General features: G+C 43.9%; 1 protein-coding gene across 1 annotated transcript; it reads left to right on the top strand.

Annotated features, from left to right (window-relative positions):
* Positions 1-48,541: 48,541 nt before the first annotated feature.
* Positions 48,542-59,589, top strand: LOC133902009 (metal transporter Nramp4-like). The gene is given in 14 exon segments (XM_062343581.1): positions 48,542-48,923; positions 52,175-52,253; positions 52,620-52,660; positions 52,794-52,872; positions 53,564-53,668; positions 54,392-54,501; positions 54,762-54,943; positions 55,024-55,093; positions 55,445-55,615; positions 55,818-55,922; positions 56,630-56,755; positions 56,842-56,937; positions 58,964-59,173; positions 59,175-59,589. Coding segments are annotated over 14 exon segments (1,686 nt in total). The 5' UTR covers positions 48,542-48,695; the 3' UTR covers positions 59,259-59,589.
* The last annotated feature ends 12,500 nt before the right edge of the window (positions 59,590-72,089 follow it).

Here is a 72,089-nt window from a genome sequence, read left to right as displayed (position 1 = left end):
ATGGCTTCAATTTTCATCTCATCCACCTCAATTCCCTGTGGAGTAATAACATAGCCAAGAAAAGAGACTCGATCCGTGCAAAAGATGCACTTCTCAAGGTTACCAAATAAACGTGCATCACGTAAAGCATTAAAAACAGCACGTAAGTGATCCATATGTTCATCCAAAGACTTGCTATAAATCAATATGTCATCAAAGTAAACCACCACAAATCGTCCAATAAAAGTTCTTAAAACCTCATTCATCAAACGCATGAAAGTGCTAGGTGCATTAGTTAAACCAAAAGGCATTACTAACCACTCATATAATCCGAATTTAGTTTTGAAAGCTGTTTTCCATTCATCTCCAAGTTTCATTCTAATTTGGTGGTAACCACTACGCAAGTCGATCTTTGTAAAAATTACAGAGCCACACAACTCATCAAGCATATCATCAAGTCTAGGAATAGGATGGCGATATCGAATAGTAATGTTATTGATGGCTCTACAATCAACACACATACGCCAAGTACCATCTTTCTTAGGAACCAAAATCACAGGAACAGCACAAGGACTAAGGCTCTCACGTACATACCCGCGGTCCAAAAGCTCTTGGACTTGCCGCTGAATTTCCTTAGTCTCCTCGGGATTGGCTCGATACGCAGCACGATTTGACAATGTTGCTCCCGGGATCAAATCGATTTGATGCTCTATCCCTCTCATAGGTGGCAGTCCCGGGGGTATCTCAGCTGGGAAAACATCCTCATACTCCTGCAAAAGGTTAGTGACAGCAGGAGGTATCGAACTAATAACATCATCAAGCGAATACAAAACTCGTTTGCAAACCAAGGTGTAGCAAATATCATTATTAGAAATTTCAGCAAGGTCACTTTTTAGTGCAAGCATAACACCACCCTTCAATTTTATGCCATGTACCTTAGAACTAGGTGCAGACGTATCCTTTTTAGGTGGGTAAAGAGAATTAGCAACTTGCTGATTTTCAGATTTAGTATCACGCAAATTAGCAGCTCGTTCTTTATCAGCTTGTACAATTTCAGCAGGGGTCATAGGAACCAAAGTAATTTTCTTTCCTTTATGCATAAAAGTATATGTATTACTTCTACCATGGTGTATAGCATCATTATCAAATTCCCAAGGTCGACCCAATAAAAGTGAGCAAGCTTCCATAGGTATCACATCACAGTCAACATAATCAGCATAGGAACCAATGGAAAAAGAAACTCTGCAAGTTTGTGTTACCTTAGCTTTTCCAGCATCATTAAACCACTGAAGATTATATGGATGGGGGTGTTGGCGTGTGGTCAAGCCAAGCTTCTTGACCAAATCTGAACTCACCAAATTATTACAACTACCTCCATCGATGATGACACGTGCTCGCCGATTTTGGATGACGAAGAAAATCTGGAACAAGTTATGGCGTTGCAGCTTCTCTGGTTGTTGTACCTTTGTGCTGAGCGCCCGCTGCACAATGATGCTCCTATAGGTCGCTGTGTCATCACTGCCCAAGATTTCATTGCTCTCCTCAACAACTGGTTCTTCTTCTTCTTCAATGTCAGAGGCGCTGATGTACCCATCTTCCGTTGCAATGTATGCCCGCTGACTTGGGCAATCCTTCTGCACATGACCGAATCCATGGCAGCGACGGCATTGAATGCCAGAGGTGCGTCCCGTTGATGCAACAGAGGAAGCACTCTTGGAAGGTCCCTGCAAAACAGAATTTTTACCTGAGCCCGAAGGTCGTGTAGTGACAGGATTTGGTGTCGTAGCTGCTTGTTGCTTGCTCGCTGGTGAGGGAGCCCTGTAAGTGGATGGTTTGGACAGCCCAAATGATGGTCCTGTGCGCGGCGTGTATGTGGTGCTGGCCTTGTACTTTCCCTGCTGCTCACGCCCCTGCAACTCCTTCTCTGCAAGCATAGCAAACTGAAACAACTGGTTGACATTGTTAAATTCTTTATAATCAATAATATCCTGGATTTCACGTTTCAAACCCGAATAAAATCGACAAATAGAATCTTCGTTTCCCTCTACTATGCCACAACGCATCAAGCCCTTTTGAAGCTCACCATAATAATCCTGCACAGATTTATCTCCCTGTTCTAAGCGCATCAATTTCTTACGCAAGTCTCTATGATAAGATGGGGGAACAAATCTATCACGCATAGCAACCTTAAGCTCTTCCCATGTACGAGGTGTGGCACCATCTGCAGCTAAACCAGTCCACCAAATAATAGCAAAATCTTTAAACTCACTAGTGGCTTGTCTAACTCTATGTTGTTCAGGTACTTGATGGGCACTAAATTTTTGCTCTACTGTCATCTCCCAATCAAGATATCCCTCAGCATCATAATATCCCGAAAAAGAAGGTATAGTAAATTTAACCTTAGCATAAGGATCTTCAGGAGCTCGATTATACATACCTCGATGGTGGTGGTGATGTGGAACGCCACCCATACCTGTGGTGTTAGTGCGAAGACGACGCCGTAATCTGTTTTGCAATGTCGCCGCTGGATCAACATTAACATCGTCATCATACAACTCATCACCGGTGTTGCTTCCATTCACATCTTCGTTGTGCACAGGACGGTTTTCCAAAGCATTTACCCTGTCGGTGAGCTCGGATAACCGTTTGTCCACCCGCTCAACCGCGTTTGCGAGTTTCATCTCAATTATCGCTTCAGTGACAGCCTTGATGACTGTCTCCCTCATCTCCTTCTGAGCATTGTCTACAACAGCTTGTAGCTGCTCTTGGCTGACACACTCCTTGAAGTCCTTTGGCGTTTTATCTCCTTCAACTGACATTGTGGAAACAAACACAACAACAAACAGTGAAGGTTATCCCTAATAATCGTACTACAAAGATGGAGTGGTGCCTCTCAATCAAGATCAGCAAAGGTAGACACCTTACCAAGCTCTTACCAGGGTTCTTACCAGCAAAGCAAAGGATACCTGGAAGGCGTGCGAGCGATTGCAGGGATGCAAACCAGTGCTGTTCAGAAGAATCTGTGGGGCTTGGAAGGCACACAAAGAGAACAAATATGTATATGTGGAACACAAATCAGAAACAGATAGTAATGCTGAATTATAGTCCCAAGTACTTGTTCTCGTTGCTGGCCTAAAGTGTTGCAAGTACCAAGTATGTGTGTTAAACAAGGTAGAGAAACAAGTATGATGGATAGCAAGAGCAACAGAAACAAAGAACTAAACAGCACACGCTAACACAGCTCACTTTGCCCTTCTCTATGTGCTCCTCTAGATATTGTTCCTCTTTTGCCCCTCTCTTTTTTCTATTTTTTTGGGCTGTCGTTGTTTTTTTGGGAAAATTCGACTTTTTATTTTTATTTTTTTGATATTTTTTTTTCACTTAGGAGCACACAAGAGGGAACCACAGAAAATTTGAGCTTAAACAAGTGAAAGACGTGACCTGTAGAATTTTCTGAAGTTCAGCCGTAAAATGAGAAAAATATTTGGAAATTGAAAACTCAAACTTCGGAGGCGAATTTGGGAATTCTGATTTCGCCAAACCCGGCGGGGGACGAACGGATCCAAAACGCTGTTTCGATGCGAAAAACTCTATGACTTTTCTGAAAACGGAGTTCGTATGCGAAAGTTATGCCCGATTTGAGAAACGACTTCGAATTAGAGGACAAAACGGGAAGAAAGTGGGGAAAATATGCGACGGAGGCTAGGGTTTGATGGAAACGGTGGGGGAAAACACACGAACTGGACTCTAACACGACCTAACCAGCAACAAGACCTTGACCAGGACACAAACTCAACACGACGAACTCTGAAACTGAAATATGCAAAAGCTAAAGGCGCGGAAGGGTTGTAGGACAGAAAAAAAAATGATATGGCAGTGGACTATGGAACGAAGGCGAAAACACTCGAAACTAAGGGTAGATATGAACCTGACGGTATACCTGAAGCTCTGAATACCACTTAATATGAACAAGGGTTCCCGATCTTCCGAAAGGTTCTGGTAACTCTCGATTTGGTGGAAACGAGACACAAGTCGATCCGGCTTCCGAACAACACGATCCGAAACCCCGCAATCGCAGCACCACGTCTCCTCTGGTTATCAACCGGCGTTGCACGGTTGACCTCGCCAAGAAGGCTAAAATCCTTGCCTGCGAATCGAAGAACACAAGCAAGAACAAGGAAGAATGCAACCAAATTGCAGATGAATGATTAATCTCACGAGTTGGGGTCTCACAAACCGACGAAACGGTGAAACTGTTCTTGACAGAATAATCTAAGCAAAACCCAACCCTAATTAGGGCGGCGGCTACTGTATATAAAGGATTAGGGTCGGCCAAGGACCCTTGGACGTGTCCCTAATGGACTCCAACACGATACATGGCCCAACGGACCAAAAACGGTGACGCAGCACCGGGACAGATTCTGGATGCTGACTTGTTTCGACGTTTCCCGTTGACTCAGAAAGAATTTGGACCTCAAACCAACTCCATTGGTTTCCTTATGAAATTATCTTTCCAACCATATGTGAATCGTCGAAAACGGAGTCCGGATGCGTCCTGGACGTCCGTTTTACTGCTCGCTGGTCCTGGAGGTCGAGGCTGATTCGGACTCGAGTTGGACTGGACCTCCTGCTGTTGTTGGACGTCCTAGCTGCTCCTCCACGCCTCCAAGCCTTCCTCTATGTGTCTCTTTGTCCTCTCCATGATTCCTAACCAACACATAATCATTAGGTAGTAATCTATTCTCAAAATTATATAAAGAGTTGCTTAGGAACGAGCTCACCTCTAAATTTAATTGTCGTGCGCGAGCTCTTGTGATTGGACCTTGAAAGTTCAATGGAGGATCATTGTATGTATCCAAGGGAGTGATGTCCTCATCATACGACAAGGTCTCAAATCAATTGATGAGTATCATAAGGAGATGGAGACCATCATGATACATGCTGATGTGGGCGAGAATGAAGAGCAAACAATAGTAAGATTCCTAGCTGGTATGAATTATGCCATCAAGCGCATCGTCAATCAACATCCTTACAATGATATGATTGAGTTCCTGCACCAAGCGCGTGAAGCTGAGCGCCAAGTTAGTGAAGATGAAAAATTTGCTGCCCGTTCACGTTTTTCAGCAAGCGTGGGGCACCCATACAACATAAGTCAGCCAAACAAGAGTACTCACTTTGGAAGCAATTCAACAATGCACAGTTTAGCAAGTAAGAAACCTGAGAGTACCCCACCACCGACACGTCACCCAATGATGCCTGCTGGTAGCGCAGCCTCTTCTATGGCGTTCACGTGACTTGGTTTGCCACAAGTGCAATAGTTGGCCATTTTCAGAAAGATTTCCCAAATACAAAGGTTTTTGCTAGTGATGACGAGTTATTTGATGCAACACCAGTTTTGCACATTGATGAGATAGAGCAATGTGAATGTGATCTAGAGTTTCCTAACCCTGAGAAGTATTCCATTGTTTGCACACCTGAAGTGCTTAGTGTGATGCCATCACCGTCACATGAACAACAGTGCAATTTGTTTTAGACTTGGGCAAAGCTTGATATTGGCAAGGTGTGCAAAGTTATTATTGATGGAGGTAATTGTCACAATTTGGCCAGCAAAGACATCTGAAATAAGTTGGGTTTGAAGTATTTGCACATCCATGGCTGTATCATGTGCAATGGTTGGGCGATAAAGAGGAAGTGAAGGTGACCTATATGGTGCGTGTGATATTTACTACTGGGAAGTACATCGACACTGTGGATTGCAATGTTGTGCCTATGACGGTCTATCACTTGCTGTTGGGACGGCCGTGGTAATATGACCATTCTGCTATTCATGATGGGTGTACCAATCGCTATACATTCCGATGGAACAATAAGGAGATCATCTTGAAGCCGCTTACACCACAACATAATGTGAATTCTTCGACGCAGAAAATTGAGGTGCACATCGAGAGTGAGAAAGAGCAAGAAAAACATAGAGTGACTCCACCAGCCAAATCTGAGTGGTACAAAGAAAAGTGAGGGAGAGAAGAATTTAGTAATGCTAGCCACCAAATCAGAGATGAGAGAATTCAGCAAGGATCCTAATTTGGTGCACTTTGTACTGCTGTACAAAGATGCATAACTTTTGACTAATGACGCGACTTTTCTATCTAGTGGTGTTTCTTATGTTTTACAGGAATTCAGTGATGTGTTTCTGACAGAGGTGCCCGCTGGTTTACCACCGACCAGAGGGATAGAGCACCAAATCGATTTGATTCCAGGCGTGACGCTACCTAATCAACCACCATACTGTACCAACCCTGAGGAAAAGAAAGAAATTTAGAAACAAGTGCAAGAGCTTCTCTCCAAAGGTTACGTTCACGAAAGCTTAAGTCCTTGTGTTGTTCCTATTATTTTGGTTCCTAAGAAAGATGGTACATAGCGCATGTGCGTAGATTGTAGAGTGATTAATAATATCACTATTCGATATCGTCACCCTATACCTCACTTAGATGACATGTTAGACGAATTGAGTGGTGTTGTTATTTTCTCTAAAATTGATTTGTGTAGTGGTTACCATCAGATTAGGATGAAAGAAGGGGATGAGTGGAAAATAGCCTTTAAAATAAAATTTGGTTTGTATGAGTGGTTAGTAATTCCATTTGGTTTAACTAATGCGCCTAGTACTTTCATGCAACTAATGAATCATGTTTTAAAACATTTCATTGGTAAATTCGTAGTTGTGTACTTTGATGATATTTTGATTTATAGCCGTACTGAACCAACATATTGATCATATTTGCCAAGTGCTAAAAGTCTTACGTGATGGAAAGTTGTTTGGTAACTTAGAAAAATGCACTTTTTACAAAGATTGTGTGATATTTCTAGCATATGTAGTTTCAGCATAGGGAGTAGAGGTAGATGAATCTAAAATTGAAGCTATTAAAAATTGACCTACACCTATAAATGTTAATCAAATTCGGAGCTTTCATAGTCTCGCTGGTTTTTATCAGTGCTTTGTTAAAGATTTTAGCACCATTGCTGCCCCTTTAAATGAATTAACTAAAAAGAATGTTGAATTTCATTGGGGGGGGGGGGGGAGCACAGCAAGCTACTTTTGATGAGCTTAAGAAACAATTAATTGAGGCACCGTTACTTGTTTTACCTGATTTCACTAAGATTTTTGAAATTGAATGTGATGCTAGTGTAATTGGTATTGGTGGTGTTTTACTGCAACAGGGTAGACCGGTAGCATACTTTAGTGAGAAACTGAAAGGTGCCCAATTGAATTATCCGGTCTATGATAAGGTGCTTTATGCGTGAGAAGCCTGGCAACATTATTTATGGCCTAAGAAGTTTATTATACATTCTGACCATGAATCCTTAAAATATTTGCAAGGTCAATCTAAATTGAACCGTCGTCATGCTAAGTGGATTGAATTAATTGAGTCATTTCCTTACATTGTAAAATATATGAAGGGAAAGAAATGTTGTTGTTGATGCTCTTTCTAGGAAAAATGTGCTTTTGAATTGTTTAAATGTGCAAGTTCCTGGTTTAGAGAGTTTGTGTGATTTATATGCTAATGACCATGATTTCGCTCTTCCCTATGCGCACTTCAAGGAGGGAAAAGGATGGGGAAAATATCACTTACATGATGGATTTTTGTTTCATGCTAACAAATTATGCGTTCTAGAATTGTCTGTACGTTTGTCTTGCTGTAGGAATCTTATGTAGGTGGATTGATGGGGAATTTTGGACGTGAGAAGACATTGTCTATGCTGAGTGATCATTTTTTGGGCTTAAGATGAGGTGTGACGTGGAAATGCATGTGCAACGATGTTGCCACAAGGCCAAATCGAAATTAAATCCACAAGGGTTATATACTCCTCTGCTTGTTTCCAATGCACCATGGGAGGATATTAGTATGGATTTTGTTTTAGGATTGATCAGAACTAAGAGGGGGAGAGATTCTATTTTTATTGTTGTGGATTGATTTTTGAAGATGTCACAATTCATTCCGTGCCACAAGAGCGACGATGTGTCGCATGTTGCTAACTTGTTTTTCAGGGAGATCGTGAGGTTGCATTGTGTACCTTAGCTACTTCTGGAAGACACTTTCGGGTAAGTTGGGGACAAAGTTGTTATTCAGCGCAACTTGTCATCCCCAAACTGAAGGTCAAACGGAGGTGGTGAACTGCACACTTTCAACACTGCTAAGGACCATAATCAAGAAGAATCTAAGAGAGTGGGAGGACTGTTTGCCGCATGTGGAATTCGTTTATAACCGGGTTGTGCACTCCACTACTCAGATGTGTCCTTTTGAGGTGGTGTAAGGTTTTAAACCGATTACGCTGCTATTTGCTACTACTTCCAAGTCAACACCAAGTAAATATGGAAGCGTCAAAGCGAGCTGACTATGTCAAGAAATTACATTTGAAAACAAAAGAAGAAATCGAGAAGAAGGCGAAGTACAATGCTAAGAAAGCAAACAAGAAAAGGAAGAAGGTATTGTTTGAATCGAGCGATTTAGTGTGGTTACATTATCGCAAAGATCATTTTCCAGAATGATGCAAGTCAAAGCTACTGCCAAGAGGTGATGGACCGTTTAAAGTATTACAGCGAATCAATGACAATGCATACAAGATCGAGCTTCCGGGAGATGAGTACAGTGTGAGCTCTACATTTAATGTTGCTGATTTATCACCATTTTTCTGTGGTAACGATCTAGTGTCGAGGGCAACGCCTTTTCAAGAGGGGGGAGATGATGAGGACAACCTTACAACACATTCTTCACCATCACCTAATGATCAAGATATACGCATCGAGTTGCCAACTGACCAATTACAAGAGCACGTGCCAAGAAAATACAAGATCAGGTGAACTTATTTCTTAATGACCATATCATTAATTTTAAGGAGAATTTTATACTACCCCAATCTTGTAATTTACTTGGGCTTAGGTATTTGGATCAATACGATGCACAAGAGGAAGAAGAGCTGCATTGTTTGTTGGCACATAGACAAAGAAGAGCTGAGGGATGGTTGGAGAAAAAGGTTAGCACAAGGTGTCTAAAGGTCATATGCAGCTGTACATGGACTTTCCAAAGGCCTTGGAGACTTTACTTTCAAGTTCTACATGGAATCAATCAGGAGCAGCAAAATAGGAAAGATTGAAGCCAACTAGGACTTGGTTTATTGCAGCCAAACAAACGTCCATTAGAAGTACCATAAGTCTCTCATATGAAGTCGGATTGGGCTGTGTAAGTACCCTCTAGAAAGCTTACTTGATAACCTCTCCAACGGATCCAGCCCCATTGCTAAATTTGTATCGAGTCGATCTCAGTTGTCAAAATAATACATCGATCTTAGCTTAGGTTTCCCTTTTTATGTTGTAACGAGTCCAATTCGGTTTCCATAGTCCTAGGTAGTATATATAGTAGAGTCCACGACCCACAGAGGGCAGACCACTTTATGTATTAGATTGAAACATAGCTATTGCTTGTTCTTTCATACCAGCATTCATGTGAGGACAGCTGAGAGAGAACTAGGCAATCATTGTTTATCGTTCTGCAATCCAAGGTCAAGTTGTCGTTTCGTTGGGAATTGATGATCGTCACTTGTGGTCTCACGACGATCATCTACAAGTGTGTGTTGGGCGTATTCTGAAGAGTTGAGGGTTCGTACGTTGGTGTGAGTGTTCAGCTAGAGACATCATTTACTTCACATATTTTATCATCATCTCTTCTTGAGAAGATCAGGCCGCCCCCGTATCATTGCGTGTAGGTTGGCAGAAGGCAGTCCAGTTAATCCTCATGTGATCAAGATGATTGGTTACATTGAGAGCCTAGAAATATTTGGTTTTCCACTTAGCCCTGAGTTGCCTACTGATGTGATTCTCTAGTTGCTTCCTGTGAGCTTTGATGCTCCCTATGAGCTTTGATGCGTTCATTTTGAATTTTCATAGGAAAGCATTATGAAAAGCTCTAATCTTGTGATGATGATTCTTAAGAATAGCAAGAAGAGAGAGCCCAAGGCCAAGGCTAAAGCTTCAGATAAGATCTCGAACTCAAAGCCTAAACCCATTGGGAAGTCCAAGGCTAGCCCCACTACTGCTGATACACGTCACCACTGCCATAAGCCTGGCCATTGGTCGCAAAACTGCAAGATGTACTTGGAAGAACTCAAAAAGAAGGAGGGAAGTGAGACTTACGCTTTAGGTATACAATGTTATAGAAGTTAATCTCGCCACTTGTCCTAATGACTCCTGGGTATTAGATACTGGATCGATGATTCATACTTGCAAATCGTTACAGGGACTAAAAAGGACAAGGAAGTGTGTGAGAGGTGAGATGGATGCTTGTGCCAGCAATGGTGCAAAAGTTGCTACGTTGGCCATCGGTGTTTATTCCTTATCGCTACCCCTAGGATTAGTTTTGGAATTAAATAATTGTTATTACATTCCTGCCTTGGGCAAAAACATTATCACTTTTTCCTGTTTGGAAGAAGATGGTTATGAATTCATAGTAAAGAACAAGTGTTGTTCGATTTATTTGAGTAGTATGCTCTAGTATTTGTCCATTGGTGAATGGATTATGTTGGTGCAAGATGATATCTTGCATGAACCAGTGTGGCGAGGTCTCACTCACAGGAGTGGCTCAAGCTTGCATAAGAAGTAGAGAGGGAGAAACACCAAATATGTTGATGCTCAAAAGGATCGGTCGCTTGACTTGATGGCCAAGGGTCTGTATTTATAGGGCTATTCAGGGTACATATATACAAGTATGCCCTTACAACGACTCAAATATCGCAATATGTCATGGACCTAGAGCCAATTGAATCACACAGAAAAGGTCTAGATGGGATACATTTGCCCCTAATTGAGGAGATATTATCTTCTATAGCGATACAATGATGCAAGTGGCCCTAAAGGTGTGGTATTCTGCAATCGCCTATTATGGCACCGCATTGCTAAGATGTCAGGATGGCCTCCATTTGTGTCGCATTAAATGTAGGTTGTCTCCTTGTAGGTGGAGGGCGGCTAGTGGGCCTGCTCTGGTTGATCTTTTTCCAAGGTCTGATGGCCCCTTCCTCCGGGCTCCGGGGAGCCCACCTAGGCTCTAGGAGACAGGGGCCTTCGGGAGGCTGGGGCTTTGGGAGGCTATGGCTCTAGGAGACTGGGGCTTCAGGAGGCTGTGGCTCCAGGAGACTAGGGCTCCAGGAGGTAGGGGCTCCGGGAGGTTGGGGCTCTGGGAGACTGGGGCTCTAGGAAGCTAGCGAGACCAGGGCGTCGAGGGTCCTCAGAGATGACCCCTAAACTCCCCTGGAGGATGGCTTCTTCTCCTGTCTTGGGGGATAGCAGCCGGAGGGGCCTACGACCTCCGAAAGCCAGGCTTCCTCCTTTGGATCCAAAGCCTAAGGGCTCCAGAGGAGTTCCTGGTGGTGACCTTTTAGTAATGTCTGCAGGGGGGTTTTTCCTCTAACAGTACCCCCTCATTCACTAGCCCGATGTGAGAAGGGGTGAGCGAATGTAAAAGGATCTAGCTCCAGCCTGACATCATAGTTAGGACATCTCGTGACATAGCTTCAATCCATAAAGGAGTCTCTCAGTTAACCATAAGCGACGATGTCAGGGTCTGATGGAAGCGGCAAGGCTCAGAGGTGTAGATAACGTTGGTGTCGAAGGTCGTTGAGATGCTGGCAGAGGCACCATGTGTCAGAGTCCATGCAAACGCCAGAGTGGACCCTTCAACTTCTCGGATGATGAGTCTTCTTGCCACTTGAACCATCATTGTGGGGGTCATGCGTAGAGGCAAGATATTTTCTTTGTTCTCAGCATAACAACTGGATGACGAGTAGTAATGGCAGTGCGTCTGACGGGGTCATGCGCAGTCTCGCTTGGGGTCTTGTACCAATGATTCTTCCATGCGTCGAAAGGGGCTTGGCTCATAAATACGACAGGACAGGTGCGTAGAAACCTTGGGTTGCCACTGTAGGATGCCTCCATGTGGACATTGATTAGCTGAGGCGTGGCCACAAGCCCTTTAGCTAATGATGGTGTGTCTGATGGGGTTATGTGCAGTTTTGCTTGGGGTCTGGCGTCCCTGCCCCTTGCATATGTCAAAAGGGGTCTGACTTATAAATGTGACAGGACGAGCACGTAAAAAATCGGGGTGCCACCATTGGATGACTCCACATGGACGGGGATCAGCTGGGGCATGACCACAGGCACCTAGGGGAGTAATTGGAACCGCTACGAAATAACACCCACGGTGACTCTGTTTCCTTCCCTTGGGGTGTGCAACCATTTGGCCTAGCTATAAAAGCTAGGTCACCAAGCTAATCCTTCCCTGCTTGTGTAGGGGAGTGCTTCTCCTTGGTTTTTTAGAGTATTGCATCCTCCTTCTCATCGTTGGTGATGTCGATGTTCTCGACGGCGTGGTCTCCCTTAGTACCGGCACCTGTACTTGCAGGATTGGGGCTGGTGGCCAAGGTACTCTCCCCATGCAGAGGGGGGCTACCGCCCATTGCCCTGTCCTGGCCTCCAGTCCAAGCATTTACTCCTGTTGATTGGGATTCTCTATAGAGGGAGATTGATGCGGAGGAGAAGGCGGAGACGGAGAAGGAGGCGACCAAGGTGAAGAAGAAAAAGGTCAAAGAGGAGGGGAAGATGACCACGACGGAGCTTGTTTTGCCCTATTCCTCGTCCTCTAGGGACTCAGGGATTGGCTATTGTATTAGCCTTTGTAGTGGTAGGCTGCAGATGAAGCGCATTAGCCACGACATGCACCGCTGATTATAGCATCCTTGATCGTCACCTTGTACTCTTTTTCCCCCCGAGGTTGTTCTCTCCGGATTTGTTTTTGTTTGTCAATGCCTCTTTTGTTAACATCCTTCGAATGTTCAAATTGTTAGTAATAAAAATAAATCTTGGAACTGCTTCATGTCCTTTCTCAGATCGAAATGTGGGCGATCCTATGAATATGTGTTTTATGTGCCTTCAATCCCCCCAAGGGTGGTACCTTCCCTGGCCTTTTCACACGCCGCGGTTGTGTTGCTAGCCAAAGCAGTGAGCCCTCTCTTGTATCCGAAGCTGGTATAGACTCCACTCTAAATTTGTTTCAGATTTCCGATCTAAGGCAATCCATCCGGAGCCCAGTGCTGATCCAAGGCAATCCATCCAGAGCCATGGCGCTTGCCGGAGTTGAGGGCAATGATGGAGCCGAGGGAGGTGGTTCGCGACCTCCTTAGCCTTTAGCCGCGGTGAGGCTTTGGAGGCAAGGCCATCCAGAGTCTCAAGACAGTTGACGAAGGTGAAGTTGACGATGGGGCCAAGGGAGGCAGTTCACAACCCCCTGGGCCTCTAGCCGTGGTGAGGCTCCGGAGGCAAGGCTATCTGGAGTTCCGTTGTGATTACTGGAGGTGGAACTAACAATGGGGCCGAGGGAGGCAGTCCGTGAGCCCCTGGGTCTCTACCGTGGAGAGGCTCCGGTGAAGGGTTGCGGGTAGGCTACGCTAGCACAAAATAAATTTTCTCTACCGCATTCAACCAGGAAGCCATGCGAGTAGGGGATCATGAATCGTTACCACTTGACGAGCAGTGCAGCGGAAGAAGAGTTGGAGCAGACCAATCCAACGTCGTGCGCGTCAAGTAGTCGATCGTCAACCTCGTCCCGAGCACGTCCCGAGCACCTTCCGAGTACTCGCGGGTACGTCCCGAGTACTCCCGAGCAGATCAGCACCGCAATAGTAGCAGCGCCTCCACGGTATCCACACGTACAAGGATGGAATCGCCGTGCGCCGGTGTGCTAGCACCGCGCGCCCGGCTAGGGTTTCGAAGGGAGTTCGGGAATAGGAGGCGGCTAGGGTTTCTGAAGAACTCAATGCGCATTGGCCCCTGCCTATTCTTATATAGAGCACCCTAATGGGCCTTTAATCAACATTAAAGCCCATTATGACTCTAAACCCTAATGGTCCTTTAATCAATATTAAAGCCCATTAGCAGATCCAATCCGCAAACTCAATCGCCTCTAGGGCATATCACCAACAATCTCCCACTTGCACTAGAGTCAGTACAAGTTTTATATTCCATCCCCTTAAGTGTGTGACCCGTTAGGTTCATGTGTAAACGGCCGCTATCCGGAAACCCTTTTCCGAATTGCAAGTCAATAGCGGTACCTAGCAGGACATATTGACTCCCGAATGCACACAAAGATCATATCGGCTGAACCTTGATATACTCATGCACCAATCCCTTTACCACACGATACCAGTCAAGCTCAAGGCGAGATTCGTGCCACCCTTGTGATAGCTCGACCATTCACTCGATCAAATAGTGGATTCACCATGATTAACTCTTTAATCACATTGGCATGGCCATGCACTTTCCAATCCAACTACCTCGAGGGGCCCAGAGATATCTCTCCCGTTATTTAGGAGGGGTAAATTCCATCTTGATCACTCACATCCCACGACATGTTTCATAACATACCCGAAAGCAACCTTTATAACTACCCAGTTACGAAATAGCGTTTGGAAGCCCCTAAGTGTGTTACTACACATTCTGGAATCAATGATGATCTCAGGTCAAAGAATTCTGTAGGTACACCATTTGAGATAACAACTGATGGCACATTAAAAATAACAATCCCAGCAGTATCTCAGGGTGGGTCTATCCAACATCATGTTCTCTAACATGTGTCCACATTACTGATTGATATCTCCATATCTATGATCCGTGAAACATGATCATCATTCAGTCAAATGTGCTAATCTATAAATCATTATTGTCCCACACAATGATATGAGATTAGGGACTATTTAGAATAACATCATAAAAACAAAGAGTTTCACAAACAAGTCACATACTTGCTGATCAATGTAAATGATAATTATTCATGGAACCAGATAACAATTATCCAAAAGTACATTAGCATAGACAGAACACATTCTCTCACATGCACTAGAGTCTATCCCGCAAGTATCTAATACCCATAGAGCTCAAGTGTGCCTCATGCTTGGGCTGTGGGAGAGGCTTCGTCAACGGATCAGCAATATTCGAATCCGTGTGCACCTTGCATATCTTTACATCATCTCTATCAATAATCTCTCGAATGAGGTGATAGCGCCGAAGTATGTGCTTGGACTTCTGGTGCGACCTAGGCTCCTTGGCTTGTGCAATGGCACCACTATTGTCACAATAGAGGTCCATTGGACTGGACGCACTAGGGACCACACCCAACTCAGAAACAAATTTTCTGATCCAAACAGTCTCTTTTGCAGCTTCCGAAGCTGCGATATACTCGGCCTCCGTTGTGGAATCAGCAACCGTTTCTTGCTTGGAACTCTTCCAACTCACCGCACCTCCATTGAGGCAGAACACAAAACCAGACTGCGATCTCGAGTCGTCCTTGTCGGTTTGGAAGCTAGCATCGGTGTAACCATTTACAACGAGCTCCTCCTCACCTCCATAGACTAGGAACATATCCTTAGTTCTTCTCATGTACTTGAGGATACTCTTTACTATAGCCCAGTGACATTCACCTGGGTTCGATTGATATCTGCTCGTAACACTTAGAGCATAGGAGACATCTGGGCGTGTACAAAACATAGCATACATGATGGACCCGATAGCAGAAGCATACGGGATCGCACTCATCCTCTCGAGCTCATCAGATGTCTTAGGACATTGATTCTTGCTGAGAGTGATGCCATGTGACATTGGCAAGAAACCTTTCTTGGAATCTTGCATATTGAACCGATTCAATACCTTGTCAATGTACGTGCTCTGGCTTAATCCGATTAGTCTTTTCGACCTATCTCTATAGATCTTTATGCCCAATATGTATGCTGCCTCTCCTAAATCTTTCATTGAAAAACTCTTTTGCAATGAAGATTTGACAGCATCGAGCATTGGAATATTATTTCCGATCAATAATATGTCATCCACATATAAGACCAGAAACACAAGTGCGCTCCCACTAGTCCTTTTGTAAACACAAGGCTCTTCTTCATTCTTGATGAAACCAAACCCTTTGATCACTTCATCAAAACGAAGATTCCAACTCCGAGAAGCTTGCTTTAGTCCATAGATGGACTTTTGCAGCTTGCAAATCTTCCCAGCATTTTTCGGATTGACAAAACCTTCAGGCTGTGTCATGTACACATCCTCACTTAGGTTTCCATTAAGGAAAGCAGTTTTGACATCCATTTGCCATATCTCATAGTCGAAATATGCAGCAATTGCTAGGAGAATCCGAATAGACTTTAGCATTGCGACGGGCAAAAATGTTTCATCATAATCAACACCTTGAATTTGCCTGAAACCTTTCGCCACCAATCGTGCCTTATAGATGTGAACATTTCCATCAACGTCTATCTTTTTCTTAAAAACCCATTTACACTCGATAGTTTTCACACCATCAGGTGGATCGACCAAGTTCCAAACTTGGTTTTCTCTCATGGATTCTAACTCGGATCTCATGGCTCCAAGCCATTTTTCGGAGTCTGGTCCCACCATTGCTTCCGAGTAAGTCTTAGGTTCATCATTGTCCAACAATAATATGTCGCGCTGCCCCGTGGTTAGGAACATAAACCGCTCGGGTGCACGACTGAACCTTTCCGACCGACGTGGGGCTGGTGTCTCGACAACAGGTTCTGCAACATCTTGCATACCGAGTTGTGGTTCAATAGGAGCTGAAACACTTTCAAGTGGTTCCCGAATTTCTTCGAGTTGCACCGTGCTCCCACTAACTCTCTTCGCGAGAAACTCTTTCTCAAGAAAGACACCATTCCGGGCGACAAACACTTTGCCTTCTTCCCGGTTATAGAAATAATATCCTTTGGTTTCCCTAGGATACCCCACAAAGAAGCATTTATCAGATTTGGGAGTGAGCTTATCAGACGACAAATGTTTTACATAATCCTCACAACCCCATATCTTAAGGAAAGACAATCTGGGACGCTTCCCGGTCCATATCTCATATGGTGTCCTCTCTACAGCCTTAGATGGAACCCTGTTTAACGTGAAAGCAGCAGTTTCTAGAGCGTATCCCCAGAAGGACAATGGAAGATCAGATTGGCTCATCATCGACCGGACCATGTCTAACAAAGTTCGGTTCCTCCGCTCGGACACCCCATTCCATTGTGGCGTACCCGGTGGAGTCAATTGTGGAACGATTCCACATTGCCTTAGATGATCACCAAATTCATGGCTCAAATATTCACCTCCACGATCTGATCGCAGAAATTTAATTGTCTTGCCTATATGATTTTGTACTTCATTCTGGAACTCCTTGAACTTTTCAAAGGATTCAGACTTGTGCCTCATTAGGTAGATGTAACCATATCTACTAAAGTCATCGGTGAAAGTAATAAAATACTGAAAACCACCTCTAGCTGTAGAACTCATCGGTCCACATACATCTGTATGTACTAGGGCCAATAATTCATTTGTCCTCTCACTTCGACCAGTGAAAGGCGTCTTAGTCATCTTGCCAAGTAAACAAGACTCGCATGTATCAAATGATTCGAAATCAAATGAATGTAGAAGACCATCTTTATGGAGCTTCTGCATACGCTTCTCATTTATATGACCTAATCGACAATGCCAAACAAAAGTGGGATTCAAATCATTAAGCCGAGGCTTCTTTGTATCAATGTTATAGATAGTTATATCCTCAAGATCCAATATATATAATCCATTTACTAATGGACAATTACCATAGAGCATACCATTCAAAAATATCGAACAACACTTGTTCTTTATTATGAATTCATAACCATCTTCTTCCAAACATGAAGAAGAGATAATGTTTTTGCCCAAGGCAGGAATATAATAACAATTATTTAATTCCAAAACTAATCCTGAGGGTAGCGATAAGGAGTAAACGCCAACGGCCAACGCAGCAACTTTTGCACCATTACCGACGCGAGCATCCAATTCGCCTCTTGCACACTTCCTAGTCCTTTTCAGTCCCTGCAACGATTTGCAAGTATGAATCATTGATCCGGTATCAAATACCCATGAATCATCAGGACGAGTAGCAAGATTAATTTCAATAACATTTATACCTGAAGAGGAAGTCTTACTTCCCTTCTTCTTTTTGAGTTCTTCCAAGTACAATTTGCAGTTCCTCCGCCAATGACCAGTCTTATGGCAGTGGTGGCAAGTGTCAGAAGCGGCAGGGCTAGCCTTGGGCTTTCCAACAGGTTTAGGCTTAGAACTCGAGATCTCATCCGAAGTTTTAGCCTTGTCCTTGCGCTTTCTCTTCTTGCTATCCTTTTGAACCATCATCACATGACTAGAGCTCTTCTTAATGCTTTCCTCAGCAGTTTTTAGCATCCCATGCAATTCAGCCATGCTTTTCTCCATGCTGTTCATATGAAAGTTCAAAATGAACGGCTCGAAGCTCGCAGGGAGCGACTGAAGAATTACATCCGTAGCCAACTCAGGGCTAAGGGGAAAACCAAGTTTTTCCAGGCTTTCAATGTAACCAATCATTTTGATCACATGAGGACTGACTGGACTGCCTTCTGTTAACCTGCACGCAAACAAGGACTTTGAGGTGTTGTACCTCTCGGCCCGAGCTTGGTTCTCAAACATGCCTCGGAGTCCCACAATCATATCATGGGCATCCCTGTTCTCATATTGCTTCTGAAGCTCAGAGGACATACAGGCAAGCATGAGGCAGCTAACATCCAGTGAATCGTTGGTGTGCTTCTCATAAGCCCTCCGATCCGCGGCAGGAGCATTATCAGCTGGTTCATCAGGATAGGGGACCTCTAGAACATATTCCTTTTTCTCTTGTTTGAGAACAATTCTCAGATTCTATACCAATCAATAAAGTTTGTTCCAGAAAGCTTCTCTTTTTCAAGAATCGATCGCAAATTAAAACTGGAAGTGTTACTAGCGGCCGGTGCCATGATCTACAACAGAAAATGCAGGTTCAGCACTATGCCTATGTGAATCTTCTATTAAACAATTTAACAAAAGATACTCCACTATATGTGTTTTCCCTCTAACAACATATAGAGGATCAAGATCCATATTCAACTAAGTTCTAGTGAACTTTGGCATCACTGCTAGAAACTTAGTGACATAGGTAAGCAACGCCTTGCTAATCACATCCATATGTGACTCTTGTTTGTTGGGTGGCATCGAATGCCCCGGCGCCCAACACCATGCCCCAAAGCCCAAAACCGTTTTGATAGCTTTATCAAGTAAACCAATACTATGCGTGTGGATGTCCGACATCCACTCTAACTGGTTAAGATAAATGATGGCACCCTGCTTTGGCAGACCTACCACACAATGATCAAAACCTTTGTAGGTGCAGCTATTGGAAGGGCATCAATTACTCTTGATTTTTCTGAGGGAAACTACTCAATCATGAAAATCATATCCACCACATATAAAACATGAAAGAATAGTATGACAGGAACATAAAAACATCACAGGCAATCATATTAACTGTGACATAGTATGGCCCCTTCACATGGTGATCTCCATCGCCACGGTTCCTGTCCTCCGGGTCATCACGCTTCAAATCTCCATGATCTTGTTCTAGTCTATTACACCTAATAGCACTAGATAAATTACATGAGAAAAAGCATCACAAGTCGACACGCAGGCCGTTATACAATAACATGACAGCCTTGGGCTGCAATTAACCATGACTCGCAGGCCATGAAAAATTACACACATGCATCACATATCACAAGGCCATACCAGTCACAACATTCTCTGCAAAAATGAGTTAAGCGTAGAATCGAATTCTAATGTCGTGATGGGATCATGTTATTACAACAATCTATGCGTGTACACGACGGCGGTCCTGCTGAAAATCTATGAAATCGCTATGAAAATCTCATCGGAAATACATAGATCGCATCTATGAAATCGCTATGAAAATCTCATCGGATCGATCGTATCGAGCCAATTCCGAGTCATTCATAATGCCTCAATTTCCATTAGATCAATCCCATTGATCATCGCGTGAGGTTTTTCCAGAAACGATGACAGCACACACGACCTCGATCTGCTGTTCTCCCGACCATGTCGCGATGCACGCAGTTAGCCCCGATGGTGATTCCAGCCGGTAGGGGCAAGTCGCACGCAAAAACAGGTGGGAGATCGAGCTAATCTTTTTGGCTATGTGGTTTCATCGACTGGCATCTCATCCGATCTCTAATTCACCTAACCAACCGTGCATTGATCAATCCATCATATGAACTGATCAAAAACAATAGATCGAATCTATTTCTATCACATATCTTCTATATGTGACTGATCCAGATCGAAAACTACGCAAGATGGCTCTGATACCACTGAATGGTTGCGGGTAGGCTACGCTAGCACAAAATAAATTTTCTCTACCGCATTCAACCAGGAAGCCATGCGAGTAGGGGATCATGAATCGTTACCACTTGACGAGCAGTGCAGCGGAAGAAGAGTTGGAGCAGACCAATCCAACGTCGTGCGCGTCAAGTAGTCGATCGTCAACCTCGTCCCGAGCACGTCCCGAGCACCTTCCGAGTACTCGCGGGTACGTCCCGAGTACTCCCGAGCAGATCAGCACCGCAATAGTAGCAGCGCCTCCACGGTATCCACACGTACAAGGATGGAATCGCCGTGCGCCGGTGTGCTAGCACCGCGCGCCCGGCTAGGGTTTCGAAGGGAGTTCGGGAATAGGAGGCGGCTAGGGTTTCTGAAGAACTCAATGCGCCTTGGCCCCTGCCTATTCTTATATAGAGCACCCTAATGGGCCTTTAATCAACATTAAAGCCCATTATGACTCTAAACCCTAATGGTCCTTTAATCAATATTAAAGCCCATTAGCAGATCCAATCCGCAAACTCAATCGCCTCTAGGGCATATCACCAACATCCGGAGGCAAGGCCATTCGGAGTCTCACGGCGGTTGCTGAAGGTGAAGCTAACGATGGGGTCAAGGGAGGAAGTTCATGACCCCCTTGGCCTTTAGCTGTGGTGAGGCTTTGGAGGAAAGGCCACCCTGAGTCTCATGGCGCTTACCGAAGGTGAAGCCGATGATGGGGCCGAGGGAGGCGGTCCACGACCCCCTTGGCCTTTACCGCAGTGAGGCTCTAGAGGCAAGGCCACCTAGAGTCCCACGATGTTGCTGGAGGTGAAGCAGACGATGGGGCCGAGAGAGGTGGTCTGTGACCCTCTTGACCTTTAGCGGCGGTGAGGCTCCAGTGGCAAAGCCATCCGGAGTCCCACGACGGTAGCCAGAGGTGAAGCTGATGGGGCCAAGGGAGGTGGTTTGCGACCCCTGGGCCTCTAGCCGTGGTGAGGGTCCGGAGGCAAGGCCACCTGGAGCCCTGCGGTGATTGCCAGAGGCAAAGCCAATGATCGGTCCGAGGGAGGTGGTCCGTGACCCCCTTGGTCTTTAGCCGTGGCGATGCTTCAGAGGTAAGGCCATCTAGAGTCCGGTGGAGGTTTACCGAAGAGGCCATGTCACTGCAGTATAAAAATATGCTAGAGGGGGTCCACACCACTCCGGCATGTAGCAATGTCGAAAGGGGTCTACTCATCTCCGGGCATGTCGGAGAGGCCATGTCACCCCGGCATAAAAATATAACAGAGGTGATTCAAACCACTCCGGCATGTAGCAATGCCGGAAGAGATCCACTCCTCTCCGGGCATGTAGCAATGCCGGAGAGGCCGTGTCACCCCGACATAAAAATATGCCAGAGGAGGTCCACACCACTCCGGCATGTATCAATGTCAAAAGGAGTCCACTCCTCTCTGGGCATGTAGCAATGCTGGAGAGGCCGTGTCACACCAGCATAAAATTATGCCGGAGGGTGTCCACATCACTCCGACATGTAGCAATGTCGGAAGGGGTCTGCTCCACTCCAGGCATGTAGCAATGCCGGAGAGGCTGTGTCACCTCGGCATAAAAATATGCCAGAGGGGGTCCACACCACTCCGGCATGTAGCAATGCCAGAAGGGGTGCGCTCCTCTTTGGGAATGTAGCAATGCCAGAGAGGCCGTGTCACCTTGGCATAAAAATATGCTAGAGGGGGTCCACACCACTCCAACATGTAGCATTGTCAAAAGGGGTCCGCTCCTCTCGAGGCATGTAGCAATGCCGGAGAGGTCATGTCTCGTACCTAGACAATGCCTTCAGGTGTAGAGATATATTTTATATTCTACCATCTTCTGTTTGAATAGAGGTGTAACCCAAGCTAGGTCTGGTATCTTACCGTTTGTCAACAACTATCTAATTGGTAGTATAAGTCACGACTAGGTCGAACGGCTATTCTTTAGCACATGCCAGATGGAGGTATGACTTCTATTCTACTACCTACTACTGGACCTAGATATAACCTTAGACTTAAGTTTTTGTACCTCTAGCATCGAGGCTTACACCATTGACCCATCGGTGGGGTCCTGCCTGCTGCACGCTCGATGGTATTTTCGGGCAAGGGTACAATTTTTAAGCTAAGTTTCATACTTTACTTTTGAACAGCGATAAAGATTAAGTAAACTTGCTTGCTGCTGGGTAGAGGTGCGACCGAGGTTTTATAGTACCCTACTGCTGCCTATTAGTTATTTGTCGCAAAGACTTCCTAATAGCTAAGTTAGCTATTTTCAGGATATGCTGACTTTGCTATAAATATAAACTAGCTGGATAAGCTATTGCTAGGTGGCTGTAGATGGGCATACCTTTGCAAAAATGGAGCCTCCGCCACAAAGTCGGGGGCAGGGAGTCTTCGCAGCCTAAAGGCGCTCGAAGGGTTGCCTCCCCCGGCCTGGGTTGTTAGCTGAAAGGTTCGGGCTACACAGGAGTCTAAAGTATCTGAAGTCCCATGCCGAAGCCCAGTACTCCTTTGGTATAGCCAACCTCTCAAACGACGAATCCATCCTAAGAGACCAGTGGGGGTCTCACCCCTCTGGAGGCCCATGTGGGGCTGCTTGTGCATCTCAGTCTCAATCACTGGGGAATTGCACTGTTGGTGAAGAGATGGAGGTGACCCTGTGGGTTGAGTGGGGGCTTGGCCGACGGCTCTTGCCCGACGGCTCGCTCTAGCCTTACGACCACGGGTCACCTGTTGCCACTTTTCCTCCTGTTGAGTGTCCCATCCTCATCCCGAGGTATTCCTCCCAGGAGGTTACGAGGGTCCAGCAGTGACCGGTACTGTGGCCACATCCGGCCCCGTGCAGGATACAATGATATTCTTCCTGCAGTGTCGAAGCCTATGGTCAATGCACCGGTGCCAGCGGGATCTGTATGTATCAGAGCCTATGGTCCCCCCAGAACTTCCTTCCACCCACAAGGGGCGAGGAGATTGCCAGGTGACCAACCTCTCACTGGCTCGACAGAGGTGGTGGGGATGTTGCCGTCGGAAGCATCTAGGGGCTAGGCCCAGGCATGGGTGCCCTTAGGCTCAAGCGCCCATAAGCATTGGAGGCCGGCCTGTCTTGCAGCGGCCTTGGCGGTAATCTCCTGGGGTGCGGCGATGTCCTCACCGCACCTCTGCTGGAAAGCTTCTACATCGGTTCAGGCTTCCGTGCCACTACTTGTTGCCTATTGCAGCACCACACTGCCAAGGTGTCAGGCTGGCTCCTACTTGCCCTAGGATATCGGGATGGCTCCTACTTACACCGACATTAAATGCCGGTCACTTCCTTGCAGGTGAAGGACGGCTAGCAGGCCCCCTTTGGCTGATTTTTCTCCAATCTAAATGACTCACTCCTTGAGTCTCGCAGAGCCTACCCAGGCTCTAGGAGGCTAGATCTCTGAGAGACTAGGGCTCTAGGAGGATGGATCTTTGGGAGACTAGGGCTCCTTCAAAATCCCGCCATCCAAAAGGCATTCGGTAACCCGAGGTCCATAGGCACCAGCTGGCGCCAGCAGGTGTCGGGGGTCCTTAATGATGTTCCCCAAGAGTGGCCCCTCGCGTGGGCGGCCAGCTGAGTGGTTGGCCCTGCGGTTTTTTTCTTGGAGCAGGGCCTCCGACGGTTCCTGGTGCCGCTGTTGATGGCCTATGGTCCTTCATATTGCTTGAATTGTTTTAGAAGGTCAATATAATCGAATTGAACTGACCGTTCTACATAAGGGGGGACATTAAATGTGACATGTGGTTGATGGTGTGGTTACGCCTTGTGGAGTGATAGTGAGGTACGTGGCGCCTCATCATTGGAGGGTTGTGGGGAGTGATTCCACTGCCCCATGACTGTGGTCTTATGGGTGAAGGGACGGGGCGTGCGCGTGTTTCCCCAGCGGGAATAACTCCTCCCTTATCTTTATAAGGAGAGGGTCTAGGACAAACTACGGCTTTGCTCTGTGCCTTGTTCTCATCTACATTTGCTTCCAGCTACTCCTGCCTTAGCATGTGCGCGCATCCACTGGTCACTATTCTCCCATCTTCTCCATCGCTTAGCGTCATTCGCCGCCTCCTAGAGATTCGTATGGCTAGTTCTGGTGCATAGGGTGGAACCAATATGTTGGCGATGAGTGGGACCATTCATGCATGTGGGGCAGTGGTCACCTAGGTGGTGCCGATTCTTCGGCCTTTGCCCGACCCACCACTGGGTGTGGAGGTCCGCCGCGCTTGCAGGAAATATCCCCAGCATACCATCGTACTAGGAGGATCCACCATCGATGACGCCGAGCTCGATAGGATGGTTGATGAGGAGAAAATCGCCTTCAGATCCGTCGCCCGGGCTCCATGGGGAGAGGAGGTTCCGGAGCCTTTGGGCCATGAGGTAGTGGTGTTCAAAGCCTTTTTCAATGCGATCTATGCTTCCTAGCCATGTCGCTTCTTGAAGGGGTGCTCCGCTACTTCTATGTGGAGCTCCCATAGCTCCACGTCAACGCCATCATCCGCCTAGCCATCTTCAAGTGGGCTATGCGAGTGGAGGGATGCGAAGGGAGGGCGGACCTTTTCGTGGGTTGCCAACAGAAGACCCAGACGGAGGATGGAGTGATGAAGGCCCTTAGCTTCAGGAGCTTGTACTTCAACTCCAGCTAGAGTACAAGGATGCATTTCCGGTGAAGGACAACAACAACCGGTGATACTCCAGGTGGTCAGAGCGATGGTTTTATTATGATGTTGGCTTTGGATCCCCCCTTTGCTATACAAACCGCAACATCGAGTACGTCTAGACCCTGGTGCTGGATATCTTCGACGCCCAGCTTGCTTCATGGCTGATGCTCCTCCAAAGGGTGCCAAAAGGATGAGGATGCATGACCTCACGAAGGAGTTCACTATGCTGCCCGTCCGATCCCTCCAGGCAGACTAGAATCATGTCTTTGAGAAATGTGGGGAAGAAGAGCAAAACGTGTACTCCGGGCCCAACAACAGTTCTGGTGAATCCACTACATTGTCTAGTTTTGAATCCGCAGACATGAACATCATTTTCTTTCAGAGAACTGCCTTTCGCTAGAGCAAGCGGTCATGCTTGGAGGAGTTCTTGGGCCCGGGTTCAACTGCGGAGCAGAACCAACACATAAATATGGTTGGGAGTTGGGAATGGCACAACCGCGCATGCCTTCGTCTCGAGGTGGAGGCCCAGGCATGGTCAAACCCACTAGAGCCCAAGTTTTCTAGCGTCGCGGCCTCCGTAACCCCCGCCAGTGCACCCTGAGCTCGGTCACCACTGACCTCCGAAGGCTTGTAGGTCAGCTCAGAGGCCGAGCCATTCGAGGTGTTGTTGGGCGGAACAAAGAATCAGAGGTGACTCGGGAGCACCAGAAGCGCTGGCGACCGGTCGAAGACGAGGCCCAGCCCAGAGGAGGTGATTGTGGGAAGGGGCTAGCCCTTTTGGACTCCGCTGGCCATGACCAGACTGGAAGAGGAGGCGGTGAAGCCTCCTTGGATTTCCATGCAAGGTGGGGGCTGATGCCCTCTGATGACAATGAGGTCACGGGTCCCTTGATCAGAGAAACCGGAGGCATTGGTAAGGTAATTCCTGCCCTATAGGTTTCTGTTCTGACGTGGTGATCTCATGGTGAAATCCACAAGGAGTCTTGACTTCTATAATTTTTCGTTGTTTCTAGGAGGCATGGGGATAGATGGGTCCTCAGCCCCCATTCCTGCAGTTACGTGGCCTCAGCAGGAATCAACAACCCCTCCAGAGGTGCCCCCGTTAGTCACTCTGGAGGGTGTGATTTCACCGCCATGGGATGTCGAGCCGGTGTATGACTTGACCTTGGTAACTAGTGCATGTGGCATTGAACCCTCCACAAAGGCTGCCTCTATAATAGTTATGGGGCCCCCAGCCTTGATGTCCTGACCCTGAATGACTTCGTGCTGTGCCCGGAGGCGTTGAAGGCTTTGGCCTCGACCTCATCTCTTCTCAGGAGTGGAGAAATTGAGCAGCTGGTGTCCTGAGTCCTCTGGAGGAAGTGGGGGCGTGCCTGAAGGCAGCGGCCCTACAGGTAGGCAGTTAATTGGAGTTTCTTGGATCCGGCATCTTTTTTTGGTAGCTCGTTCACATGTTGTGTTTTGTAGCAACTAATTTTGGTGAGGGTGTTGGGGTGTGCGCAGTGCCAGGCCCTTACCGTGACCCATGATGAGAAGACAATGCTTTGCGAACGTGAGGAGGGCCTTTGGCAGGAAGAGGCAACGCAGAGAGAACATGCTGAGGCCACCATGCTGAATATCGCCGAAGCCCGCTGGGCCATGAAGGTGTCTCTAAAGGAGGCCACTACAGCTCGAATGGCTGTAGAGGATAGTGCTCGGGGCCTTCGGGTTATGATGGATGAAATTCGAGGCGAGTTGGAGGTGACCCAAGCAATGGAGGAGGCACTTCACGTGGAGCTCCAGGTGCTATACAAGCACATGTCAGAGGCAACCCGGGCGACCTTTAATGCTTTGAGCGGACTCAAAGCTGAGGCACCACTGATACCCTTTGGCCCAAAGGCGCTGGCCTAGATGCTGTGTTGGCTCAAGACTGTCGCAGAGGTGACGATCGACGTTGTTGAGGCCTATGCGAGGTCTAGCGCACATGTGGCCTCGGAGCTCCAGCTGGTGTTGCTGCACCGAGCGGGGCTCCACCAGGTTGATGTGTTGAGGCAGCCAGTTCTGGACTTTGTGGTTAGTGACTTCCGGTTCAAGACACTTCTGGTGAACATCCACACAGCCTCGGACAATTTCTGCAGGGGGGAGGGTATGGATGAGGCTCGGATGAGAAGCAATGCTGCGGTATATGGCAACTCGAATGAAGCCAGGTGCGAAAGGGACTTCTCTCCTGGGCCCTTCTACGGTATTTCAGGATCCCCACCAAGACTCTTCAGTCGTACGACCATCATCCGGACATCCTTCTAGTCTAGTCATCGCACCGCAAGAGTAGTCTTCACGTGCGGGCGATGCCTTGCGAGCTCCACCTCCATAGGTGTAGTTCTGAGTAGGCTACTTTTTTGTTTTCCTTCACTTCTTGCGGGGGGGGGGGGGGGGTCAGAAACTTAGTCTATTGATCGCCCTCTCTTGCTTCATGTATTTTGACCTTGTTCACCAAATGGAGCCATGTCCGCCTCCTGCTTGTGATTGTTTGTGTTTGTGTTGTCCAGGAATGCTCATGCCCTATGGATGACTTGAGTAGGATTTGCGCATACAGGTACGGCTACCCGAGGCGAGAAGGGGCCTTGCCCATGCTTGGGATGCTGCCGTCGAGGAGGGGTCTAATTCATCCGGAGAATCCAGGGAGCGGCAGCGTGATCACTTTGTTATGCCCCATGATTCCCAAGGGTGCGTTGATCCGGAGGTGGCCGCCGACATCTTGGTTAAGGAGGAACCAGAGGGCCCCACTGCTTCTATTTTTGTTCTTGCCACGGAGGTGTGTTTTGTTGAGATGGACGACTGGTGGACAACCTGGGAGGTCGCTGGTCTGCACAACTCTTAGCGCATAAACTGAGTCCGAGTCATCTTCAATCTTTCCTATTTTGCTGCCCCTTAATTGATTCCATGTAGAACTTGAAAGGAAAGTCTTCAATGCCTTTGGAAAGTCCATGTACGCTGCATATGACCTTTAGACACCTTGTGATAACCTTTTTCTCTCACGCATCCCTCAGCTCTTCTTTGTCTATGTGCCAACAAACAATGCAGCTCTTCTTCCTCTTGTGCATCGTATTGATCCAAATACCTAAGCACAAGTAAATTACAAGATTGGGGTAGTATAAAATTCTCCTTAAAATTAATGATATTTTCATTAAGAAACAAGTTCACCTGATCTTGTATTTTCTTGGCACGTGCTCTTGTAATTGGTCCATTTGGCAACTCGATGCGTATATCTTGATCATTAGGTGGTGGTGAAGAATGTGTCGTAAGGTTGTCCTCATCACACAAACAAGGACATGGAGGTGTTGAACCTCTCGACCCTAGCTTGGTTCTCAAACATACCTCGGAGTCCCACAATCATATCATGAGCATCTGTGTTCTCATATTGCTTCTGAAGCTCAGAGAACAGAGTGACAAGCATGTGACAGCTAACATCAAGTGGATCATTGGTGTGCTTCGCGTAAGCGCTCCAATCAGGGGCAGAGGCATTATCAGATGGTTCAACAGGATAGGGAACATCTAGAGCATACTACTTTTTCTCTTGTTTGAGAACAATTCTTAGATTTTTGTAGTAATCAATAAAGTTTGTTCTAGAAAGCTTTTCTTTTTTCAAGATACAAATGCAAATTAAAGTTGGAATTAACGTTAACAGTAGGTGTCATGATCTACAACAAAAATAACATGCAAAGTTCAGCACTATATTTATGTAAATCTTTCATTAAACAGTTTAACAAAAGGCGCTCCCGTTATATGTTTTGAAACCATCTCCCTCTAACGACATATAGTGGGCTAAGATCCATATTCAACTAAGTTCAGTGAGCTTTGGCATCACTACTAGAAACTTAGTAACATAGGTAAGCAACAACTTGCATATCCCTATGTGACTCTTGTTTGTTTGGTGGCATCGAATGCCCCGGCGCCCAACTCTATGCCCCAAAGCCCAAAACCATTTTGACAGTTTTGTCAAGTAAACCAACACTATGCGTGTGAATGTCTGACATCTACCCTATCTGGTTAAGAGAAATGACGGCACTCTTCTTTGGCAGACCTATCAAACAATGATCAAAACCTATATAGGTGCAGCTATTGGAAGGGCATCAATTACTCTTAATTTTTCCGACGGAAGCTATTCTATCATGTAAACATATCCATCTCAAAGAAAACATGAATAAAATATCATGACAGGAGCATAGATAAACATTATAGGCAATCATATTAACTGTGACATAATATGACCCCTTTAACATGGTGATCTCCATCGCCATGGTGCCTGTCCTCTAAGTCACCATATTTCAAGTCTTCATTCTCATATACTAGTCTACTACACCTAATAGCACTAGACGAATTGCATAAGAAAATGACGCATCACAAGTCAGCACGTAGGCCGTTATACAATAACATGACAGTCTTTAGTTGCAATTAACCATGACACGCAGGCTATAAAAACTACACACATGCATCATATATACATAAAGACCATACGAGTCATAATATTCTCTACAAAAACAAGTTAAGCATAGAATCGAATTCTAATGTCGCAATTTGAACATGTTATTATAACAATCTATGAGTGTATGCTACGCAACGGCAGTCCCGCTAGCCGGTCAGTGGGCGGGCGGTCGAGGGGGAAGCCACCCTCCCTGCAAGTTTCAGGGCAGCGCCCTGTAAACCTCTCAGAAATATATAGGTTGTATCTATGAAAATCGCTATGAAATTCTTATCGGATTGATCATATCAAGCCAATTCCAAGTCATTCACAATGCCTTCATTTTCATTAGATCAATCATATTGATCATCATGTAAGGTTTTCTAGAAACGACGGCAACACACATAACCTCGATCTGCTGTTTATCCAACCATGCAGTGGTGCGCACTGTTAGCACCGATGGTGGTCCTAGCCGGTAGGGGCAAGTCGCATGCGCGGCCAGGTGGGAGAGCGAGCTAAACTTTTGGTCATATGGTTCCATCAATTCACGCCTCATCTGATCCCATTCACAACAAACCGTGCATCAACCGATCCATCACGTGAACCGATCATAAGAACAAAAATAGATCTAATCTATTACTACAACATATCATCTATATGTGACTGATCCAGATCAAAAACTAGTCATGTAGGCTCTGATACAACTGTAAGAGAACACGTATGCTACGCTAGCCTAAAACAAAAAAATTCTACTGCATTCACCTAGGAAACCATGCTAGTATGAGATTATAGATCTTTACCAGTAGATACGCAACGCAACAAAAGAAGAGTTTGAGTAGACCGATCTAACATCGTGTATGTCACGCTCCTCGACCAGCTCCACACAAGTGGTTGTGCCCCTTGACTAGTTCCTCGACCAACTCGGAGCAAGTGCATAGAGTTCTTGACCAGTTTTGAGTGATTGCATCGTGTTCCTCGACCAGTTCCAAGTGGTTGTGTCGTGCTTTGCCACTAGCACCGAGCAAGTATGTCGACCACCCGAACAAGTCCTCGACCAGCTTAGCAGCAGCATCATGATCTTTACATCGAGGAGATCAGCACCGCAATAGCAATGCCTCTACGGTATCCACACGTACTGGGTAGGATCAATGTGCGCTGGTATGCTAGCACCACACATACGACTAGGGTTTTTAGGAGATCGTGTGGAGGGTTGTAGCTAGGTTTTTGGAGTGGCTTACACTTGCCTCATCCCACGCCTCACCTTATATAAAGCTCGTTAATGGACTTCTGAAGCCCTTTAGGACTTTAACTCCTCATGGATGATAATCCAATCAAACCCATATACAAATCTAATTCGTATGTTTTGTTCCAACACATTAAGTGTATGACCCATTAGCTTCATATACAAACGGTTATGACTCGGAAACCATTTCCGAACCAAAATCAATAGTGATCCCTAGCAAGACATATTGACGTCCGAATATACACAAAGATCATATCGGTTGAACTTGACATACACATGCACCAATCCCTTTGCCTCACGATATCAGTCAAGATTAAGGCGAGATACGTGCCACCTTTAGGATTGCTCGACCATTCACTCGATCAAGTAGTGGATTCATCATGATTAACTATTTAATCATATATTGGCATAACCATGCACTTTCTCAATCCAACTACCACGAGGGGCCTAGAGACATATCTCCCATTATTAAGGAGGGGAAAATATCATCTTGATCGCTCACAGCCTAAGAACTGTTTCATGACAAACTCAAAAACTACCTTTATGCTAACCAATTACGAAATAGCGTTAAGTAGCCCCAAAGTATGTCACTACACATTCTGGGAATCAATAACGATATCAGGTCTAAGGATCATGTAGGTACACCATTTGAGATAACAACTGATAGCACATCATAAATAACAATTATAGTAGTATCTCAAGGTGAGTCTATCCAACATCATATTCCCTAACATAAATGTTTATATTATTGATTCGGTATCTCTATACATATGCTCCCAGTGGTACCCTGGCACCCAGTACGAGGCCTATAGCACTTGGTGTATCTCGTAGTATAGTACAACAAGGGAAGGTGATTGAAGTGTCTCGATATGATTTGCTTCTCTATTTGCAATGGTTGGAGTCTGAGCATATTACGTGGGTACAGTGTACAACCTCTGTAGATTGTAAATCTATTTGAATAATCATGTCCATGGTCATGGACATGCAAAGCAATGACCTCACTTGGTTAGACTTGGGGTGTGTGTGTCTTTGATGAGTGAGTGTGTAGACTAGATATCCGTGTTATAAGGTTGCTGGCTCAGTCTGCCAGCAGCTGTGTGATTCTAGAGGTACACCAGATAATGATAGGGATTGCGGAAAGAGGTGTAGCCCCTCCTAGGACCGAAAACACCTAGATAGTTGTTACCTTGCTTATATTGTTTTCAAAGTTAACAGTATAGAATATAACTGGATACTTGCATAAACTATTTTACGTTCAAAACTAAACCGTAAAGCCTTGTCTTTGAGATATCCTTTATGCATCTATCAACACCTTGAAGTAGTATAGGAGTTGTTGAGTACCTTCTGTACTCACTCTTGCTATCATTCAGATGAGGAAGCAGATGTCGACTTCACGGGAGATGAAGGCACGGATGAGAAGCAGATTTAGTAATCACGTTCGTACCCTAGCTGCTTGTGGCTTTTGGTAGTTGTTATGTTCTGCTTTTGACGGCCGGTAGGCCAGGTTTGTAATATACCATATGGTTTGAATACCTTTTTCACTCTACAACCTTAATACTTTTATGTACTATGTATGACCGTGATGCCACAATTATTGTACTATGCATATCAACTACTTGATTCAAAGACTGATACAGGAAGTATAGAAGATCCCGGGAAAGGGGTCTTACATATGTTATCACATAAAAATAGCTTATGTTATTGCTTATGTTTATGCTCACACTATGTGTCTTTTAAAATGCTTTTCACTTAGGTTCAACTTTACCTTGTGGCTTACTCCTTGCTACTCATTCCAAATTGTATAATCTTTGGAGTCGGGTTATTATATGTACCCTTAATCTGTAAGTCTTGCGAGTACCTTCATATTCATGATGTTATTGTTGAAGTTTTGCAGATAATGATGATTTAGTTTATGGCTACTTTGTGCCTGTTGATGATGGCGATGGGCAAGAGTAGTGTTGTATTACTCGTGGTGTTCAGGTGGTGCCTTAGGACATACGGCGCCACATCTTTTGTTGTTTTAGTTGATATTTCCACTACGCAGTGACATAAACATGCTAGGATATATAGAATTGTTGCATTTTGTTAATTATAGAACTTGTTGATGTCATTTGGAGAGCCCGAACTTGTTTTTGGCTCTCATCTTTTAAATTTCAGCATGTAGCACTTAAACTCGTGGAACTTATAATAACTTTAAATATTTGTAATATGTTTAATATACATGCTCATATATTGATGTGACAAGGCTTTGTATAGGTATGTGTTCCAACTTGGGCATAAACACATATTGTGACTACCGGAATTGCATTTTGTTTAATCATTTGCGTTGCAATTGTGGCTTTGAGATGTGGGTTAGCACGTGGCACGTCAAGGAATGAGCATGTGCTAGCTCTCATCTTATTGGACAAAGCACATATTTGATTAATTTGAATACAATTTGGACAGTTCTCACATAGTTCTAGGAATGCATTCGTACCAGCAACTACAATGAGTACTGTGGACTTTTATTTAGCTTTGCTAATCTGAATTCCTTATTGGTATTCCTTGCTACTAAATATTGCATATCTGAGCTCCACCTTTCCTTGATTAGAATAAGTTTTTCCTTGCAATCGCCTTACTCGTATTTGTTAAGGTATCACGAACCAGCCACCGGTTGTACCACCTGTTGTGATTGGTAAGAACACTTGAAAGAGCGTGGTAAGATGATTAAGAGTGTGTGATTTCACCTCCACCACCTAGTAGATGATAAGGATAATATATTTTTGTTGTCTCTTGTTTGCTACCAACCATGGCAGGTGAAGCATCAGATGCCCAAGAGTGTGTTTTGAGGGAAGAGCTCACGAAGGTGTTGGATGAACACCGCCATGCTATTAATGATAATATTGATAGGAAGCTTGCAGAAACAAATACTACATTGCAATGACTCAACCATAGTATTGTGATGCTCAATGAATGCTTTGATAGATTGGCCAATCAGCCACCAAATAATGGGCGTGCCGATCCTCATGGTGCAGCCCGTGAACATGAGGTTGCCAATGATAATGAGATGCGCAACCATGATGCCTTTGATGCATGACAACGGAACCAATGGAACTTCAACCGTCAAGGTATGAGAGGTAATAACTTTCAACAACATAGCGCACATGTTAATGATGACCCATTGCGAAAGTTAAGTTTACCATACCATTTTTTGTGGGTGTTTATGAAAAGTTAAGTTTCCCATACCATTTTTTGTGGGTGTTTATGATGCTAAAATGTATCTAAATTCGGAGATGATGGTAGAAAAGAAATTTAATGCTCACTTAATTCCTAAAACGCATAGAGTTAGTCAAGCCACTAGTGAATTTAAAGATTTTGCCATTATCTGGTGGAATAGGGTATGCAACGATGGGTAAGCGCCTACTACATGGGATGCTTTAAAGGTTACTATGCGTAACAGATTTGTTCTACCCTCTTTTAAACATGATTTGTGTAAGAAATTACAGCGCTTAAACAAAGGCAATAGATCCGTAGAAGAGTATTATAAAGAGCTACAAATTAGTATGTTGCAATGCAATATTGTTGAGGACGAAGAGCCTATTATGGCACGTTTTTATAGAGGGTTAAGACATGAAATTCAGGTCATAGTTGATTACAACGAATATGATAGTATTCTTAGATTGTTCCAACTTGCATGTTTGGTAGAAAAAGAATTACAGGGAAGACAATAGAGGCTAAAGAATAATTTTGGAAGCAAACCTACACAAAGATCAATGTCGGCACCAGTTAAAACAGCCCCACCTTCCGCTACATGGTCTACTACCCCCTCCTTGATTAGGGCATGTTCAACAGCACCTCCGACACCATCACATGCACCCGATGTAAGCAAATCTACTAATGTGCAGGCTCCAGCCTTAAGTTACTCTTTTGGATGCTACTACCACATAGAATTATAGGACCCTAATTGTGTAGCGAGTGTTAAGCACTCAAATATAGCAAGCGGAAAAGCTACAATACCATAATTTATTCCAGATGTTCCACATAGTCAAGAATTGTCAAGTTCGTGTTATTATTGATGGAGGAAGCTGCAACAATTTATTAATTTTAGATTTAATCAAGAAGCTTAACTTGCCAACAAGAACACATCCTCACCCTTACCATATTTAGTGGTTCAACAATAGCAGTAATGTGTAGGTAATGCAAAGAGCTAGGGTGCATTTTTCTATTTATTCATACCATGATTGTGTTGATTTTGATATAGTGCCTATGCAAGCATGCTCACTTTTGTTAGGATGACCATGGGAGTTTTATACTGGTGCAACATATTATGGTAGAAGTAGTAAGTACATCCTCATGCATAATGGAAAAAGAATAACTTTGCTACCTTTAACTCTTGCTGAAATTGTAAAATGTGAAAAAGAGAGAAAAGAGCATGAACATGAATCTGAAAATTAGTAGGTAGGTAGCAAAACATGTTTTCCCGCCTAAAAAGGAGAAAGTAATGTCAAATTCTAAGCCGATTGAATTAAATTTAAAGGATGTATTATACTTGCCACTAAATCTGATCTTGCTGAAATTTATGATAATGCGCTATCATGTTATGCTTTGATATGCAAAGATCCTTTAGTTTCAATTGAGGATATAGCTAGCTTTTAACCTCCTACTGTTGCTAACCTTGTAGGAGTATATGGATGTATTTCCAGCTGAGATACCCACAAGATTACCACATATTCGAGGGATCGAGCATGAAATTGATTTGAGTGACTTTGCCAAATCATACTGCATATAAGACCAATCTAGAGGAGACTAAGGAAATTCAGTGATAAATCTAAAATCTTTTGGACCGTGGGTACGTACGAGAAAGCCATAGTCCTTGTGTTGTTCTCATTATTTTGGTTCCTAAGAAAGATGGTAGTTGGCATATGTATGTTGATTGTAGAGCAATTAATAATATTACCATAAGATATCATCATTCTATCCCTAGGCTAAATGACATGCTTGATGAGTTAAGTGGTTCTATAATTTCACTAAAATTGACTTGCGAAGTGGATACTACCAGATTAGGATGAAACTTGAAGATGAATGGAAAACTGTATTTAAACTAAGTTTAGCTTGTATGAGTGGTTAGTAATGCCTTTTGAGTTAACTAATGCACCTAGTACTTTTATACGATTGACGAATGAAGTTTTACGTGTTTTCATTGGAAAAATTTTGGTGATTTATTTTGATCATAACTTGATTTATAGCAAGTCACATGAACTATATTTTGATCATTTACGTGTTATTTTTAAGGCTTTGAGAGATGCACGTTTTTTTGATCATTTACGTGTTATTTTTAAGGCTTTGAGAGATGCACGTTTGTTTGGTAACCTCGAAAAGTGCACCTTTTGCATGGATCAAGTCTTTTTTCTTAGCTATGTTGTTACTCCAAAGGGAATAGAGGTGGATGAAGTAAAAATTGAAGCCATAAAGAGCTGGAAGACCCCTACGACTGTCATATAGCTGATAAGCTTTCATGGTCTTGTGAGATTCTATCGGCACTTTCTGCGGGATTTTAGCACCATTGCTACCCACATTGAACGAGTTGATAAGGAAAGGAGTGACCTTCAAATGGGGATCTGCACAAGAAAAAGCATTCAAGTTGTTGAAAGAGAAGCTCACCCACCCTATATTGCTTCAACTCCCAGATTTTGTTAAGACTTTTGAGTTAGAATGTGATGCTAGTGGGATTAGAATTGGAGGTGTGCTAATTTAAGAATATAAATTAGTTGCTTATTTCAGTGAGAAATTAAGTGGGCCAAGTATGAATTATTCTATCTATGATAAAGAATTGTATACTTTAGTTTATGTGTTTAAAACTTGGCAATATTATCTATGACCTAAAGAATTTGTTATACATTCTGGTCATGAATCACTGAAACATATTAGGAGTCAAGCTAAACTGAATAAACGATATGCTAAATGGGTTGAATTTATTGAGTCATTTCCATATGTCATAAAACATAATAAAGGTAAGGACAATGTGATTGCTGATGCGCTTTCTAGATGTTATACCATGCTATCTCAACTTAATCATAAGATTTTTATTTAGAGACCATCAATGTTTTATATGCTACTGATTTAGACTTTATTAAAGTGCTTGAACATTGTAAAGAAGGAAAAGTATGGAATAAATATGTACTGAATGGTGGTTTGCTCTATCGTGCTAACAAGCTATGCATTCCAGCTAGTTCCGTTCGTCTTTTGCTATTGTAGGAGGCGCGTGGAGGAGGATTGATGACACATTTTAGAGGAAAGAAGACTGAAGATGTGCTCATCGCCCACTTCTTTTGGCAAAAAATGAGACACGACTTTGAGCACTACGTGCCACGCTGCATTACTTGCAATAAAGCTAAGTCCAGCTTAAATTCACATGGTCTTTATATGCCTCTTCTTTTTCCTTATGTACCTTGGGAGGATATTTCTATAGATTTTGTTTTAGGGTTTTCTAGAATAGAAAGAGGGGAGGGATAGTATATTTGTAGTTGTTGATTGATTTTCTAAAATGGCACATTTTATACCTTGTCACAAGAGCGATGATGCTACAAGTATAGCTGATTTGCTTTTTAGGGAAATCATTAGCTTACATGGAGTGCCTAATACTATTATCTCAGATCGTGATGCAAAGTTTTTAAGCCACTATTAGAGATCACTTTGGAATAAATTGGGGACGAAGCTGCTGTTTTCTACTACATGTCATTCCCAAACTGATGGACAAATAGATGTTATCAACCGCACATTATCCACTCTATGTGGGCTGTTTTGAAAAAGAACTTGAGGATGTGGGAAGAGTGTTTACCGCATATTTAATTTGCTTACAATAGGTTGGTACACTCCACCACTAAGGTAAGTCTGTTTCAAGTAGTATATAGTTTTCATCCCCGTGCTCCTATTTTTTACTAGCCTACTTCTGAAAAAACTTAATTTGGATATAAGAAGCATATTGAATTTATTCATAAGTTGCATGAAACAATTAAAGAGAATATAAAGTGTATGACTGAAATGTATAGGGTTGCTGGAAGTAAAAGTAGGAACTAAATAAAATTTGAACTGGGTGAATTAGTTTGGTTGCATTTGAGAAAATATAGGTTTCTAGAGTTAAGAAAATCAAAGTTGATGTCAAGAGCTGATGGACCATTTAAGATAATTGAGAAAATAAATAACAATACATACAAACTGTATCTACCTACAGATTTTGGGGTTAATCCCACATTTAAATTTTCAGATTTGAAGCCATATGTGGGAGAAGAAGATGAACTTGAATCGAGGATGACTCCAATTCAAGAGGGGAAAGATGATGAGGACATCAGTTCTCGGGACACATGCAACACTAATGCTCATCAAGACATACAAGGGTCAGTTACAAGAGTACGTGTGAGACTATTAAACCACCAGGTGTACTCATTCCTCGTTGTTCATATTTTCTTGCTAGAAGATGGGATGCTACTAACTACTTGTGATTTTCTGTTGCTTAGGAATATTTGGGAGAAGCACCACAACATCATTTGGATGTCACCCCTCAAAGGCCAAGTCTACTTGGACTTAAAGTCGATCTCAAGTCGGACTACAAACTCAGTTCGGAATCTACAAACACCACATCCATAAAATGGACATAACTTTTGCAACACAAGATCTGGTTCTTGGACTTGCTGGAAAGATTACGATGAGCCATTTCCAAAGGATCTAGTCTTACCCTTAGATTCTATAGAAATTAATTAGAGTTTTGGGCCTTGTCGGGCCATGTAAGTGTGTCGGACTCCAAGTCCAGGTTGTGTGCGCCCCTCCCCATATAAACACAACCCTAGGTCAACCTCATCACATTTCCCCTATATATATAGTAACCATCATAGTTTATACTCGAGTTTTGCTTAGATTATTCTGTTTTAGACAGTTTCATTGACTATCGGTTTGTGGAACCCCAATTCATGAGCTTCATCTAAACTTGCAATATAATTTCAGATTGCATCTTCTATTCTCTTTCTTGTGTTCTCGATTCTCTAGCAGGAAAGCCTTCTTGGTGAGATAAACCGCATTAGGCAGTTGATAACCACGGAGTAGTAGTATAGTAGTTGTGAGTGTTCTCAATCTATTCTGGTTATCAATGTCGAAACTCTACCAAATCGACTTATCATATTACCTTTCAAAATATTGGACAATAACGATGGAGCCTTTTGGGGCAGTGGTGCCACTGATCATTTGTTGTTAATACTTCCACTGCGTACGAAAACTTTGATATAAGTAGAAACTGGAATCATGAACAAGGTGTGTAATATAATTTAGGGTCAATTGGAAAAATGCCACTACACAGTGAAAATACCACTATGTCAGTGACACTGAACAGTGGTTTTTGTTGTGCAGTGGAATATTTCCAATTTTCCCTATAATTTAAGTCTTCGTACTTTATTCATATTTTGTGATGAAACTATGATGTAAATGATATGTTTTGTGATTTTGGGCTTTGTGAGCATATATCGGGACTGCCAGAATTGCTCTCATTTTAATCAAATAGTAGCTGCAATGAATGTTTTTAGATGGGTGTTTAGTATTCGACACGTCAAATGACGGGTTTGTACTGGCTCTTATCTTTATAGACAGTCAACGCTATTGATTAAGTCAAATACGATTTGGACGGGTTTGACAGTGTGGTATCAGAGCCAAGGTTGATACGGTTAACCATAGCTTAGTTAGTAATGGGTTAAATTAAAACTTGACAAACCCACTTAATGGAACTCACAAATTGAAGCTAAAATCCAAAAATTAGCAGGGTTGCTCTAATTTGTTCCTTCTCTATCCTAGAGCTATTCTCATCTTGTTACTTAACACTTAAATTGGAAAAATCTTAATCTCTGGCTTGCCTTTTTTTTCATGGGTTAAGGATGGCTACATATAGTATGGTGATGGTCACACGCGCTGAGGTTGTAGCTGGGTTTCCCGCCCTCCTCCTAGAGGTGCTCTGAAGGGCAAATTTCACTTTGCGCTTGAGTACGTGGTGTACGCCAAGTGTCTCAAACCAAGATTGGTGGACTATTTGGCAACGGTGGACATCCAAGAGCGTATGGTTATAGGGCCTGCCCCTCATCATTGTGAAGTAGAAGGGACATCGGAGGACATGGCGATATAGGCAGTAGGTTATAAAGCGACGGATGCCCTTTGCAGTGAGTTACCCATTCTAGGAGAATCTCATCAACAACTTCACACAGGTGCCAAATACGACCTCTCTCTTCAAGCACTACATTGTAGACTTGGTTCGCTCCATGGATTGAGCTTACCCGTGAGCAGTGTTCAAATTAAGGGAGACACGTAGCTAGATGACCAGGATCTTCAATCCGATCTTTCCTATCATGAACATCCGATTTGCATCCTCGACGAAGCTGAACAAAAGACGCGATGTCATTCGGTTAAATTTCTCAAGGTTCAATAGAACAATCATTCTAAAAATGAAGCAACGTGGGATGGTGAAGATCAGCTTCGCGCCGATTTTCCCAAGCTTTTCTCCAACATGTGAGTTATGATCTAGTTATATGGATGTCATAAACTCTTTACCTGTTGTTGAGATAATACACTATTGAGCAAATGAAAATTCTATCATCCCACCCACACCACCCCTTTCTTTTGTAGAAACCTTGCATTCCTAAATTCCTTAGGTATGCACGCAATCACAATCAAGTAAACGAGGAGACCACCCTCACCTTTTTCTCTCATGAACATAAGTAGAAGTTGTTACTTTGTCATGTTAGTGAAATGAGATGAGGATGGATGACGACACCACTAACGCTCGCACCACGCCCACCTGTTATCTTGTAGAATCCTTGTTGAAGCATTAACTTGTCTAGGTGAATATAGCACTAAGAAGCCTAAGAGTTTCTCTGAGGCCCGAGAAATATGATCCTGTGGCTCCATCATGATGTTTATTCGATACCGTTATCATTCCATCCCTGGAACTCCTAAAAGCCTCGCACTCTTCACAAACCTCACATGAATCTCAGGACGAGATTCCTTTAGGGGGGGGGGGGGCTGTAACATCCCAAAATCCTTAAAAATGTCTTTTAAGCATTCATGAGCATCATTAGCATCATGTTTAATTGTTTGAGCAATTTTTGCATGCAATTAAACTGAAACAGGAATTGCTAAGTCCAATAATGAGTGATGCATTGTGAAGGAACTCACATTCTGTGTAACTTAGGGCTTTAAACAATTTTAGAAATTAACCCATGGCATATGAAGAATATTAGTAGATTTTTTCACTTTTTTAGGATTTATTTTGAGGACTTAAAATTAGAGCAAGTTAGAAAATATTGCAAAATTGAAGATTTCTCTTTTAATTTTGCCTCGGGATTTTTGGGTCAAACTAGTTAAAATGGGTTGCACATGAATTATAGTATCCTATAAAATTTCTTCCACAAATTTTGGTGCTTGGAAATATCTTCTTTTTGCTCAGAGGAGGAAAGAAGATCTTTTTTTCATGTTGGTTACTATTCACTAGGGCCCACTCGTCCTTCCCTCCACTGACCTCCCTCTCTGCCTCTGTGTTGGCTGCCACTGTTGTTGACAACCAAAGCCGGTCGACGAGCCATGCCACAAAGCCATGTCATCGGTCGCCACCCTTATCCCCCCGCCCTCCCTCTCTTGCTCTCTCTTTGCTCAATCTCTCTCTTCTCTCTCTCACTCATCCAAGCTCCATAGAGCAGAGCATAGCACAGCATGGCACCGCTGCCACCAAATCCACGATGCATGAGCCCGTTCAGCCTTAGCTCGAGTCGTGTCAAGCCTCAGCGAGATTCACCAGACTCTCTCCATCGCTTTTCCCAGCTGATTCCACCTCCCCCCCCCCTCCACTTGACTGAGCTCCTTCCCCAACTTTGGCAGCTCCACTCTACCCCTCACCGTCGAGCCATCTCACCATTGCCTCTTCATGTCAACTAGCCCCTCTCTGAGCATCTCTCAACCTCCCTTTCACTTTCCCTTTTGGTCGATGCCAGCGTGGGTTTCCACGGCAATCGAGCTGTCACCATTCATGTGCGTCACCACCGACCACCTTCCGGCTATGCTCGCCGGCCAAACCCCACACAGATGGGTTCCTTGTTGCACATTGGTTCTTGTGGTGCCCTCGGTTGGTCGTGTTACAATGCCATTCACAGGCGGCAAGCCACATCACCGCGAGCTCCAGCGCATGCTGCCAAGGATAGCCATGGCCTTTGGTCATGAGACCGAGTCAACCAGTCGGGGCCCAGTCCCACCAGTCCATGGGTGTGGCTAGCTAGCCCCCATTACAAAAAGTATTTTACAATGTTAGATATTTTATTTAATTATCTTAATTTATAGAATAAGAAATAGAATTATTATTGAATTTATTAAATCGGCTAAAAACTTGTAAAAATCATAGGAAAATAAATATAGCTCCAAAAATCACGAGATTAGGTTTTTTAGCTTCATATGTTCATACTCCATTTATTAAAATTCTAGGAGCCATGAAATATATACTGAAATTCCTTTAATTAATGAAATGTGTTTAAGCTTCATTAATTCACAATTAATTATTGGTAAGTAAAAAATTGGTGAAACCAATTTTGTTAATCTTATTATTTTATGAACTATTTTTTTTAAAATACTCATCCTCATGTTAAACATAATTAACTTTCTATTGGGGATTAAGCTTTGACTTAAGAAATTAGTGATGCTATAGACTCATGACATGATGCATTGCATCTCCACTTTAGTCATACATTATGGGGCATCTTTCATCCCATGAAATCCATACTCATTTGCGATGCATCATTATTTTATTTAGAAGCTGAAGCTTCGGAGAGTTGTGTCACCCAAAACTGAACCAGAGGAGTTCATGAGTGAAGTGTAGGAAACACCAGGCAAGCATCTATCATATCTCTCCTATATTTTTTTTGGTGAATTGTTAGTTAATTTGCTAGATATTGCTATATGTTGTGTTTGCATGTTTTAGCGAGTTGGTGCCAGAAAGGTGGGTAGGTTCTATTTGTTGTATGGTATCTATCTTGACAAATTTGTTAATCTAGATCCTTGTAACCTGGGTATAATGGGTCATGGTCTAATTTAAAAGTGATACTGTAACTTCTTAGCCTTTGCATAGGTCCTTGATAGAAGTCGAGCGGTTGATGTCACTGTCGTTCATGCGTTATAGGGCTTTCTATTACTATTTCAAAAGAACGGCAAGTTGGGATGATGAATGTGTGAGAAAGAGACAAGATGTGAGCAGGGAGTCAGGGGTAGTTCAGGAGAGGCGACTCAGATGTCATAGACCGTTTGCATCGTTTAAGCACTGTACATGGTGTCATTTAGCTTAAGCACTTTCCCGTACTACCACATATCTGAATATGGTAAGGATGAGCTAAATATTGTATGACACCACGTCCATTTGACTCATCTATCCAGGATGTGAGTTGTTCATGTAAGAGACTCCTAGGGTTTTCGAGCGCGTTTCTAGGTACTCTACGCAGGCTTGGACATGGGAACAAACGTTCGGGGTGTGTATGTGAACTATTGTCACTTGAATCATCACTTACAACTGACGGGTTGTATGGTTGATGGTCTCGTGTCATATGGGTAATGAAGTACTCTCCCGCAGGGTGTAAAATCAAATTAAATTGCCGTGTTCTCTGTCCTGGACCATGCTTAATGTCCGTTGAGTAACAACGTAGAGTTCCGTTTAGTTTGGAAAATGGAAAGTATGTGGATTTTGCAGAGAAGCATCTACTGATGCTTAGTTCAGTTGAGTAAGTTTACATTACTTGAAGATTATGATCTTTTGAGGTTTAACACTAATTGTTCATATCACTATATTGGTTAAAGTACTTTTCGTTGAATCAACTTAATTTTATGGCTATTCCTTCTATTCAACTAAATGCATTATCTTTGGAGTCGGGATAGTATATACCCATATTGTGTAAGCCTTCCAAGTACCTTCGTACTCAGGGTGCTGCCCTTAAATTGATGCAAGTAACGACCAGCTAGTTTATGGATATTTTTATCCCACTAATGTCGGTGATGGGCAAGAGTAGAGAAGGTCTACTTGAACTAATCTCAGTGGAGCCTTTTTGGGCCATGGCGCCACTAATCTTTTGTTGTTAATACTTCCATTGTGTATGAAAACTTTGATATAAGTAGAAACTGGAATCGTGAACAAGGTATGTAATATAAGTTAAGTCTTCGCACTCTATTCATATATTGTGATGAAACTATATTGTAAATGATATGTGCGGTGATCTTGGGCTTTGTGAGCATATATCGGGACTGTCGAAATTATTCTCATTTTAATCGAATAGTAGCTACAATGGATGTTTTTAGATGGGTGTTACCATTCGACACTTCAATTGACGGGTTTGTACTGGCTCTTATCTTTATAGACAACCGACACTGTAGATTAAGCCGAATGCGACACATCAAATGACAGGAAGCACTAATGTTGGCACCCGCCGCCAAGTAGTCACTTCTGGCAAACTACTCCAAATACAACTACGCATTACAACTGAACATTTTGATCTTTGTTGCAGTCTCTGCCTCCACTATATGAGTTCTTATTGTGGCTAGATACTGAGCAATCGCAAGCGAATGTGTTCCTCTTTCACACCGATCACCGTGCCACTTGGAGACGAATCCATGAGATAGAAGATGACCAGAGGATGGAGGCTACGTACAAGTGCATTCAGGAGGAGCAGCAGAAGATGAAGGAGGAGCGTAACCGCATGATGGAGAAAGCCCGTGAGGTGGAGAGGAAAAGGAAGCACAAGAGGGCACGTCGGGTGCATGAGGTAGGACTGGAAAATACCCACGTTCCACTTAGTAGACTAGATGTTGTAATCCTGTTGTTTACATTCTTTAAGGCATGTTACGTTTAGATGTCGTACATGCAACTGTCCGTGTATGTCTCCGCCGTACATGCAACTGTCCATGTATGTCTCTATTCCCAATAAAATCACTGTGTTCAACTTTCCATTTTCGTTAAATTCAGGTATCCAAAATATCGCACAGACATCTAATGCCATTTGAGGAATTGAAAATATAAAAATTGCGCCACACAGACGCCTATTTCACCGCAAATAAAATTAAATTCAGCCGGCTCAAAAAAAATCAACCACAACAAGTTGTCGCCCGTTCATTGGGCGACACATTTTTGTCGTTCGATCAGTGGGCGAGATAAAGGTATCGCCCAATCACCAAGCGACATGTGGCCGCACCCCAATTTTTATTCCCTAATCTACGGGTTCCACAAAGTGTCGTCCGTTTATAGGGTGAGATCTAGCTCTCGCCTGATGAACAGGCGATGATAGCCTATTATTGTAATTTTTTGAAACAGCCGTGTAATTTTGCAAATATTGAAAAAAAATATATAAAAAAATTCTATAATACACTAGGTAGCAAGGCCTCAGGCTGAGCTAGGCCTAGCCAAAAAATAGCCAATTTGTCATAGCTTTTAATGGGTTGGCTTCGACACGAACGTTCTGTCTTGAAGGGACCCAGGCTTTTTGCTGGGGCAACCCGACCTAGCTTTTCTAAGGGCTAGACAACATTTGTTCAACTTTCTATTTCCGTCAAATTTGGTTATCCAAAATATTGCACAAATATGTAATGCCACTTGACGAATCGAAAATATAAAAATTGCGCCGTACAGACGCCTATTCCACCGCAAATAAAATTAAATTCAACTAGCTAAAAAAAATCAGCCACAACAAGTTGTCACCCGGAGACACATTTTTGTCACTCGATCAGTGGGTGTGATAATTATATCGCCCGATCACCAAGTGACATGTGGCCATGCCACATTTTTTATTTTCTAATCTACGTGTCCCACAAAGTGTCATCCGTTCATAGGGTGAGATCTAGCTCTCGTCTGATGAACAGGCGACGGTAGTCTATTATTATAATTTTTTGAAACAGGTGTGTAATTTTACAAATATTAAAAAAATATATATATAAATTCTATAATACGCTAGGCCTCAGGCTGAGCTAGGCCTAGCCAAATAATAGCCAGTTGGTCATAGCTTTTAATGGGTTGGTCTTGACACGAACGTTCTGGCTCGAAGGGACCCGGGCTTTTTGCTGGCCCAACCTAACCTAGGTTTTTCTAAGGACTAGACAACATTAGTGTACACAGGATTGAGCTTGAAAGCGACGTGCTACCTTTTTCTCGTGCTATATACTCCCTTCTTACTATCACAAATCAGTGTCATTTTAGATATCGGTATGATCCTCAAAACACATATTTGATTATTACTTTTAAGTGTAATATATTTATAGAATATAGCAAAATTATATCATTATAAAAAAATTCGAGACAAATGTAATAATCCAATATATTCGAGCAATGGGTAGCTAAAGATTGAAATATTTAGTAGATGTAACCCAAAATAATACTTATTTGTTACTAGAGGGAGTAATAGTTCAATTGAACTTTAGGATCATCTCGAACATTTGTAATTTGATTGAAAAGTTTTTAATCCTAAATTAGATTTAAAAATTCATATTGATGGTTCTTAGTTGGAAGTAAACAAATCCAAATTAAAATACCTATTATAATGTCCTTTTTATGAATTAATAAGAAATTGAAAGTTCTAGAAAAACCTTCTTTTGTAAGAAGTTGCCAACTTCAAGTTCAAAGTTTATCCAAGCTGAAATTTTAAATTCAACAGACAAAGTTCATTTTTTTTGGCAACTTCATAATTGTTAAACACAATCAAATATTCAAAGTGCCACCAATCTGTTGTCCAGATGCCCCAAACAATCCTTCACACATGAATGGCTTTTTTGTTTTCAAGAACACTGAAATGCGTCTCTATTGCACAAATGTTGAGGGATTAGACAAGAAATAAAGCATCGGCGGAATCGCCCAATTCTTTCATGTTGTAGCCGGTACCTATCAGTTAGATGTCTCTAATAACTTAGCAGACAAGACTCAAATTACTCTATATAGTCTCTCTACACTGCTCCATAAGATGTGGCTCAAATTAAATGAGAAGGGCATATGACCATAGCACCCGCCTTCCGACTTCCGTACACCAAGCTGTCGCACACGGCGCACGTAATCGCGAACGCACCTCGGCGACAGTCCGGAAGCCACCGCTGCCATCGAGATCGAGATGCGAAAGGCTAGCACAGCGCCAGCTGTTGATCGTGCTACCTGGCCAGCTGACCAGCACGGCCCGCCGCTCTCGTCCCCGGATCAGCAGTCCCTAGTATAAACAGATTTTAGAGATGGTGGTAACTAGTTGAACGAAAAGTTTGAATTCTCTGATTCAAATTCTCTAAAAAAATTGATTCTCTGAGGAAGTGATTCTGTGGCTGAAAGTGATTCTTAATGATTCTCTAGGATAAACTCTATGAATCAGGAGAATCAGCGTGGTCAGCTCCTCAGGAGAAACTACTTTTTTCAGCTCCTCAGCTTCTAGTTCATTTCAGTGAATCAGGAGAAGTGATTCACTCAGGGAGCTAAAGCCAAATTCTGCCGTTTGGCAGAGCTCCTCCAGATTCAGCTCAGAAGTTGAATCTGGAGCTCTGCCAAACGGGCCCTTAGCTTGTGTCTGATTCTATTTAGCTTGTCTCGGCTCATTTAGATAACGAGTCGAATCGAGCTAGAGTTTTCGGTCATTTAGATAACGAGCTAGCTGGTAAATCAAACGAGCTAGGAGGCAGTTCATATAACATTGTGCAGCATAGACTCAGTAGCTCATTTATATAACCAAACATATAACCCTACTCGTAGGAACCCTAATGCAACATCCCATTTCTATTCTCCTGCAATCGGTGACTCCGTGAGCAATGAATTGGCAACGCCATCCTCTGTCCACAGTAGTTCTCAGTCCCCCATCGACTGTCCACGACGTTGGTGCTGTTGGCCACCTATATCACCATCCACCCCGGCTACTAGGCGTCATCGCGGACCTCTGTTTACATCACCGATAGTACTCTGACAGTCAAACAAGCTGGCTCGCGAGCCAAATGAGCATAACGAGTCAAGTCGAGCTGGCTTTTTTTCCTCATTTTGTTAACGAACTGAGCCAGCTCGTTATCTAAACGAGCAATAATAAGCCGAGCCATAACGAGCCGAGTTGGCTTGTTATCCAATCCTAGTGGTAACTAAGCGGACTATCTTTAATAATCGGTTCTCGAATCGACATTTTTTTATTAAAAAATCAATTTTTTTCTGCCCGATCAGGCAACTCACGGCCACATCATTATAAGTCATAAGTCACACGATTTCTCGCGTATATACGGTTTGTGGCACTCGAACTTAGTACATCTCAATTCACGTGATACATACTTATTATTCTACTATAGAAGTACTAATAATACTAATAGTATAATTAATCCTTTTGATCTCATCTGTCTAAAATTCGAACCATTATTTGGACTTCTAAATAACGTTAAATAATAAGTTTTCAACTATAAAATTATAGATTTTATATAAAAAAGTTATGAATTTTTTAAGATAAACTGTCATCCATTATTAGAGGTGATTCATATAAAGAATTATCTATAAAATAATCTTTACATAGATATTTCACATAAAGAATTATCTGTAATAATCATCTTATTTTCAAAGCTACCTCTAAAAATAATCTTTTACACAGATAGTTCATATAAGTATCACTTATGGTAAGTATCCAATTTACAGAAACGGTTGTCGTATAACCGTCGTCCATAAAAATTTATTTTCAGGGGTTGTCTGAAACTACAAAAGTCTATTTAACTGTTTGTTATATGAAAATACATTTTAATGTTTAAAAAATATTTTTTATAGTGAGCCTTCTGTACCGTCGGTACTGCCCCACAGTTTAAGCAACTCGCACCATGCCGTACACGTAGAGCCGTGTGGCTGCAAGCAACCATCAGGCCATTAAACTACAGGTTTGGTGAGCGTCGTACGCCTGTACCTGCACAGCGACGACTTCTTTCCCTCGATGCTTGCGTCGCAATCGAATCGATATGATAGTATAATTGCATATGCAAAGGGAACGGAGAGTTGACTTGCATTGCTAGTTGCAGCTTCGCCTCGAACAAATGCGCACAGCTCCCTCCTACACATCTCGCAACGCGACAGCAGCGATGGAGGAGGCCGGGAGAAGGATCGAGAGAGAAGAGCAGCAGCGTGGGAGGGGGAGCGGCAGGGTTGCGGCCGTTGAGGTTGGTGGCGGCAGCGAGATCGAGATAGAGATGGAGGCCGCCTCGGCAGGTTGCGGGGTTTCTTCGTCGGGGCAGCAAGACCATGTGGAAGACGGCCTCCTGCAGGTTCGCTCTTGTTCTCCCCCTCCTATTTTACCTGGCCGTCTCGATCTCATTGTGTTGCAAGATAGGAAGAATGACGTATATTGTTAACAGTAGGCTACGGATAGTTCAGAGTTGGAGACAACTATGTATGTGTGGTTGCTTAGTTAGCTGGAGCATTTGAAGGTAGGATACATGATTTTAGTGCTACTAGAGTATAACGGATTAATTGCTTTGGCAAGCGAAAAGATAGGCGTGTATTGCGGTATTGCCTCAGCAAATGGCCATGCGACTATGCGAGCCTTTCGATTTTCGCTCCATGTTGTTAGCAATAAAATATGATAGATATTCACGTATTCAATTGATATAATTCACTAAAGGCCTCATAAGCACCTCCTTCATACTAATAACAAGCAATAAGTTGTGGGGGTACTCATCTGGGTATTTATTTCTCATAAGACTGACTTGTTCCTATTCATGAAAACTTTGAAAAGGGAAAACAAGCTTTGTAACATTTTAGAAATGTCCAAACTTGAAAGCAACATCCAAGTGAGAATGAAACACCAACCACCAGGCCACTTGGTAGCGAAATATTGACGCTATCAAGCCGATAAGATGGCTGTCAGTATGATGTCAATTGTGATATGTGCATAGCAAAATACTCTTCTTGGTTCTGTACTTCTAAACTACCTAGTATAGGTCTATGTAGGATTGAGAGTGACAATTAGAGAGGGTGAATAGGTGTCTCAATAATTTTTTTTTGAAATTGATGGTCTTCTCATATTCAATCACTCAACACACCTCTACAAGAAAATCACAACATAACGTAACACAAATACACAGCGGGAAAACTACACCTATCCAGAAAGTTCAGAGACTCCGGAGAAAGATAAAAAACCAAACTAAAAGATTCAACAAAAAATGGATCTCATAATTGAAATTAAACACTAAGTTCCACAGCAAACCAATCCGTAACTCATCTTTACACAAAAGTTAAATCTTAAGAAAAGATCACAAGGATCAATAGATGAACACCGGGTGAAGAATTTAAGACCCTGTCACATATGCATGTGTAAGTGAATTTTATACTTTTAGCATCAAGAAGAACAATCTCTCAAAGGTGTGAAAATTTCAGCTCTAAAAGAAAAATGAAAATCAACACCGAAAAGGAAAAACTTAAACCAAAGGCAAGGGAATCAAGATAGGAAAATTAGAAGAAGAGGAATTCAAGAATATGTAACAAAATAAACTTTATTACTCAAAGAGGTTAGCTCTATTTTAGGCGGATTATAAATATTTTTTTCTCAAAACTCTTACCTATTTATAGGCTAAGCATTCATCCTCCTCTCCTTTAAAACCCTAACACAATGCTCTCGTACGGGTTACAAAAGGACTCAAATGGCTGATTGCTCCTCTCTCATAGCCCTACCTCACTATTTATAGGTCTAGAAAATTTGATCTCGAGGTTTTCTAACTTTTTCCTAGAATACACCCTTCTTGTAGTACACTCTTACTTACCACTGAGTTTATCTTGGTCTATTTTCTTCTCCATTCATCGGGTGCCCTTGGCACCTTCACGACTTGACTTCATCTCTACACGAGCTTTACGTTGATGCCACACACTTTTTCAGTCCTCTTACGGTTTTAAAACCAAACCGCAAAACCCTAGCATGCTTCTCAAAACGTGACTGGCTGTCACTTGCTTCCACCTGAAGCAAAGCAATCTGATGATGACGCGTGTTCTTCGTCTTGCGTCTTAACTACCGGCAAGTCTTTCTTGCTCCTGATCCCTCAGGCCGTCTTTTCATTTGCACCAGCATCCTCTTCACTTAACTTTTTCAACACGTCGTCTTCATCCTCCGTTTCATGCTTCGCTTGACCTTTATGTGTACAGCTAGGATCATCCTTGACTCTGTCCAGTCCTGCTTGATCGTTCGGCATCAAGTACCCGTTTAGCCTCGATCACCCGTTGTCGACCGCCAAGTTCCATCTGTCACCTGCGCACCTTGAAACAAGCAAACATATTTTCTCCACACTCCAAAACATCTCCAAGTTAGCACAAATCAAAAACTTCAACTCAGAGCACATCCTGCGGAAAACATGAACACAAGATGTTCCGATGTGTTCTGCTCCTGAACGCCGGACCATCCAATGAGTGTAACACTATCTGTTTCAGAAAAATTTTACTCTCTGCAAGAAAAAGTTAGGTAAAAGCTTCCAATAATCTAATGTCCACCACCAGATAATTTGGCGTGTGCCAATCCACCTAACCACCCTTTTGTAACCTTTCTACAACACAAGGTCCGGCGCATTCTCTTGTGTTCACAAACTCAGCACTGGACTATCCGACGTACATAATCAAACTTGACGCCAAAAATCTCCTCTCTGCAAAAAATACTCCGGTGCTCTCAAAATCCATCACCGGACCATCCGATGTTTGCTTACATTTCTGCTTCAGCACTTCAAATGCTCCGGTGCTCACTTCATCATAACACCGGACTATCCAATGTGGTTAAAAATCCACACACCGGATGTTTCGGTGAGGCATAATTTCCTAGACTCTGAAACAGTTTGCTTTAATTCAAACATTGATTAGCTATAAACAAGATCATACCCAAACAAGTTCATGCCAACCAAAATTATTTCAAATCGAACGTTGCCAATGATCCATCATATATAACAAACTAAGACATATTTCAATTTGATTTCTCAGTCTCCAACATCCCCTCCATTTTTTTTTCCTTTTGCATTTGCATATGCTTGTACATCTAAACTTGAATTTACTAACGAAAATAGGTAGGAGCCTCCCCTCCTGACTTCCTCAGAGAGAGAGAGAGATTGCAAGCATCAGAGTAGCAAGAGATGTGCAAGCATGTCACGGCAAACACTGCTGGTCAAGAGACGATCCCAGGTAGATGAAGAAAAATTTTAGCCGCCACTGGCAGCCAGCATGCCCGCTCCCTCTGACATCTCAATCCTGCCCATGGTGCCAGAAGTTAACATCATTCTTTAAAGGGAATGCAAAAACATTATGAAAACATGCTTTAGATTGAGAAGGAACAACAAAACCTTGTTCAAGTGGCTTCTGTAGATACAACCATCACATACAACCCATTTATACAACCTCATTACAACCAAGTGTTTCTGGACCGTTGATTAATAAGTAAACAATGCTAAGTGATTTGAGCCATTTGATCTCTTGGCTGTAAAATGAGTTGTACAAATGGGTTGTATGTATAGTAGCACTCTTTGCTAATCAGTGTGCTTTTTTGCAGAGACCAACATGGAAGAGATTTCTAGCACACGCTGGACCTGGTTTTCTTATTTCCTTGGCTTACCTTGACCCTAGCAATGGTAAGACCACTCTTCTATCTTGGAAATATGAACATATGACACTACAATAAAGTTGGTTTCTCTTACACTTAATATTGGGTGGCATTTCCGAGAAATGCACTTCACTTTAGGTGGCATATACTCAGGTTTCCTTCTTTCTTTTCGGCTTCATTTCACTATGCCTCATAAATACATGCTCCACGTTGACTAGTACGTCCATTTTTGCCCATTTTGCCTTGATGAACTCAAACAATTTAAATCTCTGTTAGAGACTTCTGATTCAAATGGATGGACACAAATTCAAGACACAGTCACGCTGTGTTCCCTACAGCATAATTATTCTTTTTATTAGTAATTACGTATTGATTGGTTATATATTTGGAACAGTGCAGACTGATTTGCAGGCTGGATCAAGTCACAAATACGAGGTTGAGCTCCCAACTGTTCTTCTGCTGGTCAATTTTTAGTTTTCACTTCTAATGTCTGTTAGCCTATAACATCTCAGACCTACATGTTGCATCCTTTCCATAAGAATAAGAACTAACATGTAATTTTTTCCAGCTGTTATGGGTTCTCTTCTTTGGGTTCATTTTTGTGTTGATCATACAATCATTGGCAGCAAATCTGGGCATCATCACAGGTGAAACTACTCTTATTATTATCAAGCTGATGATACAAATGTACATTGGGGCTTGCCTCAGTACTCCAAAAAGATATACCTTAAAGAAAGTACAAACTCTAATGTGTAGGAGATGATCTGTGTAGAAACTCTCATTGATCTGTGTACCCAGGGCCTGAACTAAATGTTAATAAAGTCGACATCTGTGCATAGATTTGGAATTCAATTCTTTTATGATAAATTATTCAATGAGAGTTTCTTGTCGCCTATGAAATTGCATCCCCTAGGTTCATAGCTGTAGACAATGCGTCCCCTAGGTTGATGAAAGCTCTATGTTAATTTGTTCCTAATTTTGGAGATTCATAACCTTCTCGCCCTCGTCTTTGTTTTTTCTCAGAAAATATTATTTCTTGTTTCTCCACTGAAAGTAATATACACTCCAATGTTACATCGGGTCGCAACCCCTTGGTTCACGGCTTACACAATAAAAGTGATCCCCATCCACTCCACCACTAAGTCATTATAGCTCTTTTATAGTTTGTTCCTAATGTTTTGTGGATTCAAACAATGAAAAAGATAACCCTTCCAATATCTATGAATCAAGAAATAATTTTCACTTTTCACGAGTTAAAATTAGCTACATTTTTAATAGGAGTACCCCAAGCAAACCCCATGTTAGTTTCATATCTAACTTACAGTATATATAATTCAGGAAGGCATCTTGCCGAGCTGTGTATGTGTGAATACCCAAAGTATGTTAAGTACTGCCTTTGGTTGCTCGCTGAGGTTGGTGTGATTGCTGCCACTATACCAGGAGGTATTGAGTCTATCGCTGTTCATTTCTCCCTATTTTGGTTGCTTGGAATGTTACATGGAAAAATTTAATCGCATTCCTAGTTACTACGAATAGAATACTTACGGTCCATCTGTACTTATATAATCGGATGTAGTGAACTCTGGAATATTTCCTATTGATTCCCAAAGTGAATCTGCAAGGTGGGTTGTGTTTTTGCGGCAGCAAGTTCTGCCTTCTATCATAATTCTAGTTTTGTTATAGTTCCATATAAGCCGTAGGGGAAATCTTCTAAGAAAAACAGAGTTAACTCTTTCAGACAAAGTGAGGAAAAGCGTCCTAGGGATGAAAAACGTGAACTTATTCAGAGTGTTTGGAGCATGGGGTACATTTTTTCATGTCTACATGGAGCTAATTCTGGGTACGTTTTTTCATGTCTGATTCTTCAAGTGCCTCGATCCTTTGAAGGTTGTTGGTGTAACACCTTGGACTAGTAATTTATAAACATCAGATACATTGTAATCATCATAGATAACAATTTAGGTCAGCAATGGAAAAAAGACGAACCCAACTGTTTGGTATCGGTTTGATAGAGCCAGTACATTACTATGGCATTTCAGTACTTACAAATCATTTGCAACAGTTCATATGATTTTTTATGCCCCAAAAATATTGCTACAAAATAAAATGTAACTTTTGTACTTCGATGCTTCCAATCACTGTAACATTTGTTTTTTCTTTGTGTAGTTCTAGGAACCGCTTTGGCATACAACATGCTGCTCCACATCCCTTTTTGGGCTGGTGTTCTGATATGTGGAGCAAGCACTCTCCTGCTTCTGGGTTTACAGTGCTATGGGGTAAGATTCTCATTTCGTCATAAAACAGAACTAGCAATTAATAAAATCCACCATGATCTAAATAACAGAACTAGCAGTGATGATGTACATTTCACTGAAATAGACAAAAGAATGAGAAAACACTATTTTCTGTTATAGAGATTAAATAATGTAGATATGAAATAAGGGAAAGAATAACATAGCACTCAAAAAACATATGTAGTGCTTCAGATTATGTTAGCATATAAACTGACATGCACAACATTCTTTGATTCTTGAAGGCTCAGAAAATGGAGCTCGTTGGAGTTATTTTTATGCTCGTCATGGCTGCTTGCTTCTTTGTAGAACTGAGCACTGCCAATCCTCCTATGGGTGAGGTAATCAAGGGGCTGTTTGTCCCAAGATTGCAGGGAGTTTATGCTACATCAGATGCAGTTGCACTATTTAGTGCTCTGGTTATGCCGTATGTATTTGTAATTTGGGATTAAGCTCTAGTTCTGCAATATTAAAAATGCATCTCACTATATTTTGGTATAACGCTAGGCATAACCTCTTCCTACATTCTTCACTGGTGCTATCGAGAAACATATCATCTTCACCCAAAGCAGTCAAGGTAAATGATCGATATTCATTCGCTTTCAGCAATTAGAGCACTACGTCTCAAGTTAGAATTTATGGTGATCCTGCAGTACATTACCAAATTCTTGTACAAATTCTGAAGTTTATGTTTGTGCAACAAGAAGCATAAAAAGGAAAATAATGCGAGAGCTAGCTATTTAAAAAGGTAAAACATGACGCATTACATTGGACATCATTGTACACTATATCTCAGAGATTTTGTATAGTATAAATTACAAGGTTTTTATTTTGCAACCATTTATCGTTCAGTGTCACTTATCTATGTTTCTTTGCAGAACATTGACATAAGATTTTGCATTTACAATTTGAACCTTCTTTTATCCAGGACGCTTCCAAATTTTTCTTGATTGAGAATGCATTTGCTTTGTTCCTTGTGCTACTTGTTAATGTTTCCATTGTGTCAATTACGGGGACTATATGCGCTGGTAATGAGTTGGTTGACGACATCAACACATGCAGTAGTCTTACGTTAATTTCAACATCTGGATTCCTCAAGGTTAGTATCGATCCCAACATTGCGCAGCATTAGTCGTATACGTGAGTCATGTAGGAGAATGTTAGTTATTCAGTGTTGATCTCTACTATACTAATAGTAGATATCAAGGACATATATTAAATTAGCAAAACAAATATCACAGACGTGTGCTTCTTCATTCCTTTTTGCTCTTTTGATACATAATCAAATTTTCACTATACAGAATCTGTTTGGGAAATCAAGATCAACAATATACGGTTTGGCATTATTAGCTTCTGGTCAAAGTTGCACAGTTATCACCAGCTATTCTGGACAATACATTATGCAGGTAAATTACAAACAAAGACTATGGTAGCGATGTTAATTTGTTCTGCATATCAACAAGTTTAAGGCATATGAATTCATCGTATTATATGGCACGACCAACTACATATTATATACATTGAAGAAACTAAGGCATATATGTCAATTATACTGTGCAGAATATCATTTTACAATAAAACTTGACTCATGGTAAATGCATGTATAAGGAAAAAGTGGTGCACTATCATGTGTGTGTCCATGAGTGCCGCCTCAGTGTTCAAATATTTTTTTCCGAATCCGACACTCCGAATCCGAGTCGGATTCCGACACTTGTGTTGGATTCTGAATTGTATTTCGCGTGTCCAAATTTTCTTTACCGAATCGGACACCCGTGTCCATGTCCAGGTAATACTGGTGTCATGCACTTTGTTTTATACAACCACCTATTTTTCAATGAAATTGTATTATCAAAACTAATGGATAAATTAATTAAACATACATATGTGTCATAAATGTCAACTATCTAAAATCAAAATGTTGATTATACTTCTAATTTAAAATAGTGTAATTATTTTTTATAAATAAAATTGTCTACAATTCTGAATGACAATTGAAACAATTCATCCAAGCTCATTAGCTTTCTAGCTGAAGTGCACAATCATTTCTTGTCTATTAGATTAATTGCTCCTAATCTTTACTAAGTGAAAATTTTGCTATGTTGATCTGCTACAGGGTTTCTCGGGTATGAGGAAATGCATCATTTATCTTATTGCTCCTTGTTTCACCGTTATACCTAGTTTGATAATTTGCAGCATTGGTGGTGCCTTAAGTGTTCGACAACTTATCAACATATCTGCGGTAACTTTTCTAACAACTACCTTCACATCACACATGAATAAGAATAGTTCTGTAGAATTCTGGTAATTTATTTCTTCATCTTGCAGATCATACTGGCTTTTGCGTTGCCATATGCTCTGATTCCTCTCCTCAAATTCAGTAGCAGTTGTGCAATGATAGGACCATACAAATACTCAATATATGTAAGCTAACACTATCTGATTTCTCCATGGGATGCATGACAAACTAATCAAATGAAACATCAATTTTGTTACTAAAAATGATGAATATTTGCTTAAGCATTATTAAACCATGCTATTTGTACCTAAAATATTATGCATGGTGAATAAACATTACATAATTTTATTTTGTGAGAAAAAGCTAGATGTTTTTTATCCTACAAGGGTAATAAGTTATAGGACTCATCTCTAATCTAATTGCATCAGTGTTGTGGGATAGATTGTTGCATCAAATAGTTGGATTGTTTAGCTAAGATCCTAGTAATAAGTTATACTTTGCATATACTATGTCTACCGAGGGGAAAACATGCATACTATGTCTAATATTATGATGATCTCTCAATGTTTCCTTGGAGTGAATCATTGTGAAAAAAATAATAGTAATAAGAGCATGTATTTGGCATAGAACAAGTGTCTACTGTCGTTTGTGATACAAACTTTCAAAGGTCTGTTCTAATCCATCTACTATGAGTCTATGTAATATTTTGTTTTGCTTGTCGTATAGTTACAATAGATAAAGGTCAATTATACAGTAGTCTAGCATATTGCTATTAACCTCAGAAAATGCTCATCATGGAAGCAGTTTATGCCATAATCTGAAATCACCCATGAGCATAACTCCGTTGGAGAGGGGCATGGAATGTTCGAGTGCTTAGAAGGTTATATAAAGATCATGCCGCTTTATTCTTATGATATGCAAAACTTATATAGAGTTGGATAACATGTCTAGAATACTAATGTATTTCTTTTGCTATTAGGATTATGGTTTCAAGGCAAGGAAATTAACCTTGCTTTGACAATACCATCTCCTACAAATAGCTGTTACGGCATTGAAATTGTTAATGGCTATGCCCTAATAACCCCACAGAAGTCTAATACATTTAGGCATTAATTGCACCTATCAAGTTAAATTATATATCTGTACAATAACTATGTTTTCGGACTTGACATAAGGTCCTGGCAAGGCCAATGATCACATTCCAACGTGTAGCATATCCACATAAATTAGATACATATACCGGCAACAAGTAAAACCTGCTCTTCACACTTACTTTATTGAAATGAGTGACATCTCAAAATAAGTTTGTAGATTATGCTAAAGCTAGGGTGAATGTCAAATATTGATCATAACCTAAATTTTGTCTAAATAATTTCCAAGTGAATATGGCTCATATCAAGGTTCTCTACACAGTAAAAACTAGGTTATATCAAACAAGTCATGTAACTCCAAGGACTAAAGTTACTAAATCATCATTTCAGACATAAAAAAATCTTACATAGTTCATAGAAAATACGAAAGATGCAAAAACTACAAATCGTTACTTCTAGTGAAATTATAATCTTTGCCCTTCGCACTTACTTATAGTTACTTTTAGTAAAAAAAAATGATCAAAACCCAAGTAAGTGATAAGCATGCATAGGTCCCTCCCTAGCAAGCCTGAGCTAGAATAAGTTCTGGACATTCAAAATTTTATAGTTCATTAAATTTTCTTAAAAAGATAATGATTGGCACTTCAATTATAGTTGGTGTTAACTATGGGAGCGAAATATGAACAATTGCACAATGTTACTTTCTTCACATATGGGTGCTTAACAATGTTTGTACTAGGGTACTTGTGGTTTTAGACTTTTGGTCCTACAGTGACCCTCAGCTATATGATGTCATATCACTTTTCTTCCCTATCAACCAATATTGTTTAATTAGAGAGGAATATTAACCAGTGGAAGTTTATTTAGGTATCTAGAGGAAAGCAAGATGGAACTTCTTTACGTATTCACTAGAAAATTGCAAATCATTTTGTACGCTGGAAATCATGCAATGAAGAACTTTTACCTCATTGACGAACATCATCACTTTGTCTTTTGTTGTGCCTTTAAATATAATATCAATATAATATTCACATGTCAGTTAATGTCTTGCATATCTTAATACTATAGAAGAGTTTTTGTAATTAACTATTCTTACATCTGTTTCTGTCTTTTTTTTTAGATTGTCCGATTCACATGGATACTCTCTACGGTAATCATGGGGGTCAATATTTATTTCTTTTGCAATAGCTTCATCAATTGGCTTGTGCATAGTGAACTCCCAAGGATAGTGAATGCAATAATTAGCACCCTTATCTTCCCTTTCATGGCGGCATATATCGCGGTTCTAATCTACTTGGTTTTCAGAAAAGTTAGTGTTGCTAGTCCATTCCCCCTCAATGTCAGTTTCCTGTGAGACTGAAGTCGAAGAAGTACAAAGGCAAGATGATAAGGTTGATGATTTCTCTGTACATTGATATGTCTAGATGATGATACTAAGTATCAGTGAAATTCCTTCATGAACAAAGAATCAGCTCGTTCATATGGCATATATTCATGGACGGCATCAACCAATGAAAGATGTGTATAGCTATATATAATTTTATTGATAGTTGTTTTATCTATTGAAGATGGCATCTAGTATAACGAATTTATGTGCCCATGGCTGCTCAGATTATCTTACCTGGCCAATATGCTTACAACATATCTGAATGTGGAAAAATTTACAGTTCCCACGAGATCTAAACTGTTTCTTACATTTGTTACTTTCGGCAACATGGAAGCAATATATGCTATGGAATTCAAGTTTGTTGTTCGGTGAAATTTTGCCACTGAATGTTTCCCTGGTCCCTTATTTGCCATCCGTGGTATTTATTAACATGTAGGTCCAGACTGCAACCAAACCTAGTGATAGACACAAACAAATATTTTCAAACTTTCCAGTGGTTAATAAGAATTTATTATTTGTTCTTTTGTAGTTTCTGGCAGTGGTAGCAATTTTGCAGCCAGTGTCAGGCCCTTATAGTTTCTGGCAGTGGTAGCAATTATAAAATTTGATCGTTCAAGAAACATTGGCATAAAGATGAATGCTTTTGTTATGGACATGGGCCATAGTGGGTACCATATAGTAGCGGGCCTAAGCTAGATAGGTATTAGATTAGGGAGCTTTCAGATTATTACAAATTGTTAGGATTAGATCCAATCTATTAGATCTAATCTATTATTTACTTAGTGATAAAGTAATTCTCTATATAAAGAGAGGCAATCTATCAATAAAGGATAAAAAGCAATTAGAAGGGGAAATCCTCAAACTCTCAAGTTTATAATATCTCTCTCGCTGCGCCACCTCTGCCCATACCTGCCCCTTGGCTGCCGTCTCATGGTTGCTGGCGGATAGTCTGTAATGTTGGCAGTCATGCCACCTCCATTCGTTACGCCAATGACGTCTGCACCAACAATATCACTTGCACCGGCAATGTTGGCATCATTCTGTCCTCTAGGCGCAACCAAATCCTTGCATCATTAACCGAAAAAAATTTCTCCATCACGTATACCTCAACCATCATCAGCGATTGTCACAGGAAGGAAGTGGATGCAGTTGCACGCACTTTAGGCTCTTGCCCTGCAGATCATGAAAAGTCACTACCACTGACAACCACCATTAGACTCATCATCGAAAATGTATCAGAAGCTTGCTATCCACCGGTGTATCTCTCGCGCTGGCTTCACGCACTTTGCCGGCACTAGTCAGCTAGATGATTCCGAAGGAGAAGGTCACCGAGGTGGTGCCTGTTGTGGCACCATGCACCGAATACAACAATGTCTTGCTAGCCATGCGCGCTGTGACTACCTCACAAGATCCATGCCATCACAACCTGCTGCGTCCGCATTGTAGAAGTTCAAGGAACGGCAAGAAGCATTGCACACCTCTGCAGTAGCTACACTGCCTGCCACTCCTTCGACTCAAAAGTGGTGATGGACCATGACGTCGACAACACATCCCAACCACTCAACCACATCTTTTGCTTTATTCCACACATCAAAAGCTGAAGGGACCAATAACGACAATGGTCAAGCCCATGCCAATATTATAGGTTATCTGTGCAAGGGCTACGTGATGCAAAGCTGTTTGGTAACTTAGAAAAATGCACTTTTTGCAAAGATCGTGTGATATTTCTAGGATATGTGGTTTCAGCATAAGGAGTAGAAGTAGATGAATATAAAATTGAAGCCATTAAAAATTAGCCTACACCTGTGAATGTTAATCAAATTCGGAGCTTTCATAGTCTCGCTGGTTTTTATCGGCGCTTTGTTAAAGATTTTAGCACCATCGCTGCCCCTTTGAATGAATTAACTAAAAAGAATGTTGAATTTCGTTGGGGGAGGGGGGGGGGGGGAGCACAGCAAGCTGTTGATAAGCTTAAGAAATGATTAACTGAGGTACCGTTACTTGTTTTACCTGATTTCACAAAGATTTTTCAAATTGAATGTGATGCTAGTGGAATTGGTATTGATGGTGTTTTACTGCAAGAGGGTAGACCGGTAGCATACTTCAGCGAGAAACTGAAATGTGCCTAATTGAATTATCTGGTCTATGATAAGGAGCTTTATGCGTTAGTGCGAGTGCTAGAAGTTTGGCAACATTATTTATGATCTAAGGAGTTTATTATACATTCTGACCATGAATCCTTAAAATATTGGCATGGTCAATCTAAACTGAACCGTCGTCATGCTAAGTGGGTTGAATTCATTGAGTCGTTTCCTTACATTGTAAAATATAAGAAGGGAAAAGAAAATGTGGTTGCTGATGCTCTTTCTAGGAAAAATGTGCTTTTAAATCATTTAGATTTGCAAGTTCTTGGTTTAAAGAGTTTGCATGATTTATATACTAATGACCATGATTTTGCTCTTCCCTATGCACATTTCAAGGAGGGAAAGGATGGGAAAAATATCACTTACATGTTGGATTTTTGTTTTGTGCTAACAAATATGTGTTCCAGAATCGTCCGTATGTTTGCTCTTGCTGCAGGAATCTCATGCAGGTGGATTGATGAGGCATTTTGGATGTGAGAAGACATTGTCTATGCTGAGTGATCATTATTTTTGGCCTAAGATGAGGCATGATGTGGAAAGGCATGTGCAACGATGTATTACTTGACACAAGGCAAAATCAAAGTTAAATCCACATGGGTTATATACTCCTATACCTGTCCCCAATGCACCATGGGAGGATATTAGTATTGTTGGGGGTCGTTGTTGAGGACCCCAGACGACCCCTTGGCTCAGCTAGCCTATGCCCATGGGCCAACGCCTCCCGAAGGCCGTTTTTTGACTTTTGAGCTTCAGAGTAACCATCTCCCGAAGCCATGACTCCCGAAGCCTCCATCTCCCAGAGCCATGCCTTCTGAAGCCTCCATCTCCGGAAGCCATACCTCCCGAAGCCTCCATCTCTTGAAGCTATGCCTCCCCCCGGAGCTCCCATCTCTGGGGCTCGGGCAGGCTTCCCAAAGGCTATGGGGTAAGCCATCGAGCCTCAAGAAAGATCTACCAGAAGAGGAACACCAGTCATCCTTTGCCTGCAAGGAAGTGATCAGCATTAAGTACCTAGGCTAGTGGGCGTCGTCCTGACACCCTAGTACAATGGAGGTTATCCTGACACCCCTGACAGTGCGGCACCGGGCTAGAATTGGCAACCGGCTCATCCCTCTGGGTACAGGCATCATAATAGTTACCATGGTAGATACTTATCTTCTATGTAGGGTAAAAAATAGTTATCCAGGATAAGGCCATATAAGTCGGCTAGATCTTGGATATTTTGCACATAGAGGTAACTTGTACGCTAAGCTACGCACAACCCTATAAATAAGGGGCCATGGTCATCTGAGAAAGACAGCACACTCAACACATCATGGAGGAGCACAATCACAAAGACTCCCAGTGATACTCCCCCTAGCTCGGTCCATATTTTTACTACCAATATATTTGTAGTGTTCCTTCCTCTCAAACTTTGTTTTCAAGCTTGAGTCTCCTCCTTAGAAGAAACTCTCGCCGTAGATGCTGGGGAAAGACGATCACTTGCTCCAACAGCGTGTCGTTCGTGGGGACTGAAACATAGAAGTCCTAAGAGAGGTAGGATGCCACCCAAGAAGAAGAACACCAAGGCCGTGGCTATGGCAACTGACCCCCTGGTCATGCCTATGCGATAGTCCAGGCGACCCGGCACAGGTCGCGCCGACGATGAGCCCCCAACTAGCGGGAACGAGGGCCTTACGACCACCGTCGACCCAGCCAAGACCATAGTTGCGGCAATCACCGAGAAGCTCCCTACCCTGAAGACCCAGCAGCAACAGTAGCAGCAGGGCTGGGTCCTCGCTACAACCCTAGGGGCTGCGGCCGACGCCACCGCCAAAAACACCATTCCACCCGAGCGTCAATCACACCTGGCGGCACTCATGACCCGTATGGAGGAACTACAAACGGCCTTGCGGGTCGAGCAGCATGCTACCTGCACGACCACCTTCGCCCCCGTGACGACCGGTGCTGTTCTGATCCAAGCTCTATGGGTCGATTAACTCTTCGACGCCAGGGCCCTGCACGTGCCCCAGAGCTGACGTCGCAAGGATGCCCTGCAAGACTATGACTCTCCCCTGCAGAGGGCACCCTTCACCAAGGGCTTTCGGACCCCAAAGCTACCTAAGTTCAAGGGCGATTCAGACCCTGATGAGTTCGTCCGGTCCTACGTCCTCGCCATAGAAGCTAGTGGAGGCGCATTGACCACCATGGCTAAATGCTTTCCTCTTGCCTTGGAAGGGATGGCCATACGCTGGTTCTGGGCACTACCCCTGGCGCTATTCACGCATGGTCCCAACTCCGAGACCTATTCCGCAGCAACTTCCAGGGCACCTTCGTCGTGCCAGTAACCTCTGGAGGCCTATTCACTATCAAACAAGAGCTAGACGAAACCCTCCAGGATTACTTTCGAAGGTTCTCCCAGACCAAGGCCCAGATTAGGGGTATATCGGACTCTTCGGTCATCGATAGTGCGACCCAGGGCCTGGCCGAATGCCCCTTGTACGATCGGCTAAACCGACGTCCCATACGAACGGTGGGAGTCTTCATGAGCAAATTCGAGGAATCTACGTGCGTAGAGGAGGAAAAACTCCGCTGTAGGCGCTCGTGAGCTACCGAGATTTCCCGTGTCAACCCCAAGAAGTCACACTCACAGGCAAGATCGTCACACACCCCCTCTGCCCCAGCGAAGAGGGGCTTTGAGGAGGCTCATACATCCGGGCCCCAAAGGGGGCAGCAGCGGCAATGCTGAAACATCAACAACATCAGCCCCAGCCGCGGGGCTCCAAACCAAAACCACCCTCGGGGACGCGGCCGAGGATGCCCTGGAGGCATGCCGGAGCGAGGTCGCGCTCCGAACTGGTGTTCCGAGGAGGAATCCAGGTGCACTCTACATGGCGTGTGACGAGGACACAATATCGACAACTGTCGGACCCTCACTAACTTCCGATAAGAATACCTCGGGAGGCAGGAAGCCTTCGCCTCAACTGAGGGGCCACGAAGGAGTGGTATGAAGATCGTAGGCTACAGGTGAACTGACGGGTTGATCATCTGGCCTTGCAGAACCATCCGTAACTGGCCCTACCTTCTCCACCTTGATCTTCCGCAGAGCGATACAACGATGAAGGGGCACGGGGAAAACAAATCGTCCTCGCTATAACCGGCGGAGGGAGCTCCAGCTGCGCTTCGAAACGGCAGCGGTGAGACTACGCACGCGGGTGCACCACATCAGAGAAACCAGCATCCATCGACAGGCCCCCGAATGGACCGACACCCCCGTGACATTCACCATCGATGACTCCGAGGGGGTGAAATTTCCCCACTTCGATGCCCTGGTCATCTCAGCCAACATCGCCTAAGTTGAGGTCTGGAGAATATTGGTCGACGGAGGCAGCTCGGCGGACCTCCTATTCATACATGCCTTCAACCACCTCGAATTCCGTGGAGCCAGCTCTCGCCAGGCCATAGACCCCTCCAGGGGTTCAATGGGGCTCCCCTCGACATCTTAGGCCAGATAGATCTCCCAATCATCTTCGATGAAGGCCCCGCAACACGGACAGAAGTAATCACCTTCGACGTTGTGGGCGTGCCTTACACCTACAATGCCATTCTGGGATGAGGATCCCTAAACAAATTTGGAGTCATACCCCATCACAATTACCTCTGTTTGAAAATGCCTAAACCCCAGGGACTGATAGCCATCCATGGCGACCAAGACCTAGCTAGGCGCATCGAGTACGGGCACCCTGCACCATTCCCCAATCGCCACATCCATGCAATAACCCAGGAGGGCTCCAAGGACCCTCCATCGGCATATCCCGGGAACCATGACCCTTCGTGGCCACAACCAGAGGGAGACATAAAGCGTGTCCCCATATATCCAAACCAACCCGACCGGGCCTTCCAAATAGGGGTAGACCTCACCTCAGAGCAGGAAGCCTAGCTTCTGGCCGTCCTATAGGGTAACCTCAACACATTCACATGGTCACCACAGGACCTCCTGGGAGTTGACCACTGCATTGTCGAACACTCTATTCAGGTTGACCCGAAGGCCCGACCCGTAGCCAGGGGCTTCGCAAACTCTCCCCAGAGCGGGCAGAGGCCGCAAAAGAGGAGATCCAGAAGCTACTAATGGCCAGTGTTATCCGAGAGGTAATCCACTCCTATTGGCTCTCCAACATCGTCCTGGTCAAAAAACACAGGAAAAAGTGACGTATGTGCATCAATTTCACATCGCTAAACAAAGTGTGCCCTCGGGACCCGTACCCCCTTCCTCGCATAGACTAGCTAGTAGATTCCACCGCTGGCTACGAGCCACTAAGCTTCCTAGACGCCTACTTCGGGTACCACCAAGTGTGGATGGCAATAAAGGATGAGAGCAAGACCAGCTTCATTACCCCCTTCAGGGTATACTGCTACGTCCAGATGCCTTTCGGTCTTCAAAATGCTGGGGCCACCTTCTCTCGCCTAGTGCACAAGGTACTATAATAGCAACTGGGCCGTAATGTCGAAGCCTACGTGGATGATATCATGGTTAAAAGCCAGCTCAAAACCAACCATGTTGCCGATCTGCAATAAACATTTGATAGTCTCTGGGTTGTAGGCATATGGCTGAACCCGGAGAAGCGCGTATTCGGCACCTCGGCGGGAAAGATACCAGGATATCTTGTCTCCAGGAGAGGCATCGAGGCCAACCTTGGCTAGGTGCCTCGCAGCCCTCAGCTGCTTCCTCTCCAAATCTGCGGAGCATAGCCTCCCCTTCTTCAAAATGCTGAGGGGCTCTGAACCGTTCAGCTGGACTCCGCAGTGCCAAGAGGCATTCGAGGCCCTCAATACCCACCTTTCCCGCCTCGAAACACTCGCAATACACCTCTCCGGTGAAGGGCTACACCTATACTTGTTCATCTCTGCCTCTGCTGTCAGCGCCGCCCTGATACGAGAGGAGAAGAGTGACAATCACTCTACTTAGAGGGCTGTATACTATATCTTAGAGGCGTTAGCCACGGCCAAGACACACTACACCGTGCTCAAAAAAATAGCATACGCCCTGCTGATAGCCTCACGCAAACTCCGCCACTACTTCCTTGCCTACGACATCACTGTCCCAAACCTCTTACCCACTTGGCATTATGTTTCGCAACCGGGAGGCGACGGGACGCATCGACAAATAGGCAGTAGAGCTAGTCCCCTTCGTGGTTAGGTTTGTGGCTTGAACCGCTATCAAATCCGAAATCTTGGTAGACTTCATCGCCAAATGGACTCCGACACCCGTTGAATCAATACGCAACATACCACGAACGGACAACAGTGAGGCAGATGCCCTAGCAAAAGCTACCGCCATGGGCAAAGACCCACCGTTGGGCACCTTCCTCGAGACTTTGTACCAGCCGACTGCTAAAACTCTTGACGGGACGGCTACCACCATCCTCCCCATCGAATCACCGATTGGAGAGCTCCCCTCTTATCCTTCCTTAGTGGAACAGAAGAGCCGGAAGACTCAATAGCGCTCTGCTGCATTAAGCATCGCACCAGGGGCTACCGTCTCATAGAAGACACCCTTTACAAAATAGGTATCTACTCTCCCCTTCTGCGTTGCATCACCAAACAAGAAGGGGCCAACCTCATCCGGGAGATACATGAGGGCCTTTGCAGCAACCATTTGGCGCATCGCTCCACTGGCCTACAATCATATCTGATGCAGAAGACCTCATCCGCAACTGCCAAGGATGCGAATGGATAGGACAATGAAGCCACCGGCCCCCGGCTCCCCTACAACCAATCGCTCCTGTCTAGCCCCTGGCTCGTTGAGGCATGGACCAAAGGTAGCCTTCAGTACACGGTGGTAGCATTGGAGTACTTCTCCAAATGGAACAAGGTCGAACCCCTCACAATGATCGCATCGAAGAATGTCCAGAAATTCTTCTGGAAAAACATAATCTGCCACTTCGGCGTCCCACGACAGCTCACGGTCGACAACGGCACACAATTCGACTCCTGACCTTTTAACAATTTTGCGATGACCTCAGCATCGAATTGTGCTTCGTTGTAGTTCAACATCCTCAGTCCAATGGGGCCGTCGAACGGGTCAACGGCAACATTCTCTCCTACTTAAACTGCCGACTCGTCAGCCTAGCTCGAGGCCTGTGGGTTGAGGAACTTCCCAAGTTTTTATGGTCCCTCTGCACCACTGTCACGCGAGCTACAGGGTTCACCCATTTTTGCCTCCTATATGGTGACGAAGCCATGGCCCCCACTGAGGTCAAGGGATGCTCGCTCTGGGTGCAACTTCCACAAACTACCGGAGAAAGAGAACTCTCCCTCGATCTCACCGAAGGAACGTGGCTCTGTACCGTCCAGAACCTCGATCACTACATCACGAAAACCAAGGTCTGGTATGATCCTAAGGTTTGCGCCATGAAACTTCAAACTTGGTGACCTGTACTTCGACATGCCATGGCTCCGGTAAAACTACACAACAAATGGGAAGGCTCATACTTGGTCCTTAGCTCTAACAGGCCTGGCTCTTACCGCCTGGCCGACACAAAAGGAACCCCCTCCCACATAGCTGGAACGTGGAGACCCTCCGCAAATACTGTGTAGGGGCCCCAGGCTCCACCCTCTCCAAAGGTACAAGGCAAATAAAGCCATAGATTACCCACCCACAAATAACCACCTTACTAGCATCTTGAAGGCAGTGCCTCCGTACCGAAGAAGTATATCCCTCCTCCATCTTTAAAGCCTGGCTGACCTACGTGGCGGAGAGGCAAAGACCGCTCCAGCATATTGAAAGCTTAAGCCTCCGTGCTAGATAGGCATATATCCCTTTTGCCATCTTTAAGGTCTAGCTAACCTATGTGGCGAAGAGGCAAAGACCGCTCCGGCATCTTGAAGATATTGCCTCAGTGTTCGACAGGCATAGGACCCTTCATCATCTTTAAGGCTTGGCTAACCTACGTGGCGAAGGGACAACCTCCTCAGCATCTTGAAGGCCTAGCCTCCGTGCCAAAAAGGATTCATACAAAGTATTGATCCTCCAGCACCTTGAAGACTAAAAGTATCCGTGCCAAAATAATCTCACCCCTACGGTATCTTCCCTACTCACACCTAATGCTGTGCTGTACCCTTGGATCTCGCACCCCGCGACCACTAACAAACCGCAAAATGCGAAGGGACTAGGATAGGGGGCACAAAGTGAAGCGTTGATATGATAACAAAGCATTGATGCGATAAATTACTAAAAAACCAAAAAAAAACAAAGCTAACACAACACAAGTTTATTCATACACGGCATACAAAGAGTTTGCATTCAAACCGCTGTACATCAATCTATCCCTAGAAACTTGCTAACCTGTTACACCTCCCCGGAACATTACGGGAGGACAAGAGCGCTTGACCGCCACGCCTCCTAGAAATACCGCGGGACCTGGAGGATTGAACCTGATAACTGCGCGCAGGGGGTTAACGTGAATCTCCTCCAAAGAGGGAACCACTGCCTAAAGCAGAGCCCCCTCGGCCTCGGGAAGATGAAGGATCCGCTGGGAAGGGATCCGAGTCAAAGGCTGAGAAACCCAGCTCATCCTCCTCCTGCTCTTCCAACGGGGACTCCGAAGCCTAAACATCCTCCACCTTCACCTCGGCCAAGATAGGCTCAAGGATTTCCGAAGGCACCCTTCCATCAGAATCTTGAGGGAGGACAAAGCGTTCAAAGTAGCATGAACTGGCAACCTCCCGGGCTGTTCGAGCTGCATACCAGTCGTCCTTTGCAACAAAACATACATCCGGTGTAGACACAAGGGGGTCCTCCGACTCGACCTTGACCAAGACATCGGCGGCCACCTTCGGATCCATGTGCTCCTCCGAATCACGGGGGATATTACAAAGCGACTTCGCCGTCAGACAGAAGGAGTGGCCCCCGACGCTCCGGACTCACTCGATCCCTCCCCGAAGGTACCATCCCAGATATGAGCAAGGCCACATTCGGCTTCGAGCTGTCGTACCTATACACATAGATCAGACTCCAGTTAGCCTCAAAGACACGAACACTCCAGAACAACACAGGCAAACAACAAGAAGGCAGACATGATTCCATTTAGATAAGAAAAAAGCCCAAATACAAAAAGCAGAACGGGGTAGTAAACATACTAAGACTTTGACCCCCCTTCGGAAAGAAAGAAAGCAAAAAACAGATAGCCTGCGATAGAGATACACCTCTGGGGCATCCACACACGAAAACTGCTCCTGTGGAGCAACGACGCGAAGCGAGAGGCCTGCAGAGGGCCACGACATGCCTACAGGCTCTGGATGAAAGGCCGGACCTCCCAATGAAGAACCCGGATGAAGACCTCCCGGGGCACCTGGAGTCACCTGACCTGCCTTGTAGCGCAGCGTCACGTCCTGGCCGCGCCTTGCCCACAAGTTATGATGGAAGTTCTCCAGAGCCGCACGAATCTCCACTAGAGGTGCCTTGGGCCAAAAACCCTCGATCACGGAGTCCAACACCTGCTGCTCCAGTACTTTGAGAGGACCAACCCCCGCTAGGTGCTGTGGGGTTACCTGGAGCGCCACAGCCACATGTGCATTGGACCTCGCATATGTCTCCGTAGCTCTAACCATGACCTTCGCGGCAGACCGAAGCCAAAAGAGCAGCATCACCGACACCTCCGAGTCGGAAGGTAGTGGTGGACACCTGACCCCAAGGCCGCTTAGGGCGGCGGAGGTGATCTGGGCAACCTCCGACGCAAGTGCAGCTAACCGCTGGCACTCCGAGCGCAGTGTTCCCTCCGATGCCTAAGCCTCCTTCAGCTCTCGCCGCACCTCACCCACCGCAGCCGAAGGGTCTCAACATAACCTTCGGTCAACACCCAGGACGCATTGGCCGCATCGACGAACTCCCTTGCCTCCTGAAGGTCTTCGGCAGCCTTCCGCGCCTCAACCTCAATGCGCTCCCTCTTTAAAACCTCCTCCCACCAGAGACCCTCCTCACGCTCACGGAGCGCCATCTCTTCCTGAAGACGACCCTCCGAAGACTGCACCTGCTTCCGGGCCTCCTCCAAGGCCTGATGAAGGCCGTCAACCTCATCACGGGCTGCGGCAAAGGCTTGGAGCCCCCCATCTTCTAGTGCCCTCATCAAAATTACTTGCTACGAGGCAAAACAGAAGAAGGAAAAGGGAAAATAAGCTACTAAGAACTAGACACCATACCCGATAAATCACGACTAAACCACTAACCTAAATGGCCACCACTACCAGATGCACCTTCACTTCCTCCAAAGGACACTGGGCTAATGATCGCTCGATCTCTCCACTCAAGAGAAGAGAGGAGGGCACAACAAAGGCCCTTGACACCTCTAGGCGTAGCGCGATATCATACAAAGTCAATACCCCAAGGCCGAGGCCCCCTCGGTCGTCGCAGAGGGAGCCCCGGTGAAGGGCACAGTGCCCCTAGCACTAGCCGCTCGGGCCAAGTCACCAGCCAGCTCGGGGCTCTGCGGAGACGAGGCAACGTCCCCCAAGGCAGCCTTCACGGACACCTCCAAAGGAGTTATCGACCCTTGCCGGAGCTACCCAGCCTCCAAGGGAGGAGTTGAAGACACATCCACCTCGGCGGTCGCTGCAAAATACCAAGAAACACAAGGTTAAGATCCCGGTGCATGACCCAAACAGGATATAGCTACCGAAGCAACGACGCCTCACCATGTCCCCCAAACCCTCTCATAGAAGGGCATGTAACGTCATCGACGTCCGAACCGGCAAACCCAAAATCATATTCCACAGAGGCCACACCTCCTCTTCGGCTCTGGCCATGGCCGGCAATGTTCGGAGAGGCCATGCCCTTCCCCCGGTCACCACCGCCAAGCTGACCCTCACCTCCGGACAGGTCACCTGCGCTCCTGGCCCACCTCTGACGCTTCCTACGTACCAACGGCACCTCGGACGACTCAGCCATCGAGCCAGTATGCGAACCTTTAGAGACAGAAGGCCATCGGGCCCAGAGCGGCTTCACACGGATCGCGGGAGCGGCTCGAGCTCGTTTCCCCGCAGCCTTAGGCTCCGGTAGATCCCGCCACACCAGAGCCCCCACTTCGTGATAAAAGCAAATGCGGTTGTACCACTCCCAACTCTGTGTCGGAGCCACCCGCCACTCCCGCTTTGCGTGAGTAGGTGGGCATAGGATCACCTCAGCGATCTTCACCGTGCGCTCCAGCGGAAGGCAGCTCTCTGAAAGAAAAAGGCAGCTCACATCTGCGAATTAAAAACTAGACAACAAAGAGGACTCACCAGAGCTGACCGGGGGGGGGGGGGTGAGCAGCGGAGTACACCTTCAGCCACTCTTCCGCACCTTGCTCGAAGGCGCAGTTCCAGTCCATCTGAAGGGGCTGCATGCACAACATGGTCATCCGTGATCCCCGTCTCTGGCTCATCCTTTCTGCCACCCTCCATAGAAGGGTCAGCCGTGAAGCAAACTGGTCGTCCGTGATCCCTGTCTCTGGCTCCAGGACATATGCAATATCTCAGTTTGTGGAACGAAGGGGGGATGCGAGACCAACGTTGTAGTAAAACCATCGCTGCAACCAGCCGGGAATGCATCGCGGTACTGCGGCAGTATTTGGAAATTAACACTGCCGAAGCTGAGGGGCCTCTTTGTCCCCTCACCCTTGATCATCTTCGGCTGATAGCTGGCAAAATGGAGGGCCGCGAAGAAGTCTGCCATCCCTTCGCCCGCATGGCCCACTCGAAGG

Source organism: Phragmites australis, chromosome 2 (assembly GCF_958298935.1).
Source record: "Phragmites australis chromosome 2, lpPhrAust1.1, whole genome shotgun sequence".
Taxonomy (NCBI): domain Eukaryota; kingdom Viridiplantae; phylum Streptophyta; class Magnoliopsida; order Poales; family Poaceae; genus Phragmites; species Phragmites australis.
This window is presented reverse-complemented; position numbering and strand designations above follow the sequence as displayed.